The sequence below is a fragment of the Pleurodeles waltl genome, chromosome 9 (genome assembly GCF_031143425.1).
Source record: "Pleurodeles waltl isolate 20211129_DDA chromosome 9, aPleWal1.hap1.20221129, whole genome shotgun sequence".
Lineage (NCBI taxonomy): Eukaryota > Metazoa > Chordata > Amphibia > Caudata > Salamandridae > Pleurodeles > Pleurodeles waltl.
This window is the reverse complement of record NC_090448.1, coordinates 391,192,322-391,264,410: the sequence shown is the minus strand read 5'-3', so window position 1 is coordinate 391,264,410 and position 72,089 is coordinate 391,192,322. Positions and strand designations below refer to the sequence as shown.

At 44.5% G+C, this 72,089-nt stretch overlaps 1 protein-coding gene across 1 annotated transcript; it reads left to right on the top strand.

Moving 5' to 3' along the window:
- The first annotated feature begins 19,353 nt into the window (after window positions 1-19,353).
- LOC138259374 (uncharacterized) lies at window positions 19,354-56,022 on the top strand. Its single transcript, XM_069207067.1, has 4 exons — window positions 19,354-20,451; window positions 35,760-36,075; window positions 40,693-40,953; window positions 52,968-56,022. Exons 1-4 carry the CDS (start codon window positions 20,137-20,139, stop codon window positions 54,344-54,346), a joined length of 2,271 nt encoding a protein of 756 aa, XP_069063168.1. The 5' UTR covers window positions 19,354-20,136; the 3' UTR covers window positions 54,347-56,022.
- The last annotated feature ends 16,067 nt before the right edge of the window (window positions 56,023-72,089 follow it).

Below are 72,089 nucleotides of genomic sequence, written 5' to 3'. Positions count from 1 at the left end.
CACTTTTGGGGGAAGAAACTGGCTTCACAGTGCACCAGCTCTGCTCCTCAGGGTCACTGACTGTGTCAACACATGGAAACAAGATGAGGTGAAGAGCATTTCCCTACCTTTACTCCAATATGCAGGGGATCCTTGTGGGGTCACCTCTACTCTGACTTCTTGGCAGGCCATGTCCCCTATCTTTTTTTTTATTTTTCATTGTTATCAAAGGCACTTTGCATGCTGGGACTTACAGTTATCCATTTGCCACTATGGATTTGTTACCTAACACTCCCAGCAGCAAAAGACTGTTGATTCAAATGTCAGGACTGGCTAGAGTTGTCAGGCACAGAATTGGAGCAGTTGGCAGCTGTGCTGTCACATGTTAGTAAATAGATACACAAGTATTGGCGCTAGAAATAGGGGTGCCGGAGTTCAACAGCACCCCCAAAGTAAACATGCTGAAGTTCAGAAAGTGAATAAGCAATAAAGATGCCTTTAAATGTTATTTTTATCTTGTTACCCTTGCTATGTGTTCAAAGACAGAGGTGAAATGAGAGGCTCTGACTTCAGACAAATTTCTTCTTTTCTTTTAACCCGGAGACTGTAATTTACTTCTCTGTTTTCTGATTGCAAAGTTAAAGGATTTTTTAAAGTGAACTATCCGACAATCTTGCTGGGGCACTGAGAGTGAAAATAAAGGCTGTAGGATGTCAGTTTTTTCCTAATACACAACAACATTTAAATACCTCTAAATGAACTGTCCAACTATTTCAAAATAGATCAGCAGTTAGGAAAGTGCAAATGAAGCACATTTTTTTAATTCTAAAGTGTGATGAAAACAAAGTTTGTAAAAGGATCAAAACAAATCAAGGCACATCACTTGGTGATGTGCAAATTACCAATTTTAGCTGTTGCCCAATTTCCACACAATATTTTTTGTGCTCTAGAAGATAGTTTTATCAGCAAAACTACATCAGTATGTAACTGTGGCCACCGCAATAGAAAATGCGCTGTCGCTAAGTGATGTTGCACTATCCCTCCAAGCTTTAGAAATGTTTGTTATAATGTACTCTAGAATGCACCACTGGCTACATACCACATGTAGGAAAGTCTCTCTTTCTGGCATGGTTAACCTCACGTTTTGCCTGTTGTCAATGTGCTTAGACTGTTTTCACTGGGATCCTGCTCACCAGGACCCCAATGATTGTGCTCTCTCCTCTAAATTTGGTTGTTTTGGTACTCTTTACACCCCACAATTGGCATACTGGTGTACCCCTGTAACTCCCTAGTATATGGTACTTAGGTACCCAGGGCATTGGTACACCAGGGGTCCCCCATGTGCTCCAGCATTTATTATGTCGACATGGGAGCCCATGCAAACTGTGTCTGCAGGCCTGCCATTTGCAGCCCGCGTGAAAAGGTGCATGCACCCTTTCACTGCTGGTCACTTCACTAGGTAGGTGTAAGTCACCCCTACGGTAGGTGTTAGACCCGGTTTCCTGGGCACCATGGCACTAAGGGGTTACCCCGCTCCAATTGCATCAACTGGAGTGTCCCCCACTGGTGTCCTGGGGCCTCAGTAGCAGTAGACCCAAAACTGGATAACCAAATACTCCTCTCCAGCACTTGACTCTCTCAGGTTAGCGAGACAGAGCAGTCCAAGGCTTACTCAAGGAGGTGAGGTGGGTTTTGACATTCAGAATACAGGGTACACTGTACTACCAGCTAATAAGATCAATGTCCAGTCTGTGTTTTAGTTTTTAAAAAGAAAAGTACTTTAAAACACATAAGAAAAATATACTACACATAAAACTAGGATAAACAGTGAAAAACAGAAATCTCTACACCCCTCTGGGCCAGAGTTCTAATCCCAAACAGTCTTATAGCTCCTACACACTAAGCACTATACAAACACAGTTACCATGTAGACACACAATTAGCATTGCATATCACGTACCATGTTGCACAGGGTTACTCTCATGCGCTAGAGCCATGATACCAATTCTTGTATGGCAATGGTGTAGTTTCAGCATATGATGTAAAGTCAAACGTTCCAGATCAGCCCCAGAACCCACCACCCAAAGGACAGAAGTGCCTTCCCATAAGGAGCTAAGGAGCAAGGACACCGCTCTGGTGGCGCCAGGGATCTGATCACAGGTGCCTGATGTCTTGGCACAGTTTACTGGAGTCCCACTAGAAAAGCAGCCACTGGCTAGCTGTAGGAGTGTATTTGCTGGCCAAAGTGCCATTACACCCTGGTACCCCCATGTTTCACAACAAGAAAGGTATGGGGTCTGTACCACAGGACACTCTTCTCCAGCTACAGATTGTAACTGTAAGTATCCCAGGCGCCAACAGGGCAGGGAAAGGGTCTGGGCAGAAGTGACCTCACCTTCAAAGGCTTGGTGGAATCAAGCTTCCCCGTCTCTCTCGTGCTGCAGGCTTCCTTATCTTGAGCAGCTATTTGCAATTTCCTTGTCTTCCAAGCCGATGGGACAAGCCCCACAAACAGCTGGTCCTCTGCATCTGCATTCAGGTTGCTGATTAATCCTTTTGCTCTTTCACAGCTGGCAAATCCCTTCACAGCAGAATCCATCCATCACAGAGAAAACTCTCAAGTTCAGAGGCGGTGAGCAAGCTTTCTCGCCTTTACACCGCAGGCCCACAGTTGGCTTCTGTAGATGCTTGTTAGAACCGAGACCAGTCTTGAACAACCACTGAGGCCAGAAATGTATCACCTCTGATTGATAGGCTGATCCAATCAGAGGGTCTGCTACTTTTGAATCCTGGGTGCCCCTCCAATCATGAGGCCTATCTGTGTCTCATGCTCACTGCATGTACAAGGCATGCAAGGCTGAGTTATTATCCTCTAGGAAAGGCTCTTTATATCAGCCCTGGAGCTATTCTCCAAAGAGGAATTTTAATTAACTCCAGACCAGGAGGCACTGACCATCATCCCTCCTAACAGAGTTAGGGCAGCTAAACACAGGTAAGAGCAAGTGTCTACCCTAGCCCACCAGGCTCCTCCAAAGAATAGGGAGGGGCACAGGGGAGCTGGAATGTCAAGCAGAACAGCTCAACTCACATTAAACACAATGGCTCACCTCACCATTCTCCCCTAGGGAACCTACTGGCTCTCTGACTGAACAGACTTGATCAGGAGGGTGGCTAGTAGCCCCTCTTGCTCCCACCACCAAGGGTACAATGTTATAGATATCCCTGACTATAGATTTATTGCTGCCATCAATGTCAGTCTACCACTACCTTGGTAGAGAAAGAGTAGCCATTCTCTGTGAAATAGGGGTGCACTATGCATGCCCCCTTCAACATCAGAGCTAAGTTCTAGGGTCACAGTCCATGTAAAAAGGGGGATCCTCAATGGACATTCATGTTTGTCATGTTCACTGGGGTAGGGAGCCAGAAACCTTACAGTAACTTTTACGTGGCTTGCCTGTAGATCACCATAAGACAGGGTAAGCACACTCTCCAGAGACATGCAGAAGACTTACCATCCCAACAGTAGGCCCTTTCAGCCCTATGTCAAGGTGCAGGGTCCTGTGTGTGTGGGAACCCCGGCAGGAGCAGAGGTACCCCTACAAATTCCACTTCCAATTCCCTGGACTTCGTAAGTGCAGGGAAGCCATTTTAGCTATATACTGGCCATAGTCACTAGCTATGGTCCACCTACATAATGATAACTCCGAACCAAGGCATGTTTGGTATCAAACATGTCGGAATCATACCCCAATACTGATGCCAGTATTGGTGGCATGATTCCATGTGCTCTGGGGGATCCTTAGAGGATCCCCACAGTATTGCTCCTATCCATCTTTCAGGGTCGGCAAGCAGCCCACAGTGCTGCAGCCCCCCAGACATGATTCTGATCTCCTGCTGCTTAACCAGCTCAAGCAGGGGAAGGAAGAACAAAGGATTTCCTGTGGGAGACCCCTCTCCTTTGGAAATAGGTGTTACAAGGCTGGGGAGGAGTAGCCTTCCCACGCCACTGGTTTCTTTTGAAGGGCACATTTGGTGCCCTCCAGGCATAAACCGGTTTGCACCAGTCCAGGACCCCCCCCCCCCCCCGGTCACTGCTTTGGAGCAAAACTGCACAAAGGAAATGCATGTGACAAATCCCTTGTCCATCGCCACCCCAGGGGTGGTGCCCAGAGCTCCTTCAGGTGGCCAGTTGAGTCTGCCATCTTGAAAGCAATATGGACAGAGGACCCTGGGAGCATCTGACTGGTCAGGTTAGGCAGATGACATCAGTGGCACCCTCTGATAGATGGTCATCTTGCAGTGTGACCAAGCCCCTTTTTGGGCTATTTAGGGACTCCCTTGCGGGTGGATCCCCAGATTCAGCATGCAAGACTCCACCAGGACTCTTCTGCAATTACTTCTTCTGCTCCTGGCCATTGGAATCGCTGCTGGACTTCACAGGAACTGAACAAGAATGCAAGACAACCTCTCCTTGCAACATTGTTTCCGCAGCTCCTGTCAGCAACTTGCAACAATTCCAGAGATGTGCATCAGCTGCACCAAAGAAGCACGGAGGACTCTCCCGTGGAGTGAAGGAGTCACTCCCCTGCATCTGCATGCACCTAAGGCAATGACATCTGGCTGCTGGGATCTGCTGTCCTCTGGACCTGCGAAGATTCTCAAACACAGGTCATGGTTCTGAGGGGTCCTCTGGGTCCTCTCTGCTTTCAATCCAACTTGGGAGACGGTGAGTTCTTACCTCTTCCTCCAAAAGAGAAACCCTGTGCACTGCAACTGTTGCAGCAACCAAGGCTTGTTGACTACTGCTCTGAGGGATCTTCAGGCTCCAAGTAGCCCCAACTCCCAGCACTCTACCTCTGCAAGGACAGACTGCTGCTGCTCTAGCGAAATGGGGCTCCTCTTCAGGTGTGCTGCCTGGTCCTCAATGCGACTTACTGTGCCTGCTGCCAGTGGGTTGCTTGTGGGGGCTCCAACTGTTTCTGCTGGCTCTCCTGTCTTCTGAGGGTCAGCACGGACTCCCCTCCAACGATCGAGTCCCCAGGACCTTGCTGGTCCTCTTCAGCTCTGCAAATCTCCAACAGCTCCAGTTGCATTTGCTTGTTGGTGGTCTTCCTGACCACTGACCCATCTGCAATCTGGGGAATGTCAAGGGACAGCTCATAGGTGACCTCAGGGACTTCTTTGCAGTGCTTGGACTCCACAGCTGGACTTCATCCACCACTTTCAACCCAGATCTTCACCCCCAGAAGGGTTGGCATTACCTCCCGCCCCACCTGGACATTCCTGCGTCAACTGGACTCTGTTACATTCTTTTGCAGGTCCTCTTCATCCAGATTCCACTGTTGGGTTCCACCAGCCTGGTCTTGTTTTTGCAATATGTCATTTACAGTCCCCATGTTAGCCTATGGGACGACCAGGTACCTTACCCTGGTCGCTGGGGGGTCTTCCAGTTATTTACCTCTTGGTTTTCCATTCTCTCCCAGCCCTTGGCTAACTACTCCATATCCTCTGGTGAAGGACCCATTCTCCCTTCCACTTTTTTAGTATATGATTTTTCCCCCTATAGAGCTATTTCCTAATACTTACCTGTGCATATTTTGTGTGTACTTACCTCCAGAAGGAGGTATGTCTATAGTAATCTACTTTGGAGTTCCTGTAATGAAGTAGCTTTATTTTTGCAACACTGTGTGGTTCCTTTCATTTGTGATAAGTTACTGTGTGACTACTGTGGTATTGCAAGTGCTTCCCACTCCACCTATATAAGTATTGGCTGCTCACCACAGCTACCACTAGAGAGCCCTAGCTACTTAGACACTGCAACACAATCTAATAAGGGTTTCCTGGACCCAGTAAAAGGTGTAACATCATAGGTGTCCACCACACACTGGGCCAGTCTACTACACCATACATATTCTCTTCACCTGCTGAATGAGGGGTGGCTCATTTGCTACACTTGTTCTTTGTGTGACGCTCTGATTTTTTACAACCTTTATGACTTCAGTGTAACATTAATGGCACCACTCTCACTCTGAAAATCAGACAAACTACTATAATCTATACACCTCAGACATTCTCCTTGATGCTGGTGACTGCTACACATTAGGCACAAAGTGGCTCAGACTAATTAATATGATATGCATAGAAATGAAAGCTGCAGAGCTAACAAGTTACTGATTCCATTGTGAGAGGCTCATCTAGCCCTGGATGTTTTGGTGCATGCTGGAACTTGAAGTTCTGATTAACTGCTTATAAACCCAGGATCAGACGCCCCGAAATTTACAGCAATTTGCTAGACTGAAGAGCTACTCATGTATAGACACAGTAATAGTGAAAGCTCTGAAATGAGTAACCTCTCATTGGGTGCTCTCAGGTTTCCCAGTTCCATGCACGAGTGGTCAATCCAGTCCAGGTATTTGTAGATTCCATTATAAAATGGGATACACAACTCTAAGAAGAAAGGTAAACGAATTATAAGGAAGAACGACAATCAGACCTCCGGTGAGGACCTGGGGAGGTTGGGTACTCGATGGGGGGTAGTTATTTGACAAACAGCCAATTAGTTCTTGATCAAGGGGTGTCCGGCTTCGCAATTCACTTAACACCTGTGGTACAATTGTGAGCAATCTGACAGTCAAGATGTGGACCAATCACAAATCCGAGGCACAAAGGAAATTACCAAAAAAGCTAAAACTTCTAAACTATCCAACATTTTTTTGCTATTTTTCCATCCAGTGCCTGTCCACTGACGAACTGCGACTTCTTGTGTTAGACTGAGGTGTATATCCGTCGCCTTTTATTCGCCGCTTACCGAATAGCTCATTCGATCCAAGTTTTTGCTTTGCCTAAACGAGTGGCTTATTCAGTCCAAAGTTTTGCTTTGCAGCCTGGGACTTCTAGTGTTGTTTGCCCCCTTGCAAAATGGGGGTTAAAGGCAGCAGATTTCACAACACAAAAAATAGTTCATTATAAAATCAGGACTACAAGTTCCAGAATGTAAAGCAAAAACCCGGGAGGCACGTTATTCATTCACGGGATAGGAAACTGGAGAGCTATGCGCTCTTCTACAATGGCTCTTTTTTATTATGGTAACCCTAAGGGGTCAGGTCAAAGGTTTGAATCACGGGCCCGCCGCTGAAAAGAGAAACAGTGTCCCCGTTCCGAATTCCTCAGCCTTCTTCTAGACGAGCGATGGACGTCAAGTCTCCTTAAAATAGACGCAGACGCCTGAGTTAGCCCTTAAAATAAATTAAATGAAACATATGTATGGGAAATGAGAGCGTTTATAGCCAAGGTCTTTAAACTGGGTGTAAACGTGTGTCAGAATCTACTCATCGATTGCACAACGAATCAACAAAAGGCGCGCAAGGAGACACCCGGCTTCACCCCATCTGGGAAGCACATTGGTGACGAGCTGCCCCGTGTGGTGTGCGACACCTGTTATTTGCCTGTTCTGTGAGCAACCAGAGGCGGTGACTGGATTGAAGCAATGTATTTCTTTGTTTCTTGACGAAATAATGGCCAAACCGTTCGCACGGCAACACCATTATAACCCAAACTAAACCAAAGTTCTCAAGTTCCTCCGTTCAGTTGCACGCCGAGTAGCTCGCCTACTCGTTATTTGCATTCTATGTTCGTCAGTCTAGTTTTAAAGGTAGAACTACATGTCCCAATATTCAATGTAAAATCTGGACTGGGTTAATTTCCTACGCATGGACCAGGGAATCTTGAGAGTTCTGTTATGCACGGTTATTATTATTATTATTTTTTAAATACATTCAACACGTCCCTTCCCGGTGCAGCGCCAAACTCAATTTTTCAAATACAACAAATAAACACACACACACACACACAACGTTTACAAACAATTTAACCCATTTAAAAGCACAAAGCTCATGGTGACTGTAAAATACGTAGGTTCCTGAGCTGCTCAACAGATCCCTCACATTTCACAGGCCAACAGACGGCTAGCTTTTTTCAGTCTAGATGTGCGTTTGCATTCTAAGACTTTTAGTCCTCGTTTCATTCTATTAAGGGTTACACTGGACTGCAAATTCAATATGACAAAGCTTACACATGGACCAAGCGAGTTACTCACGCACGGCCCCATGACACTTGAGGGTTTCATTAAAATTTTACCACGAGCTCACGTACATTTAATACACCCAAGCTAAAGCATCCTTCGGTCAAAGTGCAAACAAATGTCATTTTATGCCCCGCAATGGCCTATATGGCATCCAACTCCTCATCAGGCAGTAAGAGCTACATACATGCAATTTCTATATCCTGGTTGATTCCTTGACTCCTGTTCATGGACCTCTTTCCCCCACCAGAGGAACCTCCCCAGGCTTGAGGGTCAAATAAAAGCCATATGCCTCTGGTTCTAACCATGCCTTACAATAACACTGTGTAGCTGCCAGTCAGACTGACGGATCACAGATTCAAACGTTTGTGTGCACACTTGTTTTTTAAATAGCATTTAAGAAAAACGTGCCCAAGGCAAGCAGTTATGTCAACGATATTTAAATACACGTGTTAATTGCTAAATGATGATGATGATGACCATCATCATCATTCATCATCGCCATCATCATCATCCATTATTCAAGTATACCTTTCCTATCATTTTCTATTTCTAAAGCATTATGATGAAGACAGTTTATTACTGCTTGCCTAAATTGGCAGTAAGTTTTCAATATCTGGGCGAAAACTTTATAGAGTTTTAATTAGGGGCATAGCTATCAACAACACACAAGGTGCAGTAGCTCCGAGGTCCAGAGGTCAGAGTGGGTTAAAAACACCCAATTTAAGCTGTCTTTTACTACCAAACCAGGGGATGGAAGGGGAATTTTCCTACCTTTCAATGAGGCCATTGCACCCTTGCTACACCACTGGTTCTAATCAGATACCTCAATGCACTCTAGTTTCCCAGATTCATACTTGAGAACGTCAATGAGTCAATGCTTTTTCTTTGCATTGTGGGACTTGTAGTTCTAACTTTATAAAGCGATGAACAGGACTGCAAACCTAGAAAGCCATGAAAGAAACCTGGACTGTAGACTCAAAGCAGGCAGCTTGGAAACTTAAGAACTTTGATACCTTCAATAGACATACCCAGTACGACTGATATAAAAGCTTTCCTTAGCTTAGTTAAAGTATAATAAAGCTAAGTATATATGTGAGGCTCAGGCGTTCTTCCTCGTGCACCACTATGAGTGTGATTTTTGACTTGAATATAGTTTTCAGTATTGGTGTTTTTCACTTCTTCATGCTTGCAAAAAAGAGAAAGTAAACCTTTCCCAATTCATAATTATAAGCCTGTTTGTTGTTTATTCTATGACAAATGTGAAGAAAGCCTTATCTCTAGTTATTTGTACTAATGCGTTACTTCAAATGACTTGCACTGTCAACCTGTAATTATGCAGCCTACGACCCACAGTACATTTATTTTTAATGTATTTCTTTACACGCACGTCTGTAACGAGTTAGGTTTCCACTGCAAACTAACAGGTGGGGACCGCACCGAGGCCTGTGGTAGTTGTGGGAAACCAAGAAACCCCCAGGCCCGAATTACAGGCCACCCTCTATGGAGAAAGGCAAAAAATTGGCCTTAGACAATCAGATTTTGCATTTGAGGAAATAGTTCTCATTACGTATTTATTACAACTCAAGATAGCATAAAAACATTTGATTACTGTCACACTGTACATACTTGTACATAAAATGGAAAGCGCTGGTGAACTTCTCTACATTGGACTCGCCTGACCACATCCACACGGTTGAGGTCATGTTTGGCCACCCCACCAGCCCCTAGAGCACCGGTGAAAATCTTTACTTTGTGAACTCCCCTGCTCCCTCACATGGAAAGGAGTCAAAGGCCAGCAAGTCATCTGAGCCCGTTAAACATCCATGCCAGAGCAACCCAGAGTGGGATCCCCATGGTACCCTACGGAAGATGGGCTTGGGCAACCCAGCCGGGTCTTGGTCACCTGGTTCAAGCTCCAACTCCCCACAATCACAAGGACAGTGCTATAGAGAACCCAGAGAGCCAAGGGCAACAGTGAGAATAGAAGAGGTATCAACAGAAATCCATGCCTTTAGCCACCATAATCATTATGGACTATCTGTGCTCTCGATCTGAAAACATACTCAGTTTTCCTTATGTAACGCCATTGACATCCTAAGGAGATGTCTTAGGATACCATTTAAATAGTTTAAGGCATTTATATATTTCAGGGAACAATGTTGTCTGGTCCACAGGTTCAAAGCATTTGAAAAACCTATATAGTCTATAGATAGCATTATTTCCTCAAGAGAATACTGTTTGTCTTATTCTTTAAAGTTTTTCCAACAAACATTCAGTGGACATTTTCCTGTAGACTCCAAAAAATGGGATCAAGTAGAAAATACCAAACTCATCAACTATGCATTTTTTGTAAACATAAAGGAAAATTGTGTTTTGTGTGAGCCCTTAAAAGCACAGGCCAACAATTTGATTGCTAGTGAACAGTTGGGATTGGAAATTAGGCCAGTTAGCCAGGCCCATTTACCTTGGACCGAAAGCCTGATAAGGGTGTAAACCCTAACAATTTGTTCCCACACTTCATTATACAAATGGCATTTCAGCATTAGACCAGGTGCATTTTTAACTTCATTGTTGCCACAAAGATAGTGTATTACCTAGCATCTGCTTTCAACCACACCATGACTAGTGATACCTCACAGTGTTATCTGACCCAGTCTAACAGCCACTGACCAGCCTTAAAAAAGGGAAAAGCATCCCCCAAGATGGGAGCGTGCGGCCCTTTAGGAGACGGGGCCGCCGAGGCCCAAGAACCCCTAGGCACTAGTTGTGCGTTGGGCTGGCCTGCGACTTCCGCCTGTTTAGGAACTTTGCGGCTGCGTTAGCCACCGGCCGGTTCCAGCCGCTGCATACCGGTGGGGGGCTACTTAAGCATCCCCCCAAGAAGGCTCGGCCTTCTCTTCGGTAGCGGGGTGGCTGGGCTGGCGGATGGCACGCGGTTGTAGGCTTGCGGCGGCCCAGACCGGTTCTACCCGTACGTTGCCCCAACGTTCACAAAATTAGGAGTTTCCGCTCCCATGTCTCGCGAGGCGAGGGAGCGGAAGCCTCGGCCAGCCTGCGCACAACTAGTGCGAGGGTTAGGCCCCGGCGTCCCCGACCCCTAAGGGGTCGCGCTCCCCCCATGTTGGGGGGGCGCTCTTCCAAATGTTGAATGATTAACTTTGTTAAAGGTTGATGTTTTAATTACAGGAACAGTACTAATGCCTTTTGTATACATTGCTATAGTTTAGTGAGGTGTCTTCAGCGTCTCCGCCAACTGCTTGTGTGGAATAAAGGCCACTTTTTTGCAGGGCTTTCTTGTAAAAAAAAATAAAAATAAAGACATTTTATTAATCTGCGCTGCGGTGTAGGCGTTAATAATTTTCTTAGCCATGCCGTCCAACAAGGCTAGTGCAGGAAAGAGAAAGGGGAGGGACCCAGAATTATCCCAGCTTTTGAAGATGGTTCTCGCAAAACTAGGCAATGATGATTCAGACAGTAGCGATGCAGCGTCTGATAACGATGTCAATGGAACTAATAGCAGTCGTCCTAGGCGGTCCCATGTAGCTCCACGTGCTGCGCTTCCCCTGGTGAAGCGCAGGAATAAAGGGAGGGCTCCAGCCCCACAGTCCTCTCCTACAGTGGTTACTCTCCCTGAGCAGTCTTCTATGCTTGAGACTTCGTTCCCTCCTCAAGCGTGGCGTCTGAACATCACGTGGGGGGTGAGGGTGCGATCACAACACCAGGACAAGGGGTAGCTGACGTCTTAGCCGATATAAGTAAATCAATGGCCTCTCTATCAACACATTGTTGGGGCACTAAATGGCCCATGATACAAAATCTGAGAATCATCATGTCATTTCATTGTTTCCAAAATAACTTTAGTCACTTTTTAACAAGTTTTGAGACTTCACACTCACCTTCAGTTTCCATACTTGCTATTCTCTGACGCATAGGTGGACCGACCACATGCTACATTGATACTTTATGTGGAGTATTCGTGCCAAAACACACACATAAAGTATGAAAGTATCATGAGCTTCTCTTTCCTTTGAAACGAAGGTCTTTGTGTTGTGTGCCACTCAATACCCCTCAAAACATGTGTTGGGTGGAATTAGACATTTAAAGTATATGTAACTCTGTTTTGACCATGGACATTCTGTATTCTTTGACAGTGTCAAAATATAAAAAATTTGAATTTTACTGTGGATTCTCAAACTTTGATGTTTAGGCTACCGTTACTGATTCATTACTGCCACCCTTAAAGGAGTCTGGCATATGTAGCTCTCTAGCCTCAAACACCCTACCATCTATTTTACTATTCACTACAAAATGCAAATACATTATCCTAACTACTGCGCTTTTCCAGGAGTGCTGTGTATAAAAGGAACAGCTGGTTCTGGAAGCATGTTTTAGTCTTGTGCTTATTGGATTAAGCTCACAAATGGCCTGCTGTGTAATTAAGTAGTGGCCTGGCAGTGGACCCTGTATTACCCAGTAGTGGCAGACAATTGGGCCATGCTGACTGTCTGTTCACTTCCGGCCCAGGAAGGTGCTCTTGTTGGAGTGTGATATAAGTTTTAAGGCTAGATTTCTGACTCCAAGAGACTGGGAAGAGGCGCGTGCTATGATGCCACTCCCCTAGAGCTAGACTCGCTGTTTTCTCTTTCCTTGCCTACGATGAATGCCTACATCTGACTGAGGTCCACAGGACTTTTTTGAGAGTGGGAATCACAGTTGCCATGGTGGCCCTTTTAGCGGGCTAGTAGAGCTCATTTTATCCTTTATTATTTTGAACATTGCAATTCATGGTTCTTTGAAGATTCATAACTACCATGCCTTTCAAGGTGTCAGCAGCTGGGGTTAGACTCTCCTTTTTAAGGTTGAAGCCGACCAGACAGCACACCTGTCTTATAGTGGATATGCTGAAAGTTGACTTGGAAATGAATACTGCCTGTTGCTTACCATTGCTTTTGCCTTTTGTCACTCACATTTGCTTGCATTCTTTACCTTAGCTTTATTTGTTTTAAGCTTTCCAGCTTGTTAGTCCTTCATGTGGAGCATAGAATATTTATCACCTCCCTGACTGGCTCCTTTTATTCTCACACGACTGCTCTCTTTTTAGGAACTTTTGTTTTCTTTTTTGTGAAGCACTTCATGAGAATCATGTTGTACAGCTGTCTCTCGTTGCATGCTTCTCCTCCCTCCACTACTCTCTGTATTCCTCCATACCTTCCCTGTACTTCTTGCTATTTGTGCCTTTTAGTCACTGAAATAGGGCATAGTTTCTAAGAGCATTTGCCCAATGTGATTACTTCAAGCTGCATGTTATTCTTGGTTTCTGTAAGGTGTTCGGTGGAGTCTGCAGTCACTTTAAACTGAAGCTGTTTTCGTTTTTGAGCACATGTTTTACGCATGAAAGTGTATGTTTTGTTTAGAGGTCGCTTTCCAGAGGACATGCTTCACTAGCTGCCACCGCATGCCTTCCACTGGGATGCCAGGAGATGTTGTTTTTGTTTTTACAACTGCTAAGAATTGTAGGTCCTTTGCCTGTTAAGAGGCCCATTTGCTGCTGACTCAGTGGCCTGAAAAAACAGTAAAATATATAAATTGTCAAACTGTTTCTGTTTCTACCTCTATCTCCTTTTAAAGTTCTTAACACTGTTATTGAAATGTACTTTTCTATTTAAAAAAAAATAAAAAAGCACCCGAACACACTTTTTTATTTCCTTTTGGAATCTACTGATATTTTGCAGTGATTAACAGTTCACTTTAGCTTTCCATTGTAATGCCTTTCTGTTCGATGCTTATGTACTGTGAGCAAACATTTCTTTGATCTCTTTAAATGTGCTTTCCACTATGTACAGCACTTTAACATAAGTTGGATAACGCAGTTACTTTCCTTTATCGTTTGTCAAATTGATATGCTGAGTGTTGCCCTTGTTTCTTTAATACAGTAATCATATAAATGCATTTTTTTAATGCTAGCGTCTTTCCCAACACACACAAAGTTGCATATGAACTTTTTTTTTTTTTTTAAGAAAAACAGAATAAAAAATCTATTTGTCCAGGTTGGCTTTGTACACATCATGTAAGAGAGGCCATGTACTGTCTTGGCAAACACCCATTTTCTTCTAAATAAATCCCACGTTAATTGGATTATTATGAGCCTCATATAAAAGAGTACATGTTTTAGGCCACTGGTGATAGAGCCTGCAGTACACAGCTGCTGAAGGGCCACATTTGCCTCTTGTCACTCCCTACGCCAGTTTACTATTGCTTTCGGATGTCTTTTCTCTGGTACAGATTTGCAGCCTTGACCATATTATATACTCATGGTCACAACAGACTACAAGTTCAAAATTATATTTTTTTGGGGGGGATTTATTGTGCCAATAAATGCAGTGTTTTAATGGCTGAACTGTTTTTAACAGAGAGCTTTATTTAACAATTATTAGATTGCCTGTGATAGCGCTGTAGCAAGTATTTCATCGGTTCTTTTCCATTATTTATGTTTGTAAATTGAAAAAAATAATATATATGTATACACACATACAAGAAATGTGTATTATAGATAGATAGATTTACACAAACACCTATAACCTTAAGTTGCAAAGCCCCTTGTCTTTAGCAGTGTGTTCTATAAATGTCTCTTATCCATCTGGTTTTCTATGCTTTTATCCACCCTTGCAATGAGACCTCTGTGAGGAAGCAGGTGCCTTAAATGGATATTGGTCCTACCTTAATGTAAAAAATCTCTTAACTTGTTAGACATCGTTTATTGATTTTGGACCTTCTGTACACTGGCAGATGGAGACAAAATAGAAAAATATCAGAATCGTATAAATGATAATCTGCCAATGGAAAAATTAAAAAGGAATCCCATGATGCGAGTTTGGCCAGTAGGGCTACAGTAGCTTCATTGTGGTAGGAAATAAAATAGTACACTATAGTCAACTGCAAGAACCACTAAGGACACAGCTACATCACACTCAAAGCTGTACATGTTGTATTAAACCTAGTGTGATTGTTTCATGCTAATCAACACCAATACGTGTCCAGAGACGTGTTGTAGTTTCTACTTTTAACCCGCCTTACCTTCTTAATTTTTACACTTCTTGATCGCAAGTCGAGCTATATTGTCTCTTTCACTGTGTTTTGTTGCCCACCTCAAATGGTTATTTTTAGGTAGAGCTTCCCAGACAGCACATGATGTGTCTTTACAAAAGACATATTGTTGGCTTACCAAGAACATACAGAAGCTTGGCGCTCAACCCCTCCTTTTACTATTAGCTGGCTTTCTTGTCACTTTCTTTTGCCAGCTTCTTATTAGATTTTTTTGGCAGCATTTGTCCCTGCCATGGACCATAGACTCTTTAGTCATCTTTTTGAATGGCTGGTTTCTGTACTTTCTCTGCTTGCTTTAAGGGAACTACTATTTTCTTTTTTGTTTAAGCACTCCATTAGAACGCATGTGTTTTCTAGCTATCTCCTTTGTTTGCTTTTACCCCCCTCGGGCTCACCGCACTATATGCTTCTCTCACAGCACCCGGACATGTGTTGCTCTCTTGCCCTTTTGCTTTTCCCCCCACACTCCACATTGCTCTATTTCAACATGTGCTTATGCACCCCCACACTCCATGTTACTCTACTTCACCCATGTTTTCCCCACCTGTTGCTTCACCCCCACCTGCTCATGCATCAAGCTCATCCATTATTTATTTATGTTTTCAAAAAGGCCCAGCAAGCTTGGTTTTAAAACAGCGCTTTGCAATACTTTTTTTGTTTAATATTCCGATCCATCTGGTATTGATAAATTAAAAAAAGTCCTCCTTGTAAGGGCATGCATGTGAATTGAGCGGATGTGCGAGCATACAAAATGTTCAACTTCACATCATTAGATTTCTTTTTTTAACCCTGGTGCTCAGCCTATGTGATGCTGTTCAACATTGCTAAAATAAGTAACAAAGCCAATAGGTCTTTAAGGCAAGACCAGTTGGCTTTGCCATTGCTTGTTATAAGGAGGGGGCTTTCGCCCATGAGTGTGACTGCGAACCTTATGGTGCACAGGATAGAAGGAAGATGTGTCTTGGAAAGGTGCCCAGTATTGACTCCCAAAATGGGTGTTTGCGGCAATCTCGTTGAGCACAAATGTAATGATGCTTTTGTCTTCAATGTTCCAGGAAGTTTCAACCAGCATCTTGAATCTTATGCAGTGTTCTGGGAAATCTCAATGCTAACCTTCAATTTTAAAGTGTTGGTTTCTGTAAACTATTTAATGTGCTCTCTAGTAAATATAGCCCTATGTATATCCATATATAAAAGCTGTCTGTATGTACTTCAGGAAGGGGGGTCATCAGTCCTCGCCAGATCCTTTCCCAGTTGCAACAGGCTCACCAATTTGAAGCTTCATAATTGATCATCACACGTGCATGATGGGTGGCCATTTTGGAATGATTTTTCCGAAAGACTAAAAAAAACATTGTAAGGTGGCTGTCGCACATGCTTGTGCAGGTACAATGCTCACCTTAGGATATTTAAGTTTATTTTAGAAGCATCTTTTTAGGATGACAGCCGAGGCTTAAAGATGTACGGTGGCCAGCTGAGGAAATTACGCATTGGGAAAGCTAAAGGGGTTATAGGCGAGACCTTCTCGCTTTGGTGTGTTGCCCGATTTGAGGCTGTGGTGTGTGCCATGAGAGGCTTGTATGTTATCTGGTTTTGGAATTGGAAGCTGTCTCCACTTTTTGATATCATGAGTGTTTATCTATGACTGGCATCAGTTTTCTTGCATCGTGGGACTTACAGAGAGCACACTCACTGGCCTGCTTCTTGACGCATTAAGCATGGAGGCTTCTTGAAGATGCAATTTCCTGCTTTTCTAGCTGATTGGTCCCTGGGCACCAAACTATTTCTTTGACGTGAGCTATGATTATTATCGACCCCTGATATCCCGCATGTGACAATTAGATGATGCACATGGCAGGAGGTGTTTTAGCGGGGGGGCTTTTTTGTTGAAGAACTCCAGCTGTGGAGTCATGTATTTGATTACCAATGTGCTTGTTAGAACGCCTGAGAGTTTTAATCCTCACTTTTTGGGACTGTAACAAAGAAGGCCAGCGAGCTCTCAAGTTTCTCAGGTTAGGTCTCAAGTTTCAGGGTTTTCTTTCCATTCTGTCCCTGATGGTTGCATTATAAACACGGGACTCTAAATCTCATAATGCATAGCAAAATCACTTCAGCTCAGTACAAACTGTAAAACACACTCACACTTTCAGCAAGTTCTGGTTTATATTTTTAAGTAGCAGCACTGCGCATGCTACGACGCCCAGTGAACCTTTTTACCATTAATAGGGTGATCAGGTGGCTCCGTGTCACCTGAACAACACTTTTACGTTCTTGGACTTTCTTTTACATGTCAGTGCATTCTGGGAGTTGTAGTCTAGGTTCATTTTAATTGGACCAACACCTGATAACAATAATAATATGTAAGGGAAAGTCCAGAAATCGAAAAGTGATGTCATAGTAACATATTACCACCCAGTCATCCTAACCATTACATATGGGGTAACTAGATATAAAAACATGCAAATGCTGTTGATTTAAAATCCAGGACTGGCAAGGGGTGTCAAATGTGATATACATCCAATTAGCATAGCAGCAAAGTGAGAAAGCATCCCGTGGGTGGGGGGCAGGAATAATGCTCATACGTCCACCATACCTAAGGTTACTGGATGACTACAGTTTACCAACTGGTCCATGTTATAGTTCGTGGGCTTTTAAAAAAAAATTACCAAATGCATTCTGGAACCGGTAGCCTGGTTTTAGGTGCATGCAATTCAATTAATAGATAGCCAATTATGATGGGATCATTAACTCCTTGGCAACATGCAGTCTCCATAAACTGAGGGACAGAGGTTGCGTTCCCAGTTGGATTGCTGAACGGGTGTCAAAGATCCGGGACTAACGTGTCTTTTGCAGAGACCGGTGGCTAATCCACCTGCTCTCTATACGTATGGACTGTAGTTAGGAAGCTCGTGCGATTGCTGCGGAGTTCGTCTTCAGGAATCCATTTGCTTGCGATGGGCCCGTGTAGAGCTCAAAGTCTCTGTAAGTGAATGAAGCTGAAGGTTCCAGGCCAGCGCCACCCCTCCCCCGCTTGCCCCAGATGTGGGGATCGATGGAGGGGGGTACCCTGAAGCAGCCCCCCCGGCGGCTTCCATATTGGCACAGCAGGGTGGACATGAGGTGGGCTGCGTTTCCATTCAGAATACCTGCGCCCCGATGGGTGATGAGGACTCGCTGCTGTAACTGATGCTTTGTTGTGAGTAATGATGCCCTCATTGGAAGGGTGATCTCGAGCACAGAGAGGGGTAAATTGAAGGGGACAGGTGACGGGGGCAGGAGAGAGCTCGGTGAGGGGGGGAGGGGACAGGAGAGAGCTCGGTGAAGGAATCATGCATGGGGGGGAAGGGGAGGAAAGTATGGGCCAATAATAAACTCGGGGTCTGCGGAATCAGATATGGAGGGGGTGGGGCCAGGTAATGATAGCCTGGAGGGGCTTCGGAACAGGTAATGACATCCCTTGGTAAGGTGGGGGAGGGGGTAAATGATAGGCATGCTTGTGCTGCGGAAGAGGTTAGAGGTCACGGGCCCTGTGTTTCTTCGTAGGGGGATTCTTTCTCATGACTGCACATCTATAGAGAGCCTCGGAGGATGTGGGCACAAAGATAATCCCGTGCACGTCTGAGGGATAAGTGTGTAGGGTGAGGGGTGGTCGATTCGGAAGGAGCCTTTGAGCGTTTTTAGCAGAGGTTAGATTCGGTCGATCACACTGGCACGTCAGATATCTTATTGGACTGCTAAACCACATAAACTGGCGCTAGCATTTTTTTAGGATGGAGAACAGATACTGTCTCTTCTGGTTTCCTCATCTTCCCCAGGCATTCTTATCTTACCCGCATCAATCAATCAATGTCGCAGTCAGCCAGGGAAGTCTTTGGTTTCAACAATGAGGCTCTCTCCATCCAGCAATACTAAGAAAAGTTACTTTATTTGGCAGGGCAATTCAGACGTGCAGACATTTGAAAAGTTTAATGTACCAAACACCACGAAATATTAAGATTGTTGCACCTTCCTTTTCAATCTGGTTTCTACAGAAAATCAGCACCCCCGCCCCACTGTCCTCTCCACCCCCAAGAAAGTTCCAACAGTTTTGAAAAACTTTGGGCCTTTGTCCTTCACAGTGGCCAATCAGAGGCGAGCAGGTCTCCCGCATCACGTGACCTTCCCTCCGCCGCCACCCGCCTTCGTTTAATGCCAGCTGCTGCAACAGGAGGGAGACTGAGGAGAGAGCGCAGAGGAGGAAGAAAGAGAAACAGAGAACCAGGAACCGAAACGTTCTCAGGACTGGAAAACAGGCGGAGGGAAGAGAAGGGGCTCAGGGGACCGGACCGGGAGGGACAGGGTGACTGGACCCACAGACAGAACAAGGAGAGGCAGAGAGACCCTGAACCGACCCAAGCGACAGTGAAGCCAGAGCCAGGGACGCATCAGAACCAGGGACGGATCAGGCAGATTTATAAAGAGAAACTGAGAGACGGAGTCCGATGGACAGGAGACAGCATTGAGTCCAGATACAGAATAGAAAGCAACACGGGGTCCCGAGATTGAGGTGAAGGGGCATAACTAGAAGAGTATGAGATTAGAGACAGGACAGAACCGAGGCGTTCAAAACAGAAAGAACTAGGAAAGGGACAGCAACACATGCGGAAACGTGACCGAAACCAAGACAGGATTGACACCCGGAGGCGACACAGAGCTGGATGAGATCCCATATCAGGGTCACGACTCGATCTGGAAACCGGGCCATGGTAAGAGATGCACTCAAGAATACAGGACGGGGGACAGACCCGGAGCTAGAGCAGAAATAAGAGGCTGGCGAGAGCAGTAACAGAGCCGGGTCCAGAGACGATACTGGAGAACCAGCGAGTGTCCGGACCCAGTCCTAGGGGTGCAGGCAGTCGGGGCCGATAGTGTCCGCCCTAGGGGAAGTGAGGGTACTAAGGGTTCCAGGTTCCCGATATTAGGCAGCCCCTATGTCCCGTAAAGCTGCACCCCCTTCCCTCTGGACCGGCACTGACCGGATCCGGGTCGGGCAGCGGCTGCGAGCCAGCTTAGCAGGACTTTTGGAGCTAGAGGTGCTCAGGGAGAAGCACGCTGAGGGTGTGCGTGGGGCCCTTGCGGGGCTTCTTGGAGGGACCCCCGACGATGAGGACAGGTGGGGGGTCCTGAAGGATGTGCCTGGAGGGTCTACCAAACAAGCGGACGACCATCAGAAGGAACCACCTAGCCAGGAATGGAAGCCCACGACCCAGAAACCACCTGAACCAGGAGGAGGACAGATAGATCAGGTAAATGATAGATTGAACACATGCCGAACTCGTAATCCTAACCAAGGCTCGGTCACAATATTAAGCATAGATATTAACACAACCCTAAATCAACACAGCAGCACACTCCTCCAACACAGAAGAAAAACTTATTGTCCAGGACCTGTACACACCAAATACCAATATTGCCCCCTTTCTCTTCACCTGTGTGAACTCCATGCTTCCCACTTATCTACTAACCTGATGATGTGTACAACATCTCCACGGGAAACACAGATCTACTGTCACATCATCACTCGCGGATTCTGCACATCTAACACTGAACTACCATCATCTAGGTCACTCCACTTCCATTTTCCTACGCATTGTTTTGTACAGAACTGACATACCAATCAATCCATTTCAGCCTACAGCATCTTCACACCGAACACAATCTACTAGTCCATAATATAGATCATTAAACTCCTTGAACCGCCCCCCCCCCCTATCTTTAATTCAGGCCACCGCCATATTGATATACCACAAACCATCATCGGCCACATTGTCACCACAGCTAACTCTGGCCTACTAGCATCTCGTGTTTAGTCACTTGAAACTGATCTATTGACTCGTTACCATCCACTGAATCTGCGCACCAAACAACGATCTACCAACGGTCATCTGCAACATGACCAACCAACCCATGTCCTTCTAAGGCATCTCAACTCCCAACACTGATATAACAACCAATCATCACCCACTGCATGAACATCCCCAACTGTGAACTACAAAACCTATTGGCATTTATTGCATCTACTCATCTGACATTGATATATTGACATGTCATAATCCTTGCCCACAACACCGCCTCATACACAGTATCTACACACCAAGCACACCCAACTCCCCCTAGCCAACTCAACTTCCAACAATGATTTACAGACTCACCCTCCTCTATGCCACCTCATCAGTCATCAGTATGCAACAAAAAATTATACATGGAACCTATACACCCAACTCTGTGCCAAACTATTGTCATCCAGGGCACTTCCATGTCCTTCACCAATCTACCAACCATCTTTACCTAGGCCATCTCTACACCAAACTGTGAGCTACATGTCCATCGTCTTCCACCAAGTACGGCATCCCAAAAGCAATTCAGTCCTATTGAATGTGCTCATTGTCTTTCTGGTGGTATCCGGGCCCAGCTGAGGTTATCAGCAGTATTCAGAGTTACTGTGGTTTGGTACATTAAGGGTCTGCTGCGGGACAGTGTGGAACCTACTGAAAGGGGCTGCCACGGCAACGATTCCAGAATTGTCAATTAATGTTTTTCCCACTTAATCCAGCTCCACATCATGCATATGTAGCATTGGATTACATATGCCCACCAGATAATAGTAAAGTACATTCTAAATGGGTCTATTAAATATCAAGCATAACCATTATCTCTCACCAACCAGTTCAGAGCTAACAGATGGTACCTCCTAGTTCACAGCAGTTCATTGGACATCCAAAAACCTCTTGGTCAACAACTAGTGCAGCCAAGTAATTCCATGTCCTCTTTTTAACCAGCGGCACTTGGCATGCTAGGAGTTTTATTTGTGTACCTATAATGGCAAAATTAAGGGCATGCTTAATTGAATGTGCAATGCAATTGGTTAAGCTCAAGATGCTATGTGAGTCCACAGGGCATTTATGCGCAATTGGATCGATTAGTAACCGCCTGTAATGTTTCGACTGGGATAGTTCCCAGTTTGGTTGTTAATCTGTTCTCAAAGGTCATACTGGATCTTGGTTGATCTCAGGAGAGTAGAGGTGGATCCCTTCACATGAAACACCTCCAATGAATAATCCACAATATTAAGTAATATTATCAAAAAAGGAGGTGGCTCCCGGGTAATTTGACCGTGGAGGGGTGGGTGGGGGGTGCAGATGGCAAATGGCCTGGTTTTTGAAGGACACAAAAAGTTTCATATAGACAGGGAGACCAATTGTAATCACATTATACATCATTTGTTGTCCTGCCATAACATTTCTAGAAATTATGGTGATTTCGCCATGTGAAACAAAAGGCTGACCTTCCACTGGGAATAGATGACATATGTTGATTTTCTCTTACAAGTTATGACAAGTACTCCAGAAGCTAAAATGGGGAAACATTTTCTATAATCACGCAAATATCTTCTGCTGCCAGGTGAGGAAAAAAAAGTCCAATAGGCTGAGTATAAGGTACTAACAAAAGCAGCAGGCTGTCAGGTGTTTTTATATTTTAGCTTTTCTCCAATTGCTTTTGGTAGTAGTTGCATCTCTCTCCATTAATTTCTACTGGCCTGAAAATCATTTTTTAACTGTCAGTTTAAAATTGTCCGTAGAAATATTACACTCTTTATATAATGAATGACTTAATTCACGCATAATTAACTACAGTGTTTTAAAATAAGTAGTATTGTAAATCAGACAGAACAATGACGGTACTATTTTTTAAACAGTCAAAACTGTTATGTACTACACAAGTCTTGAAACACTTCAAATACATAATAGGACCAAATGGAAAATAATGTTTTTGGGAGCTTGTTTATTTCATGAACCTTTATTTGGACGTATAACCATTGTTATCTACATATACATGTTCAACCTTGTGTCTTATTGTCATGAGCAAAATACCAAAGTCTCTTTGGACCTCAGTTTGACTCAAGAAACACTGTTTCTTGCTGACGAAAGACAGCAGCTGGTCTTGTTCAGAGTGCATAAACTATACTGAGGCTTTAAGGTGCAGTCCATCCTGATTTATACTGTCTCACACACCAGCCTGGTAACGCAATTCTCAGCCTTTCCTGTCATCTCATGTTTCATCCAGCAGGGAAGAGTTTTTTTTTTTTTTTTCTTTCGTTAAGTTGCTTGATTTTTAGAAAGTCTGTGATTTCCATTCAAAGAGGAGCGCTTCTTCGCGTGTGTGTGTTGTTTTTTTTTTTTTTTTTTTTTTTTTTCTTCCCCGTAGGGATAAGCTAGTTTTATCTTCTAAAAGACTCATGTTGCTCTGGTTACAGTGCTTGCCTTCCCCCTGTTTCCAGTTCAGTTTGCTCCATGTTCGGTCTTTGCTCACTCACCCTGTGTTTGTTCTGTTTGCCCATGTCAAGCATTCGTAGCCCTCATTACCTGTTCTCTAGGATACGAACCGCTGTTCAGCCAGCTGTAACTGTTCGCCCTGCTGCGTCAGTGTTTGAGTTTCCCAGTTGGTAAGATGTTTAGGTTTTGTTTTTGTTTAGATTTTTTGCAGCAAACTTAACGTCTTCCTCGTGTTAAGTCCCTTTTTGCCGCGATTGTCTTTATTTTGGATTTTGTTTTTTAGCTGAAAATTGCTAGGCCTCAAAGTTCGTTTCTTCCCCGGGAAGGGCTGCGTAATTTCCTGGGTGGCTTTTCCATATCAGTAAGGGGCCTCGTTTTTAAGCTCTTTGGATATCACAAGAGATAGGAAAACGCTATAAAAATACCATTACAATACACTATCGGTAAGAGGTCCTCCTCGCACCTGAGATGGTGTTTGCAGCTTCTGCCCTCGGGCCTGGCCCTTGCCTACCTCGGGCTGGCTCTGCGGGGCTTTAATGGCAGGGGTGGGCCTTTGCCTTTCAAAGGTTCTTAGTGCACTTTGCTGAGTTGGAGATGTTTATCTTGGGTAATAAAACTCATTGTACAAGGTCATTTAAGGGGTGGGGCAGTCCACTTGCCGGCCAGAATGAAGTGTTTCCTATAAAGATAACGTTGGGCTGGTGAGGTCCGGCAGCTAAAGGCTCCGGTGAGCGTCTTGCATCCAGTGCAATCATTCCCAAATACCGATGCTTTATTGGAGTGATTACAACATGCATGCACTGTGCACCGAGGTGAGGCATTTATTTCGGGTATACAGCACACTGAGGGCCCGATTCACAAAGATCTTAATATGTGTAAGTCAGACATTCTACTGGCTAGCTCTTGAATTCCACGAATACTCCTGGTTTACTCTTGGAGTTTATGACTTTGGCAGAAGCGCTACCAGAGCAACTCGAAGTTAAATCTTTGAGGTTGCGGCCATTAGTGTATCTACTAAGGGAGAATCTCAGTTCTGTCACATCTAGACGCAGCGTTGCTATCCCTGTGAGACCTTCCTGTCTGTGGGTCCTTTTTTTGTGATCCGACACTGCCTTTGAACCATCTAGCTTTGGTTCGCCCCAAAGGCTGTGCTGTTGGCCCGTTTCCTGTTGGTCTCTTGTTCTCCAGGCCTTGTGGTATGTGAGGCTTTTGGGGGTACAAAGCATAACAGTCTGACTGAAAGAGTTGCATATGCCTGAGTGGGTTAGAGATGTTGCACAAAGAGGCTGTTGTGTGTTGGGGAGACAGCCAAAAACCTATATTACATATTTTCAGATCACATATTTACAGTTTGAAGTACATAAATTAAATTGACTACCAAGGTGCTGTCCTTTGCGGTACTCTTAGCGATGTTGTCAGACTACAGCGACCTCAGGCCTTGCAGTGTTGTCAAGAGCACCCCCCCACCCACCCCCCCAGGCCTTCCAGAGCAACGATCACATGCAGTGTGCAGTCACCCTGTCCATGCGATGCTCACACTTGCCAGGCCTGAAGTTTGTGCACCAAGGCAGGGCAAGGTTCTTAGTTGCCCACCCCTTCGGTTCTCCCATGAACCAAGGCAGAGGCTCAGCAGTGCTGCCATTTCAGCCGTAAGTGCAATGGCCCTAGTCCCTACTATAATAATATAGCGTCTACAGTGGTCCCAGCTCCTAAGTACATGCAGTTTGTTTAATCACTTTCAGGGCCCATACCCCAAAGTATATTGTTAATAGACTTTAGATCCAGGTAGTAAAAAATAAAATAGTTGAACAAATATTAACTTAAAAGCCAGCAAGAACAGAAGACTAAGACAGCACACGTTAAAACAAGCATTTGCAATGCAACAGGTCTCCCATTTCTCTGAGTTAGAGCTATTAGCAGTTGTAAACTCCCGACCGACTTTTCTTGCCTCAGTAAATGGCCGAAAAAAACCGAGCGCGATCGCGCTGCTAAACAAGCAAGATCGCGCTGCGAAAAAAGAGAAAAAGTAGTCCACAAACCGGACTGAAAACAGTGAGCCTCGTATGTTTTGAGTACTTGGTCTCTGTGCTCAAGGAGGGCTAACCACCGGAAAAGGCATGATGTATGCATGCCTTCCACTAATGAAAGCAAGCAGATTTTAAAAGGCAAGCCCACGAACCAATGAAAGACACTGACGTGACATGGACGGGGCTCCGAGCCGTTTTCTAACTACTACAGCGTCTCGCAAGCGATATACAGACTCGGCCCTAAAAAGAGAAAAGATAAAACATATAAATACTGTTTTACATTCTCTCCTATATGTACACCCTATTTAGATACCATCTAAAATACATAACACTAGACCATTATATCCCTGTCGCTGATCAAGTTAACTAAGCACAAAACATGGTGACTCGAAAAAGGGTTTTATCATTAATAGACACTGCACTGAAAAGACTTTGATTAGAAGCCACCTAAGTCTTGCAAGGGCACAGTACCCACCTTCAGCTGGTGCAAGGGCTATTCATGTATTATGAATAGGGCTCCCATTTTTATGGCAAAATGAAATAGGCCACAGGGGAATGCACATCATGACTATTAGCTGTATCCTTTGGAAAGCATTTGTTTGGACTGCGTGCACAATATGGGCATCACCACCCTCTAGAACAGTAGTAATCAAAGTAAGGCCAGCAGCCTGCTGGTGGCGCGGAAGACCTTTCCTTTCTGCCCGCAGACCTTCCTCTTTGAACATGGTAAACTGCAGCAAAAAAATAAAGCTGCTCAAATTCAATTTTCACTCTGTTGCTGCTAACCAAGCAACATAGTCTTTTGATTTTGTGCTTCTTTATATAGTCAGTTGAGCTTGTTTCATGAGCCGTGCTGCCCCACTCATACAACAAGCAGAAATGACCATAGAAACAATGCCCATAACATGAAAAAAAGAAAACTATGTAACAATGGTAAGGTTTCTTTTTTTGTGATCTTTAGGATATAGGCTTTTTCACATCTAGATCAGCTTGTACTGTCAGCAAGGCAACCCTTAGGTGATACTTCAACTGAGCAGTCCTGAAGTGCATAGAAAAGTATGCGAACTACGAACAGGAGTAGAACAAGGCAAGGTTAATAAGTGTGTGGAGGTGGCCAGTGGGTAGCTAAAAAAAGAACAGACTGTTCTTGAAACATTTTCTTGGTCTTTAACCTACAGATAACTTCATATAAATTGTTACACACATCCACACCTTAAATAAAAAAAAGGAGTTATATAGCTCAACCTCTATCACTGTCTGTCTTACGTCTTTGAGTGCTCTCAGAAAGCTTATTGCATTCCTCAGGATTGGCCTCCTCTTGCACAAAACTAACTGTTTTCTCTTCAGCAGAGCCCACCGACTTATTAACAAATGGTGTTAATTGATTTTGGGGGATGTAACCACTCAGGCTTATGGTAGAGCCTATAAACCCACATACAGAGTGAATCTGTTGACTTTCCTCAGGCTCAATACTTTCCTCTGAGGGATGGGGCATATGAAGCTGTGTTTGAATGGCATCAGTGTACTATCCTGGGTTCCAACATCTTCTGCACCGTGGTTAACTCCATAGACACATGTTAACATATTTCCATACTTTCCTGAGTCGTAGTGATTTCATTAGCCTCCAGGTAGACCTGTTAGACCCATCTGTAAGTTGCACCTGTATCAAGGACACAGCATGTCTCCTAGGTTGATGTCACCAACGTGCTATTCATCAGGGTTACTGCCTCTCAGGAACGTGCAATAGAAATGCTGCTGTGCAATACAAGCCAGTGTGCCATACAGTAGACAGCCGTAACTGAAGCACCTTAGGTGGAGGGTTTTGAGATCACGTCCCTACTGAGAAGCACCAAGCAGAGAGAGTCTGCTACATGCTCGACCTACACATGAGTTAGGTTGGAGGGTCACACACCTACTCCAAACTTAGATTGAATTCTTAAATTAACACGAGCACTTCCGAGGATAGCCCATATCCTTCAAACCGTCAATCTGACATATGTGTGGTTTGGGAGTGCAGTCCCGAAGTGTAGAGTCCATTTTAGATGAATCGCAACATCACTGGTGGATATCAGCACAAAGTACCAAGAGGCCAAATAATTAGTAAACAATGTGCTATATGTATAATCATTAACATAGGATAACAAGAATAATGTTGATATAGCCGGGTTTTGAAATGTTTCCTAAAACTCAGTAAGGTGCAGTACACCTAGTTGACCAGTCCTGAAAGATCTCCCAAAGGCATTAGTGCTTTCTGTTCCCAGACCACGTAGTGCTTTTCGGTTCTACAGTCCATGCAGGGATTCAGCTCCCTAGATATTTCAACATTAATAGTCTGTGTGGTGCTCCCACTTCCCCTGTGTTTGCATTACCAGTGACTCCAGTGTTCCCAGTTTGGCAGTTTCTGCACAGCTTCAGTCCGTGTAGTGACACCCATTTCCCCTTTCCATACAGTTCTCAATTCCCAGTTCCCCAAAACTCTAAATTGTTTTTCGATCTCCAATCTCCGCAGTGCTGCAAGTCCATATATCCCTGGCATTACCTGCATTGCTCCAAGCCCCTGCATTGCTCCCAGTCTCTGCATTGCTTTGTCCATGTATTGCCTTCAGTCCCTGCATTTCTCCCAGTTCTTCACTCCCTGGATTGCTCTCACCTCCCCAGTCCCTTTACAGGGAGTGCAGAATTATTAGGCAAGTTGTATTTTTGAGGATTAATTTTATTATTGAACAACAACCATGTTCTCAATGAACCCAAAAAACTCATTAATATCAAAGCTGAATATTTTTGGAAGTAGTTTTTAGTTTGTTTTTAGTTTTAGCTATGTTAGGGGGATATCTGTGTGTGCAGGTGACTATTACTGTGCATAATTATTAGGCAACTTAACAAAAAAAAAATATATACCCATTTCAATTATTTATTATTACCAGTGAAACCAATATAACATCTCAACATTCACAAATATACATTTCTGACATTCAAAAACAAAACAAAAACAAATCAGTGACCAATATAGCCACCTTTCTTTGCAAGGACACTCAAAAGCCTGCCATCCATGGATTCTGTCAGTGTTTTGATCTGTTCACCATCAACATTGCGTGCAGCAGCAACCACAGCCTCCCAGACACTGTTCAGAGAGGTGTACTGTTTTCCCTCCTTGTAAATCTCACATTTGATGATGGACCACAGGTTCTCAATGGGGTTCAGATCAGGTGAACAAGGAGGCCATGTCATTAGATTTCCTTCTTTTATACCCTTTCTTGCCAGCCACGCTGTGGAGTACTTGGACGCGTGTGATGGAGCATTGTCCTGCATGAAAATCATGTTTTTCTTGAAGGATGCAGACTTCTTCCTGTACCACTGCTTGAAGAAGGTGTCTTCCAGGAACTGGCAGTAGGACTGGGAGTTGAGCTTGACTCCATCCTCAACCCGAAAAGGCCCCACAAGCTCATCTTTGATGATACCAGCCCAAACCAGTACTCCACCTCCACCTTGCTGGCGTCTGAGTCGGACTGGAGCTCTCTGCCCTTTACCAATCCAGCCACGGGCCCATCCATCTGGCCCATCAAGACTCACTCTCATTTCATCAGTCCATAAAACCTTAGAAAAATCAGTCTTGAGATATTTCTTGGCCCAGTCTTGACGTTTCAGCTTGTGTGTCTTGTTCAGTGGTGGTCGTCTTTCAGCCTTTCTTACCTTGGCCATGTCTCTGAGTATTGCACACCTTGTGCTTTTGGGCACTCCAGTGATGTTGCAGCTCTGAAATATGGCCAAACTGGTGGCAAGTGGCATCGTGGCAGCTGCACGCTTGACTTTTCTCAGTTCATGGGCAGTTATTTTGCGCCTTGGTTTTTCCACACGCTTCTTGCGACCCTGTTGACTATTTTGAATGAAACGCTTGATTGTTCGATGATCACGCTTCAGAAGCTTTGCAATTTTATGAGTGCTGCATCCCTCTGCAAGATATCTCACTATTTTTTACTTTTCTGAGCCTGTCAAGTCCTTCTTTTGACCCATTTTGCCAAAGGAAAGGAAGTTGCCTAATAATTATGCACACCTGATATAGGGTGTTGATGTCATTAGACCACACCCCTTCTCATTACAGAGATGCACATCACCTAATATGCTTAATTGGTAGTAGGCTTTCGAGCCTATACAGCTTGGAGTAAGACAACATGCATAAAGAGGATGATGTGGTCAAAATACTCATTTGCCTAATAATTCTGCACTCCCTGTATTGCTCCCACTCCCTGCTTTTCTCTCCGTTCCCCATTCACTGCGTTGTTCCCAGCGTCCCTCCGTTCCCTGGTTCCTCCATTGTTTCCATTTAATCTTTCCCTGCGTTACTACTAGTTCCCAAATATTTGCTTTGCTCTCGGTTGAACAGTCTATGCATTATATTCCCAGTCCCTGCGTTGCTCTGCCCCTGCATATCTCCCAGTTCCCAATTTATTATGTTGCTCCCACATACGTAGTCCCTCCATTGCTCCCTGTCTTGCTTGTCTCTTAATTCCGTATTCCCTGCGTTGTTCCCGGCTCCGCTATCTGTTATTGCTTCCAGTTCTCTGTTCCCTTCACTGCTTCCAGTCCCGTCATTGATCCCTGTTTCCCAGTCCCTGCATTGCTCACAATTCACTCCCAGCAATGTCCAGACCATGCATTTACTCGCAGTTCCAACTCCCAGCAATTGCCAGGCCCTGCATTACTCCCAGTTTCCAGCGCGTGGGGAATTGGAAGGCGGGGGAGGTCACCATCCAGGGGCCCCCACTGCACTATAAAGATTTTGGATAACCGAGATATGCGAGTTTCACGGGCCCCTCGTCACATTCTGCAGGGGACCACATCATTTAGTTTTACGCTACTGCACAGAATATCCCGCCGTTTCCTTTGATGCTCCAGGCGCCCCAGGCTTGATTGTGCCGGCAGAGGTTGTGAGAAAGGGTCAGGCATGGCACGCGGGGGGTTGCTTGGGCTGACGGAGAAGTTTCTGAACTGTTGGTTTTGGGCTTAGTTTTGGGGGAGGAGAGGGCGAAGGCTGCCGCGGTGGGAGTAAGGGGGAGGGCGCTGACGCTTGATATTTTTAGCCGGCAAAAGGCAGTCCTTTTAATGAGAGACACAGGCAGAACACGACCCTTCGTTTACTGTCACGTTGAAGCTCTTCTCGTCTGCGAAGTCTCTTCACACCCTTCTCACAGCCCCTCCTAGGAGGCCATTCACTGCCCTCAAGGTATCTTCGCAGTCTGCGCCCCTGAGGCCATAGACTATCACCGCCCTCCCTGGTGGTGCAAATAATGGCCTATCTGGAGATGGTGACTACACGGGCAGCTGTGACCCCCAAAAAGAAAAAGGGTAGATAATGAGCAAACCCGAGGTTCATGGGACATGTAATAAAAGCCATGAGTATGTATGTATATACCCCCTAGATTTCTATTTTCTGGTGTCTGGTTATCCTGGGGTCCAACCATCTCCACTTTGTGGAAGACCATTGGTTTAAGGTTGCGCTTTATGGGTTGTACAATTGCTGATGCTGGGTGGGCCCAGCCCTGTTCTATACCACTGGAGGAATAGTTAATTACGATTAATGGTTGCTGTGTAGTAGAATTATGAGTTCTAATCCCAGGAAGGCTAACTGGGCTTTTCATCGTCTGAAAGTCAGAAAATTGAGTACCAAAAGTGGGTAATAGTAACATTTGCTATTTAGAGTGATTGCAGGCTGCAAACGTGTTATATGAAGTGCTTTTGGAAAAAAAACAAGTTGTAATCAGCTTACCCAGTTGCCAGAAAATTGATAATGTAATCATGGTAGGCGTGAACAAATATGCCCTTTACTCACATATCTTTCCTCTTCACACCATGCTTGAATACAGCAAGAAAATGTCTGCTTCACTGAAAGGGAGGCTTTTTGGCAGAGAGGACTAAGCTGTACAAAAAACTGCAATACGTTATAAAGCCAGTGCTGGAGTCGGGCATGATCCGTTTATGCTATATGTAGCATATAAAAGATGAATATGCTGCATGGCTCTTGGGGTAACACCAGGTTTGCAAGGATAAAGCTAGAATTTGCAAAGAGTGTGTGTTTGTGATCTGCGGGCCAGAGGAAGGCCGTGAAAATGTCTTGAGATACATTAGGACTTAGTACACCTTCAACGTAGTCGAAGACTGTAGACTGCTTAGGCCCTACACCTATTACAAGATCAGCCTTCAATAATGTGACACCAAAAGTGTAATGGTCCTGAATTTTACCTTTTACATTCTGGCAGATCTGATTTAAAGAAATTTAGCAGGGGTGCAGAGTTTTTTGTACGTGGTACTTGCTGGATACGTTCAAGTTTTACACAACTCATAATTCCAACTCATGTGCAAAAATGAGGTTGTGCAGGGGACACAATTTCCGGCTAACTTAAAATCAAGGTCTTAGTGTCTGAGTGAAGACTAGACCGGGAACAGGCATTCCAGATGGGACCAGGGCAGGTACAAGGGGAGTGTAGCAACATCACTAATTTAACAAGGATAAACTTTGAGTCCACACATGCCTTGAAAACCAAGAGAAAATATGGCATGGGTAGACCGTGTCAGTCTCTGACTAAAGGCCAGAAAGGTGTAGGGTGGGCCATTGTTGGCCATTCATGTATTTGTCTCTCTAACTTTCCTAAATCCTGTCCCTTATGAATGCTTCTTTGTTTATTGGCTTCCTGTTGTCTTCATAAAGGTGTGGTATGGGTGAGGCATGGGGAGTGCACTGCCTGTACCTGCCTCCAGTACCACATCTGCCTGGGCCAAGAGCCAGGCCTCGCCACAGAAGAGGCAGCGTGGGCAGATGCTCTCGATTCTGCATGCAGGGTTGCCCTTAAGGCTCAGTAGATATTATTTATAGTGCAGGGTTGATGTGCTTCAAATGCAGTCATTCTAATATTGCACATAGAGCGCAGTTGAAGGAGGTTGTGTTAGTGCATGCATGGGTGAGCCGGGAGGAAGGTGATATAGAGGGTGCGAGTAGGGTGCCGTCAGGGTGAGGGCAGGTGATACTAACAGTGCAAGCATGTGGGTTCACAGGCAGATATTAAGCATGTATGGTAAAGTGAGCGTCAGGCTAGCAGTCCTCTGGTACAAGTAGTAACCCACAGATGCCAAAACCTTCCCAGGTAATGCCACAAAAATGTGGAACACCCTACAGATTAGGCTGGAGCCACCTCCTCCACTTTTCAAGCGCTTATTGAAAGAGTACTTCTCAATTAAATAGTTTGGTATAAACATACTTATCTCTCCTACTCCCTGACCTCCTTTTCACTCTGCCAATCTAAATTGCATAACTTAATACTCTGACATAAAAAAATAGAACTTCACAGTTAATACGTTTGCTCTTGCTGGATCTCTACTTTTAGGTACATATTAATCATGCCTTTTCCCTAAAAGACGTAGTCTGATTTCACTTGCTTCTATTTGCCTCATATCACTGCTATGAGAAGTGTTCTTCCACGCTGTAGAGTGCCGGTGATGTTAACAATGAAAACAAGATGAGGACCAGTGATATTAAGCTATGCAGCGTGCAAAAATGTGATTACAAATTATGCAACCTAGTTCCCTCTGTAGGCCCATAGAAGGGGGGCACCCTGTTTGTTTGCATTTTGTTTTTTTGCAGTGGTAGCTATGTTTTGGTCAACACCTGGTGAAATGCATGCCTGGCACAAGCAGGTGGTGTTTTGTATGTCCCTGACCAGCAGAGGACACTCTTAGAGTCCAGTAGCAGAAGGAGGTGCACTGTATGTCATAGACCAGTAGAGATCTCTGTGGATGTCCTATTTTAACAGGGAGTACTATGGTAGCATCAGCAGCAGCCCAAGCCCTGAAGTCCTAGCACCAAAAGGGCAGGGGTCTGTGCAGAGTCCTTCCTATCCCACGGACACAGTGCACTGTTCCACGTATATCTGCCCTACACTTACTCTCTCAGCTAGCATAACATAATTCTCTCCTAGCAGCTCAAGGCCCTGGAAAGTCTGTCTTTTGGTCGGTCCAAGAGCAATATGGCTCCAGTACAGCAGCACTGTAGGCAACATAGTGTTAGGCCTTGCACTCCTGTAGCCTCCACCTAGACACCTTAAGCGTGGTTAATACTAAGACAGAGCTAGCTCATCCTTGGAACCCTGACACCTTTGCCCTCTCAATCAATAAATCAGGAGTTTGTAAAGCGCACTACTCACCTGTGAGGGTTTCAAGGCGCTGAGGTTGGGGGGAAGGTGGGTGCTGCTACTGCTCAAACAGCTAGGTCTTGAGAAGTTTCATGAAGGTAAGGAGGTCTTTGGTCTGACGCAGGTGGGTGCGAAGAGTGTTTCACGTCTTGGCGGTGAGGTGCAAGAATGATCTGCCGCCAGTTGTAGTTCTGCGGGCGCGTGGGACGATTGCAAGGGCGAGTTCAGGGGAGCAGAGATGGCGAGCAGTTTGTTGAGGTATTCTGGTCCGGTGTTGTGCAGTGTTTGTGAGCGTGGGTGAGTAGTTTTAAAGTGAATCTCTTGTTGACTGGGAGCCAGTGCAAGTCTCTCAGATGGCCTGTGATGTGGCAGTGCGGGGGATGTCCAGGATGAGGCGTGCAGAGGTGTTCTGGATGCGTTGCAGTCTCTTCTGGAGTTTGGCCATGGTTCATGCATAGAGGGCATTGTCGTAGTCCAGTTTGCTGCTTATGAGGGCTTGGGTGACAGTTCTTCTGGTTTCGGTGGGGATCCATCTGTAGATCGTTCGGAGCATGCAGAGGGTGTTGAAGCAGGAGGAGGAGATCGCGTTGACTTGCTGGGTCATGGATAATGAGGAATCCAAGATGAATCCCAGGTTGCGTGCGTGGTCGGTGGGAGTCAGAGCGGCTCCGAGAATGGCAGGCCACCAGGATTCATCCCATTTGGAGGGGGTGGAGCAGAAGCCAAAGCACCTTGAGAAACGAAGGGCAGTGCATCATTTTCCCACTTTAATTTCCTTGGTATCCAACTCTGGATCTCGCCTCGGAGGTAAATTTATCAGTTGGTGTGAGGCATCTGACTGCTGTCTGAGTAGAGGGAAGAAACAATGTTTAGTAATTCTGTAACAAGCTGTCTTTCATTTTAATCTTCTAACTGGCTCAACTTTTGTCCATCGACACTCACGCACTCTCACACACCCTGTTTCTGTCTCTGCCATTTTCATTGCCTTTCTCCAGTATACAGACTGCACAAAAAGGATGCCTACATTAGGAAAGTACTTCAGTGCCACTCAAAAAGTTAGATTCCAAAGAAATGTTGATAATGTAAACCAATGCCCTGATATTCATTAATTGTTTATTCTTTTGTTTAATTTTTTTAATTATTTAATTCATTGAGCCTAATCGTATGAATGCTGTAAGGTTTGTATATGTGTGACTGAAGATTGTATTGCATTCTCGTGTGCTTTTTGCCCACCGGCCACTCAAATTAGGCCCTTATGAAGCATTTCTCCAACGCCACTATAATGTAAATAAATGACTTTGGATTTGGAGATAAAAGAATTTTAATCTGATAGTTTCTGCTGTCCAAATTTAAAAGTAATATAATCTGCATTCAAAACAGAATAGACAGCCCAGCAACCCGGACAACCTATTCTTGAATTTTCATCCAACTTGCAGCAGCACTCTACAATAGACAGTAACACCAAACTCAATCATTCCAGCCTCACCTACAGATGGTAAAACATCACCTCCAGCCAAAAAACCTAAAAATCTGTAGAACAATGTGGCTCCAAAGTCATAGTTGTGAAAGCACTGCCAAATGAACCACGCTGTTGAACCTCTCAAGAGCACATCGCATTAGAAGACACCGGTGTGACTTGTGATGCTTGCACAAGAAGCACTAGACACTGGCTTAAAAAAGAATAGTGGATCACCCTCTCTACACCCACCATCAAGCAGAAAAAGTATTTTGGCACACCCATATATACACATAAAACATCAGAGATCAGCTTATTTCAAGTTCTTTCACATTAATTCACACAAATCGTTATGAATCTTGAGATTGCACAAGCTCAAAAAAATCACGTATCAAACCTACAATTGCTTGCCTTCTAGATTCACAAGAAAGGGGCACCAGATAGAACGTGCACTGCAATCCACTACAATGGTGGTTGGCACTATACAGATAAAAATAATATATCAACTGGGTTTCATGCTTGCAACCAATAGGGGGCACTAAATGTGGCATACTAACAGTGACTCCATAAGGTTTGTAATTCCACAGTTCACGTCTGTCTTCTTGTTTTTTCTTTCAGCAAGAGGTCTCAAAACTGAAGTGCAGTCTCTCTGAAGACACCTTGGAAGGCAAAGAGAAGCACCACTGCTCGGTGGAAACCTTGGATACTGATTGTGTCACCAAGCAGCCCGCAGATGACACCATGAATGCCGCCTTTGGTTTCAGCACTGGGAGGATAGCTGAGAGCAGTTTAGGATCAAGGCTGCGTCTCGGAAGTTCAAGTGTGTTCACTGATCACCTCATGCTTGGCAAGCGGCTAACGGTGACAGCAGAGCCGGGGACAACACTTGAAGACCCACGGGAAGTGATGGACACAGATTCAAGACCAAGCTCAGGTACACGGGCAGTTCACAGAGCAAGGTTCTATTACACTACTGCTTTGAGGGAAGGGGGATTGAAATCCATTTTCTTGTATAGTGGGAGCCAGGGGCTAGATGTTTCTTCAGTAACTGGTGGCAGAAGTGGGATGAGAGCTCCTGTAGTAACTGATTCACCAGTGAGGTACAATCTCCAATGTTGCTTTGAGGAGCCAGAGATTGTAGGTTCTGAGCGCTTGTGCAGTGATGGGTGGTCAGAGGGGGGGAGTAGAAGCCCCATCTCTGGCTCTTGAGAGCTTCTTCACTGCTCTGATGGTGTCACATAGGCGCTCATTATTCTAATGAGACTACTGGATTTTGAGCAGCAGAATCGTCTGCGGCTTGGGAGACTGAGTCTGGCCCACTGCAGGTGACACCTGTCGCTCCAATCCGGGTTTTGCTCCGACCAACTAGCAGTACCTCATCCCTACTGGAGGGCAGGGATGACTGGGCAGCCGAGCGCATGACATAATTGGTTTCTCAGGGAAGCCATGGTCACGCAGGTCTCATCCGTTTCTCTCAGTTACCTTAGTCTCATTTATAAAATGACAAACATAGGCAGAATATGCTTCAATAATGATTTTAATAAAACAACTGCATCTTAGATAGCAAAGCATGAGCTGCAATAACCAGGATGAGACAGCATGACAGTATTAAATTTGTGACGGGGAGAGTGAAGCATAAAAATAACGCTATCATATTGTCACTACAGTCAATAGACTAATTCCTACCTAGGGTATGCTAGAGCACAGCGTGTTAAGCTCTAATTCTGCCCTTCAGGTTCCCCTGGGAAGACATCATCCCCCATACCGGAGCAAAGGCCTGTAGTCTGCGTTAGCATCTGTAGCGAAGCATTTGGCAATCGGCATACAGTCGTGGTTCGCTGGTGGGAATCTCCCTCTAACGTGTAAGGGACAGGGAAGTGTTTTTATAATAACACAGCTGATATTCTGAGAAAATGTCCCTACGGAAGGATGTGTGTTTTCTATGAATGTCAGAGACTAAACTTATACCACACTGTACCGTGCTGTATCCATGGAAGAAGCACAGAGTGAGCAAGAATGTCTTGTTTGAGAACAGAGTGCTGGCCTAGGCAAAAACAGTTAGATAAACAGAAAATAAAACAAGACCGTAAAAGTGGCTATTGTAACAATAATAAAATAAAGCCAAATTAAATATATCTAGGTTAGAGTGCACAGCGGCTTGGCCTAGTGTGTTAAAATAACGTGCATGGAGCTATGGCTAAAACGGCTACACAACAATAGCAGCTTGGGTTCGAGGCTTCTTTTGTCTTGTGTCAATGACACTCTATAAAGGTATGGTCCCTATACCATTAGCAGCCAGTGTAAGTATTAGTCACAAGGAAGTCACTCCAGATCAAAGTATGAGAAAACAGACAATGTAAATTGTAAGCAAAAGCAAATCTTTCTGGTAGTCACAGAAAGTAGTGCTAAAGGAAAGCGCTTAGTAAGATTTGTGACCTAGAGTTAATTGTCAATGTGGCAAGTAAACCAATTATGATAACCGTGGAACACAGATCCTAGTCTGGACCTACTAGAATCGACTCTTGCATAGATATGATCATGCCATTATCTGTAACGTCATGTCTGTAAGAAAGAAAAACAAAATACTTGTAGTTACACGAGTCAGTTGGAGCTGAAGGTTAGTAAGGCATTCAAAAGTACTGAAAGATATTAGAAAACAGACCATAAAACAGAGCAAGTGAACACCTGGACCTTGCACAGTGACCAAGGAGAGGACTGACTGACCTTAACAGAAGCAAAGGATTATATAGCAGGCAGTAACAGATAACATAAGTGATGCATAACACCATACTTTAGCAAAGGAAAATCTCATAGGGAGAAGGAAGTGCCGTCTTTAGTCCGAAGAAAAACAGGATTGCTTCCAGAAGAAGGCAAACATGGGGTGGCTAATGCACCGGAGAGAGCTATGTTCTTAAAAAAACCCAAAAAACATAGAAATGCTTAGGAAGCACATATCGTGGAAACGGAATGATTGAATGAAAGCCTACCGCAGCAAGCATTTGGTATGGCCAAACTGAGACGGGCACGCTGGAAGCTAGCCAGGCAGTCTAGAAAAAACAGGAGTCAGAAATGTGAATTCTGGCAAATGTGTAAGGACAAAAGAAGTCCAGCACAGTTAGCCATTCTCAAACTCTCAGGATAAAGCAAAGGGAGCACATGAAGTCAATCTACACAACCAGTAAATCGAAAGGTGTCCACTACCTAACAGTCAGGTAAGAAGAGGAATCAGGATGTTGATCACTCTCAAACCTAGCCACAAGACCAGGTCATTGGGAAACAGTACAGTCCCAAACTGTGACATAAGTCAACACTGCAAGGCAGTCACAAAAGGCAGAGGAATTGGGGTGGGAGAACTCCAGACGTCCTTCGAGAGCAAGACATAAGAAGGCAACCAATAGGAGGCAGTGGACAAAGTGAGAAATGTGGACATTAAGTTGAGACGGTTCTGGTCCATTACTGTGACGTCATAGTGGGCAGGTGTAAGCACGCAGATTACCTGAAAGCACGACAAAGAGATAGCCTTACCTGCTGAACAAGTCTTTTCAAGTGAAATTACATCTTGTCTCTTCTCATGAATTAATCTCACCACTTGCCTCGCCTACATAAATGCTTCAGAACAACACGCAAGTTATTACGGATGGGGTAATGAATGTGATTTTTAGGACTTCTTACCAACCTGATTTATTAAGGCCTGTATATGTTAACATATTTTCTCATACCCACTGAATTGGAAAAACCATTTCATTCATCAAGCCCCTTATCCCCAAATGAATTGGTTTTCTCAGTAGGAATTCTTTATAGTAGCAAGCAACTAGGTTAGCCACTATATATTTCGTTTTAAAGGTAGCTTCCATCAAAGTATCAAAACTCCAGCATGCATCAAAGGACTGTTAGATGCTTAGTTATAAATAAGAATAATGGACAGCCTAGTATTCCCCCAGAAGACAATCTGCATCTTATTGAAAGGTCATAGTGAGAGTCTTTCAGGGGCAGCATTGTTATCAAGTATCCATGTTACTTTACATGCTGTTATTACTCCTATGTCTGAGTATCTCAGTAAATGGTAATCTATTAAGAATGGTCATTTAGCTTTCGATTTGAAAACTTCGTCTTAAATGTCATACACATACATGTATTTTAAATAAAATATCAACCTTCTGTTTTGTGCTACTGAGCATGTAGGAACATAATAAAAAAAAGTGCTTTCCTTATTCTACAAAGTAGATGCCCAAAGCCACGTGTAAAGTAGAAACAGAGGCAATTTTGAACAACAGGGAAGTGTGTCTTCAATAGTATTACAGTTTTGCATCATGTACTGAATGTCAATTTGTTTTGGCAATCCCATAGTTATTATTGGGGGACCCTTAGGACCAAAGTGTGGCTGTGCTGATTGGTTAGACTATATTTGCTCTATCACAAATTATTGAGCCTGTAGAAATAGGAAAGAAGGAATACAGTTATCCAGCGTCTCATTTCAAACAAATCTGTAGTGGTTTTATACAAAGTCATATGCACAATACATAAGTAAATGCATGTGAAATTATTTAGGAATTTTACACTATATACCCATTAATGTAAGTTATGCTTATGTAAGGGGGCAAATACCAGGAAAAGGAACTTTATAGACACAAAGGTCTCTATAAGCTTGTGAAGTGCAGGAGAAGGGACCACCTTATTTGTGCATAGTTCTCTGCAAAAGCACGTACACCTCAACTTGAAAGCACATTGGCAGTGAATGATATGTCGGTCTGATGAGTGCGCTTGGCCATCCATACTTATTTACAGTTATTTAAGTGTCAGTTGAGCCCCTGGTATGAACCTATGCTTTAATCCGCATTTGGTGTACAAGTCGTCGCCAACCTGTTTGTATTGTTTCCGTAATTGTACACTTTAGGCCTAGCACTGTCTCATTTGTACACAACTCTTCTGAGTCCTTCTTTATGCATCGGTATGGGGTGTCTGTCCCCCATGGCCAGACAGACTTCTTTTGTAAGCTTCAGTGTATCATGATGCCTGGGTCGTTGCACCTAAGAATTCCTCACCACTGCCCAAATTCAAGAAGGGGATAGGAAAAAGCTTCTGGCACATGACTGGATGAGTTAAAGTGGGTGACTCCCTTCCTAAGAATTACTAAGCAGATGCCTCTTCTTAGACCAGCACACATCTGATCTGGGTTGCCACTACAGTAAATGAGTACATCAGTCTTGCTAGCTTACATGCAACAGAGGCCTTATACCTTATTGCAGTGTTTATCCCTCATTCCTCTCTTTTGTCTGTAAAGTATGTAGGTAATTTCTGACCATTTTGAAAATATGCTGAATTTGTAGAGAATTCAGAAAATCTGTTTCTTCTTCAGAACGAAATCTGCACTGCAAATCATAACTGTTGCTAGTCCTAATCCTTTTCTTGTTTGTCCAGACTCGTGGGCACTGCTGGCCACTGGTTGAAACATAAAAACATTTTATGCCAAATGATAAACATTGCAAAGGGGAGTCTTACATGCGTGGGAGAGGGACTTCAGATTTCTCACTGTTTTCCTTTTATCTGGCAGGCTTTTATGAGACCAGCGAGATGGACTCCTGCTCCCTGTCCACCTCTTGCACATCCATGTACAGTGAGGGTCCTCAGGGGTCATGTTGGAGCGTGGACTCTCTTTGCCACCTGCCAGCCTTCTCTGAGGGCAAGTCTGCTCGTCCACACTCAACTGATGAGGCTGCTGTCCGTCTCATGGACTTGCGGATGCAACGACTGATGATGTCCAATCATCCCACAAGAGATCAACAGAGAGACTCACGGAGGCCCGTATCCACTGGTATGTATATCTGAATCCACTTGCGCATCACTGCCGCTTACCTTCCACTGTCCGACTATTGCATCCTGTGCCCTTTCACCTGTCATCTAGCATCATCCCTAGGCCTCTTCACCTGCCCTTTTCACAGCACTCACCTCTCTTTTTTGACTTTACATTCCCACTCCTGATGTCACTGTGCGCCTTTCCTATCTTCCTGTTACCCTTGCTGCGTCTGCTCCAAACATGCCCCTACTCTTATACCCAGGCAACTTTCCCTGCCTTCTTGCACCCATGCAGCTTACTCTTGTCTTAACCAAACATTTCCCCTACATTCTATTACTCTTCCTGCTTCCCGTGCCCTAATAACTGTGTTGCTTCTATTGTATATCTTGCATACATGCCTCTTATCTACATGCTCGTACATACCCCTACCTGCATGCTCTTACCCCTCCATCTTTACTTGTCCTTTCATATCCCCACTGCTTCCGCTGTTCTATCCTTTTCTGAGTAGGTCTTCTTATGGTCTTCTTAGGATGACTACTATTTTCAAAGTGTGCTTTCTGAAGACCAAGGAAGCGGTGGCATATCTGATATGTTGAATTGTAGGACATGAAAACCTTCTGGATAATGTATTTTCAGCATTTGTTGTTGTAGGACACATGTCATACAGTGTTGTGTTCAGAGTATTACCCTTAGTTTTTCTTCAAAGTGTTTGGTCTTGGCATGCATTGATTTACTCAATATTGTGTTCCCAAAAGCCACAATACTCTTAGGTCATGAGCCACGACCTCAAATTTAGGCCATTGGTATCACTCAGGGGATGGGTTCTAACATTTATTTTGCAAGGTATGCATGCCTAGAGATGGAAAATATGTGATAGCAAGTCATCACTCTTTTCACACAACAATAGCTGAAACAATGATTTTGCTATTTTTGATAAATAGCATACAATTCATCATAATATGTGGAAAAGCCAATCTAATTTCACCAGATTGGTTCAATTCAATATAATTAAAAAATAATTAGGATTAATAATTGTAATAAAAACAATATAGTCCTCAAAAGTTTAACAATAAAACTTCATTGTGTTCTTCTTATATTGATATAGATTATATGTATAATTTTCACTTACAATTTCAAATATTAGCTGTCACATCTTACATTGGCAATGTATGCAATGAGTGAATATAAACACAATTTTATCATTCACATTCGTCGTCATCTTCTGTATAGGTGTCCTCATTCACTGCATCTGTTTGATTTTCACAGGCCAGAAGTCTGCACGTCAGTGCACTTGAGGTCATTTAGACAGCAGATACGTGTTGGCAGTTTGCAGTTTCTATTGCAGTTGCAAGCTAGTAGATCTAATACAGCCTGGGGTGCCGGCTGCCCCTCCATCCAGTCCACTACCAGTTGCTCTGCTCTCAAGTTTTTCTTTCTTTTTTTTTTTTTTCTCAACTTCCACCCTATCCCTATTGGACTAAGTGTCTCTGGATCAAACATCTCTTGCTTTATAGCAGCCTGATAATTTGCACGTTCTGCATGTTTCTTCAAACAGTCCCTGCAAGGTGGAAGTTGATGACTGTCTATCTCACCCTTCTTTGCACAGAATAGGTGATATCTCAAGCCATTCACATGATGAACTGAAGATTTTGGTGCATACAGCAAGCAAGAGAATTGCTCCATTTTGTCCATTAGTTCTTCAGAGAGATCCCGTTTATCTCCTAGCTTCAAAAATGTTTGCCGTGTATGTCTGTTGGCAGATAGGATTTTGAATGCACTTACTTTTCCTTTTCTCGCAAATGCACTTACTGTGTCATATCTGGTAAACGTATGGAGACCTACCATAGCTCGACAAACATTTTCACCAGGTGTTAAAGCTATTTTCCCAATGTCAAGAACTTGCATGTGTATTTTAGTGCTCTTTTTGCTTTCCTGTAGTTGCTGTTCACTGCCTTCTTTTTGGACATGTTAGTGAAGGTTTTTAGTTTGTTTATTTTCATTGGGTCATGAAACTTCTGAATGGGTGGATTATTCTCAAGTCGCTCAAGTTTGAAATCTATATAGCACTGTTCACCTATTTAATGTGTCTTCATTATGTTGGATAGTATGTCTGAAGATACCTTTTTTGCCGTGGAGAGACTAATGAGTTCATGTGGCCCAACAAATGGGTTTATCCAGCTTTGAACCAGACTAACCGGTCTCGTAACAGTATCTTTGTCTTTTTCAATTGATGACTTGTGTAGGTGTGAGGGATGGTTCCTTGGTTGTCTGGAAATATGTGGAGGCTGTCACTGAACTCTGAGTCCAATTTTCTTCTAATATGCTTTTTGGTTGATTCCTCCATTATCTGCATTCCTCTGCATTTCATGAGAGTTTCAATCCTTTCACTGAGATTCGTAACGCTTATTACCTCTTTGTTAGGAATAATCACAATGCTAATGTATTGAAATGGTTCATCTTATGCTGCATCACTCAAATTTTTGTAGTGATCATCGGTTTGAATGCTAGATGCATGATCTTCTTCCTTTGCTTTAACCCTTGTACGGTTCCTATACCAAGATGCATCATAATGGTCTTCTTCAGCCACTGTGCCCCTACTACAAACTGTTAAGATCTTTGAATCATAATTAATGGTTGCACACTCTCGAAGCCTTTTGTCAACTCTAAGCTACGTGGCCTTGAATAATTTCTCGCACATTGATGTTCCCTTGTAGCATTTTATGTTTCCACAAAATATACAATCTTCAGCATACACATTTGATTTAAATGATGTTCTTCTGTTTGAGCGTTTACTTGTGCACTCACTCGTTGCAGCACCATGACTGATACTTGCTTCAGCTTTTCGCTGAATAGTCTGTAAATGTCTCTTCATAGAAAACAGGCTCCTGCACTTCCTGTGGAAAAATACTTGGGAAACTGTGTTGCTTTTCACATTTCTCGCAATGCCTAACAGTGGAACGTGATTCCTTTCTTGAGCTGCATATAACAAAGTTTCAATGATGAGTATTCCTGCAGCGGAACTCCGTGTTGGACATTTGACCATAAATTAATTATACAGTTGGGATCAGAGGGACAGGATGTGCTTGTTTTAGTCTTCTTCATGATGGTCCACGGTCATTCGCCACCAGCTCTGGAAAATGAAATTAATTAAATATATACATTTTACTTGGTGTACCAAATATAATCATAATTACCATTATAATTTTTTATCAATTTATATAATCACATTTACTGTACTTGTAATTCATAATCAAATTCACAATAATAAAAAATTATGAAAACATTTCCATTTAAATCACGGTATCTTATGACTTGCTGTCACATAATTTCCATCTCTAGGCTTCCATACCTTGCCAATAAATCATATTGGAACCCATCCCCTCAAGTGCTCCCGATAACATGATTGGCTCAAGGTCTATTTGGTACACAGTTTCCACCTTTAGATTTATTTTTTTCACTATCCAAAAGCGGTTTCTAAAGGCTCCACGTTGACGCTATTCCTTTAGGCAGTACTCCACGCCAAAGACGAGCAATGCAGCAACAAAATCGTTCCGGGTCAACATAGGGAGAGAGGTGCATATTGAGAAAACTTTCAACATCGACAATTTACACATACAGATGACAGGTTAGATAAGAATGGCTAGTTTAGGAATGATCATGGCAAACTCTCTAAAAATAATCCTATTGGTTGGAATTTCATAGAATTTGAAATGTATGTATACCAAGGGACCGCAATGAAAGTAATTTGATATTGTAAAGATAGAAAGAGGGACAGAAGTAATTTCAGTCATCATACAAGTAGACAACAAGTGGTGACAATATACTTTCCATGAAAGGCTACGATCCTGGAAACTATAAATCTGCAGAATACTAAAACGGTCAGGACAGATACTGCACCTAGACCAGCAAAATTGCTTAAAAATAATAAATAAATAAAAAGTGCGCATTATGAATTGGCTTGAATAATACTAAGGACCAGCCTTGAAAGGTTCAGCTTCAAAAGCAGTCTCCATGCCATGATAAGGGGTCAGCCTCGAAAAGAGGTCCTCACCCAGATGGCACAGTCAAAGGGATGATGGCCCTTGAGAAACCAAGCAACCAACCAACCCTGAATTAAGCCATTCAATTCAGAAGACTGACTCTGTAAATAAGCATAGAAAGTGCTGCCCCAAAGTGTCAAAACAAGACATTTTTGTGACTACTATCTTGCTTCCTCTGAAGGATGATGGGCAGTGAGAACAGGAACACATTCTTACATCACAGAGAGAACAATCACGGATTATACATCACACAGGAAACCTACAGATCAGAGCACTTTGTTTCACAGTTACCAGAATAGCAGGTGATGTTAGAGGAAAATGTTAGCATTTGAAAAAACATGTATCTCCTGAATTTAGGGCTTGTTGTACGACCATTACAGATTGCAACTCGTATTTCGCATTTTGTATGCAAGTCGCAAATTGTGAGTCACAATCTGTAATATACAGCAGTGTCTGAGACACTGTTAATGGCTCCCAAATGGGTTGCCAAGGACCTGTCTCATTAATATTCGTGAGGTGGGTCGCAATTTCCAAACCATTTGAAAATGGCCGCACTCACAGGTATAGTGGCCTGCTGAGGTCAGCAGACCACCATGTCTGTGACTGCTTTTTCAATAACCCGTTTAAATTTCTTTTTAAATGCAGCCCGTTTTCCATAAGGGAAAGCGAGATGCATTTAAAAAATAAATATGAAAGGCTTTCTTTTCATGTTTTTCAGAGAAGTCTGTGGCCGTGGGACCACTACCTGCTCTGAAAAAACATTATTGCTACCATTCACAAAGGGGAAGGGGTCCCATGGGGACCCCCTTCCTGTCTTCCCATTTGAGAATGGATTAACACCAATTTCAAATTGGTGTTTACTGTGATTGTTTTGCGACCACATTCATGATCACAAAACAATCATAGATGGGCCTGCGAGTCGCTATTAGGAAGGTAACGCCCTTGGAAAGCCCCTTCCTAATTGTGAGTCGCAATCCCTATTTTGTGAGTCCTAACAGGATACTGACTCACAAAATAGGGATGGTACATTGTACATGGCCATTTTGCAGTCGCAGATGGCGAAATTCGCCTGTTGCGACCGAAAAAATTGCTTTGTACCTCGGGCCCTTAGTGTCTGTGTGATACCAAAAAAGGCCAGAAAGGATCTCCTTAATCTACATGGTAAACCTGGCACAACAGTGGGAACTAATGGAGGAGAGCTGGAACTGCTTTGTAAAAGAACACCAGAGCCAAGAACACAAAACACAGGTACCAGGAGAAATTTGTATTAAATCTTGAACTTTCCAAGATAACTAGTGAGCAGAGATAGAGTTTGATAGTACCCATTGAAGAAGAAAAGGTCAGGAAGACCATAAAATAATACAGGGTGGAGGAGCTGACTGGTTGTACAGTGGGATTTTAAAAAGCCTCTGTTAGCCATATAATATCGACCTTGATGTGGTTTGTCAGAGAATCGACAGACCAAGGAATGATGCCTAGTGCCATGTGCAATACAGAAGTGACTATCCTTCTAAAACAAGTAAGATACGTGCCCCTTTGATCGTCACACAGACCAAAAGCACCTGAATATTGGCCCATAAACTGTACAAGAAACTACTGGCGACCATGCTCTTTTAGGCCTTCTGGACATCATACATGAATTTGAGTCTGGGTTTATCACAGAGCAGCAAATGTTTGACAACATAACACAACATATAAAAGGCGGAACCTGCTAGCCCTATTCCCTTTGGGGGCCAAAAAGATATTTGGCAGGATCTGCTGGCAAGTACTGAGAAAAGGAATAGGATGGGATACACCTTACTAAGGCTGTAGGTGTGCTTTTTAAAATCAATGTGCCCCCTTGAATAGATGATATTAAGAGATACCACACACATCTGTAAATGGGGGACTTCACTCAGGTATACACTGGAAATGTTTACAGCACCTGGGAGGAGAGAGATTGCAGGATGCTAGGAGACCTATGATAAGAAGTTTTAAGAATTACAAGATGAAATACGGTATAAGAGAAACTGAAAAGTTTAGATCTTGAGTTGTAGCACTAGCCAACCTATTCTCCAAACTAATCGGCAGCTACTTGGGAGCTAATGGGGTTTGAACAATTGGTAAAGACGATAGAGGGACCCAAGGGGGCAGTGTCAAACATCTATAAATGTTTTTAGAAGGACCAGAGTCACAAAAACGGGATACAAGGAGAAGTGAGAGAAATTATTGGAGAGGTTTCAAAGTGGGAACTAATAGAGCATCGGAGGGACAATGTGAGGATTAAGAAGTCTATACCACAACAGGGAATCAAGTCTTATAATGACACACTGATATCTGGCAGTGTGTAAACTAAGACCAGTAAGCTTAGTAGCAAATACAGTTCAACTGATTCAGCAATACAGCCGGGCCAATTTTTGAGGCCACACAAGAGCAAGAGGTGCTTAAGGTAGAGAAGCTTCTGTTTCCAAAGCATGCATCGGTCTTCTCTCCACAGGTATTGTGTTATTGAGGCAATCCGTACTAAGGTTGTTTGCATATCAAAGGAGTACAATTACCTCAGACCAACGGGTGCGTTCTGCAATCAGGAAAGGTACTGCTTCTAGTTCAGTCCCTAAACTGAGCTGGTGATTTCAGTTGGTGGGCACCAATACTCATTTTTGAGGACAGGACTTATGTTTCCTCAACTTTGACCCAAATCAAGAGAGAGACAGAGAAGAAAGGATGAAGTCAAACAAAAGAAAACAATGAGGAAGGGAGAAAGCAGAGATTTAAAAGAACAGAAAAGAGTGAGATAAACCGACAAAAGTGTAGGGTTGTGTAAGAGAGGGACGGCGGTGGCAGGCTTCTAAATTAAAGTGGGGCTTCTGTGCACTTTTTTTCCCCCCTAACAAATGAAGCACTGATTAGCTTCTGTGCAATATCTGTATGACACCTGCAAAAGAAGGACAAGACAATCAAAGCTGTTCATCTAATTTTTGTGTAATAAACTCTGGCAGAAGGAGCACTGGAAAAGGTGCTACCTGAAGGAAAAGGGATGGGGTGTATTTGGTTTATTTCAGTGTCCCAAAAATATGGAACATTAAGATCAACCTTGGACTCCTCAACATTTATGTAAAGACGGTACACTTCAAAATGGCAATTCTACAAGCCAATATCCTATTGCTACACCCAACAGGAGCTCTACAATCTTCTAGCTCCCCTAAAGCAAATCACAGAAAGTTCTCTCAAAGTCCTTGTCTGCAAATATTTGAACAACTAGTTGGTAAAGTGACAGCATGGCAGAAATGTCAAGTCACGACTCACTTAAAACTGCTTGGCTTGAGTTCACAATCCATGTAAAGAAATTCCATTATGGCCACAAGAAATCCAGAGCTTTTTAGGGTTCACAAATAATTCTTTGGAGGCTAAGTATACCCAAACATGGAGAAAGCACACTAGTGTTTCACATACTGTTTTCCCTTTACCATTTTGGATCATCTTACAGTGCAGAAGGTGATGACATTACTATTATGATTGCTTCATGCATTGCTTTGGTTCCAGATTCGTGCCTGCACTTTATTGAACTCACTGTAATGTATGGCAAGTCAATTCTCACAGGCATCTGGAGATTGGGAGGTTATAGTGGTAGTGGAGCCCAGCTACATACACTACAAGCTTCAGTGGAGGAACAAGATACATTTCCTACTAGACTGATTTTTTTTTTTTTTTCTAGCCCCAAAGGAACAGGTGATCACCAAGACAAATGCCTCACTCACGGAATCTTGTATGCCCGGAATGTGAATTAGAGACAAGATGTCATGTGCAGTAGTTTAGGGCTTTACATTGAAAAAGATGTACAACAAATTCGTTTTTATGCCAGTAGCCATGACAGCCATGTACTAGGGAGAGTCATGTGAAGGTTGGGCAATCATTCCTTCAGGTGTCAAACGATGCACCTGCAATTTGCAGTTGGGCACAATGTTGACAAATACATCTGTTGGCAGAACATGTGATAGTAGTGCACAAGGAGTTTGTGGCTATTTTAAGCTGAAATCCCCAGCAGACACAAAATTAAGGAATCAACTCTCACATTTTATCACAGTAATTTAAAAAATGGGTGACTCTGCAAATAAATCGGTTTATCACACGTGAGATCAGAAAGTGCCAACGTGTCGCCTCCAGGTGCTCGAAACGTCTGTTCTAGGGAGGATATCTGTGGATAAGTTGATCAGGGACGTTTGCCTGCACCTTTGCACCACTTACTGTATGTGGTTTTCATTACTGTAAGTGGTTTGTCTTAGGCCCTATGACAATGATTGTTATGTTTTAATCTCGGCATGACCTTCTTAATTCTAACATATCTGCCTCAACGTACTTTTCAGTTTCTTTTCAATTTACAGTCAATCCCAGAAGGATGCCTGTAAAGCTGTGCCAGGCTTAGGTTTTCAAGCCTGCTACTGGGAATCCCACTCGACAACTTCCACTGCCTCATTCTTCCCACTGGGCAAATGCACGTTCTTTTTTCCATCTGCAAGGAAGACTTTCTTCCCTTTGGAAAAAGACCTTCCTCTTACAGTCCAGTAAATCTGGGTGTGATGTATTCCTCTTCTATAAAGGAAATGAGTCCAGGCCTTGCTGGAGTACGTTTCTAGCAATTATCAGAACAGGAAGAGGTTGGATCTGAGTTTTGAATGCCCAGAAAGGTATGTTTGTAGGCTTTCACAAACCTACAAGGCATATCCCGCCTTGTGATACCCATTTACCACCCCCTGCATAGGTTTTCCTATGCCATGAATGCAAAGAAATCCACAGTAGTTAAACCTGTTTAGGATTATTTTGCTAATTTGTGGAAGGCATAAATAAGGTATTTTCGGCTGCAAACGTATATTTCTGGGCACAATCACCTTTGTGAGTCGAGGGCACCATGTCAGTCAACTATAAGAGTACCAGTCATAAAGACTTGTTTGTGTAGAAAGATTAAAAAAGACAGTTGCATCATCCCTATACCTTCTTAGGATGAATTAGCATTCTTACAAGGTTAATTGAAATATCAGTTGAACTATTCTATTTGTACTTTTTTTTTTTTTTTTTTTTTTTTTTTACAACAGCTCATATTGAATGTTGACTTTTTTGTGGCCATAACCTCACTGCGCAGAGCTTTATGGCTTAAGCATTATCAGTTGAGAAATCCTATTTGCAGTTACACAAGAGCAAAGTGCTATTACACAAATTGCCAAACTTTTTACTGAAGGTAGTGTCCTTGTTTCATACTTTTCAGTCAATTCAGCTACCCACTTTTTTCATCAATCTGCAAAGCCTTGCCGCGAGATCATTAAGCAAATATGGTATGGCTCTTATGTACGGTATACCTAGTACACACCCATTTTGTAAAATGAAAGAGCTTTTGATACTGTTTTGCCACCATGTTTGGATAACCACATTTCGAAGGTGAGAATTCTTAAGATCTATTATGTGCTTTCGTGATCTGTTATGCAAAGCTAAGTGAATATGCTAGAGAACATCAAAACCTCTTTCCAGTCGTAAAGGGGAACAGGAATCATTCCAGCAGCAGACCTCTGCCAGGCAGCTACTTGCAGTACAGTCTACACAATCACAAAACGTTGGTGTGGTTATACAGATTGCAATGAGGCCCAACTTGTCCTAACTTTTCTAAAGATTTAACTTACTTTTATGTTCTCCAGACCACTGCTTCGGAGGACGGGTAGTTGCTTTGCAGTATGTGCCTAGCATGCTCTCTACATCACCAATTGTTGCAAACGAAAACGTCTTTACTTTCCAGTAACAATCAGTTTGCAGGGTTTACTGTTGAAGGTGGTAGTTGAACTGAAGCTTAACTGTTCTACATACCTATACTTATCACACTTTCACATAAACATTTTTGAAGGGGGATAGAGACACAAAGGTTTGCGTCCTGGTGCATTGTGGGTTTAGTAGGGCTTGCTCATGAGTTATTTAATGTACCCCCGAAACTGAAAACAAAATATGAAGGGAAATAAAGTGTAATATCCTGAACTCATCACTAGATGGTAGGAGAGTGCACAACGTGCCATGCCTCACTAGAAGTTGCAAAACGATTCCTCGTATGATGTATGGTTCAGAGAACCCTAATATAAGATGAGGTCGGCTTCCATGGGACATATGCTGATAAGCCCCTGGGGTTCCCTCTATCATCATAAACTACTTAGCCATAAGAGGGCCACACTTGCTCCTCCAGTTCCCTTTTGTTGTCAGTGTCTTGGTCCCTTACTTCTAAACACACTGGGGGCTCTGACCTGTATCCAGACCCTGGCGCTTGGGCAGAAACTACAAAAAAAAGGTCCTTTGATGTAGTGAGTCTCCCATGACTGTAGGGTTGTGATGCGTTAGTGGTGAATTTTTCCCACACAGCAGTTGCAGTTGTTTTAAGCATATTAGCAAAGTGCTTTAAATAATAATTACTGTTTATGAGAAATGCCACAAGCTGAATTGTCTCTTCACCTTTGAATGTTGGTATTGCCTACTGGGAAAAAAACATGATCTTGCAGGTACATTTGTTTCAGCATAAATATGAATATGCCATCCTTGCCACGTAAGCCACCCTCTGCAGCATAATATGCAGACAAACAATTCTAGCTCGTATGGCTCAAAAGTTAATAAAGTAAGTGTACACTTGCTGTAATGGCACGCCTGACATTTTGCAAACGTCAACAAGTTTTGCTGAATTCTGTTACATTAAATAATTGAAAGATGTACCTATTTTAACCACTGTAAGCAACCCTGACGAGCTGGGGGAAGGAGCTAGTGTTTTTGAACGTAGACTAATTCAAAACTGGAAATACACTTTAGACTAGTTACTGAATAAAGGTGGGAGGTGAGGCACCATCTTTAATTGCATGAAGTGAGTGTATTAAGATTTGTTTACCGATGAGGACATATTTGTAGCACCAGAATCTCATCTGTATCACTATTACGGTGTGAGATAGCCAGATGATAATGTTGTGGTTAGAGCAAAAATCTAGTTGCACCAATTATTACCCAGCCCAATGCATTCATTTTATCGTCCTCAACATTTTAAAAAGCACAATTGGGATTCAAACTTCAAAATGCTGGGTGCTCGTCGGGTACTTGACCCAGTGATCTATTGTACTGGTTTGACACCAGAGTTAACAGTTTTGTAGTTACTTATTGGTCGGTAATGTAAACTGCTTGGAGTATTTCAATGCACTCTGGTTGTGTAAGTCAATCGAGCTATACACCTGTGTTGGACGGGTGGGTTTGTGGGATTGCATCCTCTATATAACATAGAATGGTTTCCAAGCAGTGCGATAGGTCCATATTATCAAAAGTTCCCAGTGGTTGAACTGGGGATATGCACCTACTTGTTATAGCCCCTGACACGTTGGTATTACATAAGGAGCTTCAGATGCTTGTGCAGCCTAATAATGCAGATAGCGCCTGCATATTTGTACAGCTTGTTTAATCTCAAGAGGTTTTCCCTCATTTGCATGGAGGCGTGACCCCAAACAAATGAGGAAACACATGGCCTCTGTGACGTTGCCATATAATAGATGGAGACTCAAAGGAGCTGTCATAGAGTGCACTGACTGTCAGTGCGTCCCCTTTCCCCCAACAAAGGTGCATTTTGGAAGGGACAGAGGGTTCAATTGACCAGTCAGACATCCCACTCCAGGTGGGGTAATTCACCGCACCTGCCTGCAGGGGAATCTCTGCCCCCTTTCGAATTCAGGCTGGGTTGCCATCTTCATAGTGAAAGGCGGACCGGCAGCTACAAATTTCCATTCTGTCTCTCACTAATGCACTGCCCGAAAGCAGACACAGGTTTGTGGTTGCACTGGGGTCAACACATTCACTGTAATAAGACGCACTGGCTCAGTCTGTGCTCCGTGCACCCAGTAAAAGTAATGTTGAGGGGAGTGGGGTGATATGGGCACAGCCGCTTGAGATGAGCAAACTGATAATTAACTGTAGAAGAGGGTCTAGCTTCACTAATGTTCTTCTCTTTCGTTCTAGGTGACCTGGACTTCTCCCCGCTGCAGGCATTAGGTGCCCTCCTTGCTCCAGGTCTCTCATCACTTCCTTACAAGTGTGACTTGATCTCCCGCAACACCAATGAAGTTTACCACTACCCGAGCCCACTACATGCTGTCGCCCTGCAGAGCCCACTTTTCACCACCAGCCCCTCACATGAGGACTTGAGTGCAACTGTAGCCTGTTCCCCTGAGTCGCAAGAGCTTCTGTCCTCCTCACAACGCCCCTGCTCTGAGGAGCTGCTGCGCTGTCGGATAGACCGCTATATCTCCAAGCTAGTGCTGCAGCATCGATGTCGCTCTGTGGCCTGTGGACTAGCGTTAAGCCGCTCTGAGCCGGGCTCACTAGCAAGCCACCAGAAGAGCTTATCCATGTCATCAGTCTATAGTTCTCCACCTGTCGTCGTTCAGCTGAGGCGCTCAGGCTCACGGATCCGCAGACGCATCTCAACATGCACCCACATGAGGTCTGCAGATGCATCAGCCGGAGTACGGGACTCACAGCGGAGTCGCGACTCTGTCATCTCTGTGGACACTGGCTCAAGCACTGTAGATTTGCCCCAAGGAGGGCCATACAATGATGGCCAGCAGAGAAACGCTGAGCATGCTTCAACTTTGGATCCAGACCACTTAACTCCTTTAATTCCTCCAACTTGTCGCCTTGTGCTGGTGCCGCAGCGGTCAGTGCCCAGCACAGACGATCTATACAAAGGTAGGCATGCCTCACGAGAGCTGGTGAAGGCAGCAGTGCCTAGCTCTGAACGAAGCTGGCTAAGCCCCAAAGAAGTCTTTCGGAGACTGAGTTTGCGCAAGAAGCGCAATAGTGCCCGCTGCGCCTCCGAGATGAATGTAAGTGCTGCTGCCATCTCTTTCCCAAAACATGAGGCCTTGTGCAGGTGTGGTTCACGACTTAGCCTAACTGCCGACAACTGGAAAGTATATGCTAGTGCCAGGCACCAATGGACATCAGTGCTAGAGATTTCTGCCAGCCAGGACTGTGACAGCCCCAGTAGGCTGAGAAACGAGTTCTGCCAGGGTCCTGCTGTCTGGGCTGTCTCCTCTGATTGCCACAACGGGACTGGCCAGGTTGTGCCACAGCCCTCCATGAAGGTCAGATACCACTTGTGCAGCATTACTGGCCTCAGTGACGTAGACGCCTGCAGCGACTGTAGCCTAAACAGTGACTGGAGCATCCAGCAGCACGTGTGTAATGGTACTCCCTGCCATGCCTCTAATCCGATTGATGGCACCGGCCCATGCAGTGCCAGAAGCAAGCTTCACCGTGCAAGATCCTTTAAGGAGCTGAAGAAGATGATGAGCAGGTCCATGAAACCCTTTCATCCAAGGGGTTCCGCTAGATGACCTAATTTGAAGAAATATGTACTCTCATACACCCACCTGGGGCATCTTGAATGGGACTGTTAAATTGGATCCTGTACCTGTAGATAGGTACTTCACTCCAGTGGGGAACTTCACACCATTCGTGCGGCAGGTTTTCCATTCCACTGTCTTTTCGCTAGAAAAAAACTTGCTTGGGATCAACATTAGATATACCCCAAAGTGCATCATCCTGTCTAGAGGAATCTTTAAAGGTGAAATCACTAGGGTAGACGTACCCAAAGACATGACTACTACTCCAGAAAGATTGATCAAAGTGACTTTGCCAAAAAGGGGCTTATACCCCAAGATGAGTTGTCTCATTTAGAGGAAATCTTCCAGATGACAAAATATAATTTCTCCTTACCCAAAGACAAGTTTCTTCTCTCCAAAGCCTTCTTTCAAAATGATGTCTGCTTGGCAGAGACTTCTACAGTGACATGTACCCTTCTGTGTATCCTCTCCTCCCTACAGTATGTATATCTCAAGACAGGATCTGACTTCATGGAGACTTATTTGACATTGCAAGGAGAGACCCCACCCTTAGATAAGGGCTGGAAGTGGGTCCCTGTTAATATGCACCTTTCAGGTGACTGGAGCATGTCTTCCTCCGTGAGATGGGACCCAGCATTAGGTACCCCAAACTCCCACAGGCAGACACACACCAGAAAGCTTTAACCCTTCAGGGTGCACCTTCCAATGATCCTTGTACCCCTAAAACAGGTATTTTCCTCAACAGAACTACAGCCTAGGGACTCTTCTCCAGGCGTATACCTCAGGATATCGTGGGGACCTTCAAGGTGACCCTGCACCACATGCACAGGACTAAACCTTACCAGTCTTCTCTTCTGAAATGTTACCTCATCTTGACAGAGGGCTGGCTGAGGTATGGCCTCCTGGGTTCAGTGCAATTTTTTTAACAAGTTTGGGGGAGGTGGGATTAAGCATTACAATCTCTGTGCCAATAATGATCACTCAAGCCCTCATCGTTGCATTTAGGGGTGGATTATGAGTTGCACAATATGAGGGTCAGAGTGGCAGGCTTAGTGATATTTTTTTTGTTCACGGTAATTACTCCTCCGTAGTGCTGTTGTGTGTTTTAGTCCACGGAATGGGTAATAACCTCACAGACTCGAGATTTCTAAATCCTTTTCTGCATATCCTAGCTTTCAGGGACTTTTCCACCTTATTATTCTCCTGCTCTTAGTAAATGGTAAATAGAGTGGGAGTGCCAGTGTGGGTCATTTGGTGGGTGATCAGAAAGGTGTGTATGGTCAAGCTTTTTTGGTCGAGTGGAGTACCATGCTTCCCCTGTGATGGAGGAAGTAGAATGGTGGGGGCCCGACTGTGCCAGTGCCTAAGGGTATTTAACACATCCTCAAAAATGTATCAGTAAAATGGGGCCTGATCTTCCCACAGGCAGTACTTTTGGGCACAGGAATACCTCGCCACCAACTGGTATTCTTCCTGGGATACGGCTTCAGTTTACTCCTAATTGGACACTTGTAAACGTGTCATGCTGCCTCTCAGAAAAACACTTCACATCACAGACAAGGACTATATAATTTTTATACATATCAATGTTTTTTTCTTGTTGCCTTGTTTAGGGTACGAAATGGGCTGTAAAGCCATATATTTAATAAAAGAAGAGTATATTTAAATAGTGAGAGATGTTGTCTTTCTGCAAGGGTTTCTGGGAATGAGGGAGGAGGTGAGTGGAGATGTTTTATTATGCCTTTCAACCATTTTGTAGTTCTCAGGTACTCCCGGGCGAGAACTGAGGCTTAGCATACCGTGACCTTTGGTGCATGCAATGCATGTTCATTCACATCTGACCCCTTGCATACTGGCTGCAGATTGGCGTGTATCCTTCCCTTGTACACTCATCAGAGGCTAGCACTTATCCCTTGCTTGGTCATTCCCCATTACCCTTCGCATACATTCCTTTTGTAGTCACTGTAAACTGGTATGGATCCCACCCCATAATCCGGACATGGTCCCTCCTATCAAGGATCCTTTGCACATATGCTTTGAATGACCCCTAGAATAGATTACTCTTACACAGTTCCATCCATCGTCCATTATTTATTAGGTCCCTTGTACACACTTCTTGCCCAGAACCCTCATGTAGATGATCTCTCACACAAAGCACCTATAGAACCCGGAGCCCACCAGACGGCCCTTGCCCCAACACCCGCCACACGCAGAACGACATAGCATGTTTGTTTCATTGGAAGAAATGTATTTACACAATGATTAAAATTAAACATTACATCAATAACTTCATAATATTTTCAATAAACATTTAATCAATTAAGTCATAAATCATTCTGACACCCCAATATGAGAGGATTCCTCCGCGTCCCGAACTTCCGTTGGACCACACAGGTGAACCATACCTCAGCTGTATCCCTGGGGGAGGGGCGGTTCCCCACAATTCACCGTCACTTGTCCTCGTGCTCCGGGATCCGCCCCCTCCCCAAACACCAATTTGCCAATCTGCCCTGGGGGTGTAGCGGGAGCCCCATGCCCACCCCAGAGATCTGGGCTCCCTAACCCCCAAGCTGGTGTGTACATCTGCAAGTTGGTTCAGGACTGCAGGATCCTACCTCTGTTGTTACCCAGGGGACCCTGCCTTGGATACCCCTCTGTTGCTTAGGGTGACTTTAGTATCTCCTCTCCTGCCACAAGGTTGACCAGGGGCCTAGAGGTCCTTCGCCCTCCCCACCACCAAACAAGCTGCGAGAGAAGGCCAAAATATCTGCGATGAAACGGTCAGTGCCCACAACAGATAAATGCACCCCATCTTGATGAAACATGTCTGCCCCTTTTGGCAGTCTGTGTGGGATGTTCCACAAGCAGCCCGGGCCAGGACATAACCTTGACATTTCCGCATTGAGTCGACGTACAGAAACATTGGTCCTAGATTTAGTGTTCAAACCCCAGTTGCGACAGGATACCATATGCGACCACGCAATGGCAGTGTTCGGGAATTCTTTTGGTAGCTGGGTGATTTCTGTTAAAATCGCCTCTCTGAGAGCTTTGCGACCCAATAGAACCAAGTGATTTCCACCTGTATGTATGATGAGGAGGTCCGGGAACTGGAGTCCCTCGCACCCTTTCGCCATCCTCACCAGTTGCTGCATCTGAGCGACTCGTAGACCACCAATCCCACACCAACGAAAGGCCACGTCAAGAATTGCTGCTGGCTTAGGCTTACGGAGCGGTTGCAACCTGTAGGCTGCCCGACGGACAAAGGAGTGTCCGAGCACCCAAACCACATGAGACAGCATAATACTAAAATGAAAGAAAACAGCATGAGTGATCAGTACCCAAAGATAAAAAAACAGGCATGACTACCACTTATCATTGCAACTCAGGCCGGATGTAAGGTTTATAACAATTGGATGACCATCTACCAATTGTCTTGACTTGTTCGGGTGACATCCCAGCACCTGCCGCTAGAGTAGCCGCCCCAAACCGGAATGAGCTGGCCAAGGATGTAGTGTGTGAGGAATCTAATCGTACATATACAGAGTGGGAGGGGTCTGTGACATGTGGGGACCATGTAAAAAGTGTGAGCTTGCGATCTATAACACAAAGGGGCTGTGCAAGGAATTTTTTTACAAGAGATCTATGTCACTAAGGCACCATGCAAAAGTTCTGTGAGAGGGATCTAGGACATGAGTGGACCGTGCAATGCGTGTATGAAGAGATTCATGTAATGAGGGGCCATGCAAGGAGTGCATGCTGGACATCTCCTACATGAGGAACTGTTCAAGGAAATGTGTGTGAAGGATCCATGATACCAGGGGCAGTGCGAGGAGTGTGCAAGGGATCTATTATGTGAGGAACCATGGAAGTAATGTGTGTTCCAGATCTATGATAGAAGGAGCTGTGAAAGCAGACCGGGTGCGAGAATCAAGACATGAAAGGACTGTGCAAGGAGTGCGTGCGAGGGATCTATGACATTAGGGACCACACAAGGAGTGTGCGTGTGGTATCCAAAGGACTGTGCAAGTAATTTGTGTGAGGGATCCATGCATGCTTATGGATCATCAATGTGTAACACAATGGGGCCATGTATAGAGATGGTGCAGTGGACGTGCTGGTTTACAGTGACAGTGCAAGGATGTGCTGGGCATATAGGAGGTCATCCAAGGAGTGTGTGAAAGGGATCCAGGGAATGAGAGGACCATGCAACGGGTTTCTTCGAGAGATCAGTAACATGAGGGGAACCTGCAAGAACTATCTGCAGTGGATCAATGGCATCAGCTCACCGTGCACAGATTGTATTTGTGGATGATCTGCAAAAGGGGTGGGGTGTGGGGTGACGGCACTTTATAAGGAGGGTGTGCGATAGACTCATGGAGTGTGTGCAAAGTATCTATTATGTGAGGAGACCATATATTGGCTGTGTGTGCAGCATCTGTGACATGAGCTGGCCATATGGTAGAGCGCCCCCCCCAATTCGGGGGGCCAGCTAATGTCATGAATCTTTCATACACAGTGCTTGTATGGTCTCCTTATTTTAATTGATCTCTCATATACTCCTATTGATGGCCCCTTATGTCACAAACTCCTTCTACACACACTGCTGCATGGCCAGACTAAATCAGCGATTCCTCACTGCCCTTGCGCAGTCAGTGTAAACTGAAATTGGTCCACTGCACAAACTCTTAGCATGGTCCTCTCACGTAATGGATCCCTCACCGACATGCAGTACATTGAGCCCTCTTACACAAACATTCCTTGCACAGTCCCTCACCACGGACACCTTACATACTCATTGCATGGCCCCTCGTGGCTTGGATCCCACGCCTACACTCCTTGCGCAGCCCGTTCATGTCTTAGATATCTCACCCTACGTCCATGCACAGCCTCCGGAGTCAAAGATTCTTCACACACATTCCTCTCATGGTCTCATGTAATGGATGTCCAGCACATACTTTTGCATGGTACCTCCAGGAGCGTAGCTTCTGGGGGTGCTGTTTGGGGTCTTACACCCCCCCCCCCCCCCCCCCAATAACCAATAAATATTTTCTGATAAATAGTTGGGTGCTTTCAGTCCGGTGTTGTGAGATGTCAGTCGGACTTCACTAGGAATTTTTATCTACACAGAGACAAAAATGCAAAAACACACACTCTCCCTCTCTGTTTTGAAAGTCCTCAAAAATATTGGTAACTTTAGAAAATATTGGGCCATATGTATCATGCATTTTTGAGGTGGCAAACGTTTGGGTCGTTTCCGACCTCAAAAATGCGTTTTGGTCTCAATTCCAATTTGCGATTCCGTAACATGTTACCGAATCGCAATTTAGAATTGAGCATACATACTGATTCGGTGTTAGGAAGTGCCGTGTCAAGGGCGTCCCTTCCTAATACCGAATCGCAGCAGTGTGTAGGAATGTTTTGTGACCAAAATGCTGGCGCAAAACATTCACATTTTACCACCTATTTGAAGTAGGTGGCAACCCATTCGTAACCCTTTCCCTTTGTGACTGTAAAGGAAAACATTATTTAAGAGCAGCCAGTTTTCCCACGCACCCCTGCCTACTCTTAAAAAGGAAAAGAAAACTTTTCATTTTTCTTTTTTAAACGCATCCCATTTTCCTTTAAGGTAAACGGGCTGCACTTAAAAATAAAAATTAAAAAGTCTGCTTTATTTAAAAGTACTCAGACATAGTGGCCTGCTGAGCCCAGCAGACCACCATCCCTTTAATTTTTGTGTTTCCTGATGGATTTAAGATTGCGACCTGCTTCATTAATATTGATGAGTTAGGTCGACATCAAATCGGGGTTTATAGAGCGCAGCTACTCACCCGAAAGAGTCTCAAGGCACTTAGGGGGTTTGTCCTCTGAGCTTCAGTTGAAGAGCTAGGTTGGGGTAGCAATGGTGATTGCCCGAAGTGCAGGGGTAGGGTGCTCTTTGCCCGTAGGCGAAGGATCTTCCACACGACAAGGGCTTCCTTATCCGGGGTACGTTGGCTAGTGCTTGTTGAGCAGAGAGGTCAGGTGGGTGAGGAGAAGGTGATGCGTGGTTAAGGTAGGTGGGTCCTAGGTCGTGGAGTGCCTTGTATGCATGGACGAGGAGTTTAAAAGAAATTCTTTATTTGATAGGAAGCCAGTGGCAGTCTCTTAGGTGATTGGAGGTGCGTTTGCTGCGGGGATGTCCATGCCGAGTCTGGTGGAGGTGTTTTGGATGTGCTGTCGTTTCTTCAGGTTTTTCTGGGTGGTGCCGACGTAGAGGGCCTTGCCATAGTTGAGTCTGCTGGTAACCAGGGCATGGGTTACAGTTTTGCGGCAGTCTTTCGGTATCCATTTGTAGATCTTCCAGAGAAGTCAGAGTGTGTGAAAGCAGGAGGATGCGACAGAGTTGATTTGGTGGGTCATGGTGAGCGATGAGTCTAGGATGAAGCTGAGGTTGCGTGCGTGGTCTATTGTGGTGGGATGGCGCAGAGGGTGGATGGCCACCAGAAGTCATCCCAGTTTGATGTGGATGATCCCAGGATGAGGATCTCAGTCTTGTCAGAGTTGAGCTTGAGGAAGCTATTCTTCATCCAGGTGGCAACGGCTTCCATCCCGTTGTGGAAGTTCTTCTTTGCAGTAGGATCCCACTTGGGACCAATTAAGAAACGCTAAATGAAACTCCTGGAGTTTCAAACATTCAAAAACGATTACCTAATAGCGATTCACAGAGAATTGAAAGCTCATAGCTGCCCCCACAAAAAAAAAAAAAAAGCATTTGCAATGCAACGGGTCTCATGTTTGCTCGAGTTTGCTGTTCACGTTTTAAACTCCTAAGCGGACTTTTCTTGCCACATAAACTGAAAAGTAAAACAGTTTCACATAAGCGGGCACACGGCCACCATGAAGCGTGATGGAGACACGCAAAAGGAAACAGAAGTTCACTCGCAGTGAAACATCTCGGCAAAAGTGCAATTAGCCATGTAACAAGGTTGATGTCATGCAAAGCGCTCAACTACTGCCCAGCATGATCACGCTGCCTGCGAAATAAAGAGGAAAAAGTAGTCCAGAAACCATACGGAAAACATGGAGCCTCGTATGTTTTCAGTAGTTGGCCCTCGAGGAGGGCTAAGCACCGTAAAAGGCCTGATGTATGTATGCATGCTTTCACTAATGAAATTAAGCGAATTGTAAAAGGCAAGCCCACGAACCAACCAAACTGATGGGCGTGGTTAAAAGCCCATAGAGAGATTACACCAGGGACAGAGCGCTTTGTGCTCAAACCTAAAAAAAATCTTACCGACCAAGCTTTGCCCCAGGGTACCTCATTGTATTAATCTGTTGCACCGGTATCATGCAGTCCCCTCGTTCCATAGGTCCCTCACAGTCTTGGAGGCTTATCTCGTGCCATGGAATTCTTATATACACACACATTCTTGCAGAACCATCTCATGGCATACATCCTTTGCACTGCCGCAGTGTCACGCATCCCTTACACCACAGCCTTGCATGGTACCACTTTTAGTAGATGTCTAGCACACACTCCTTGCATCGGTCTCTCTCGCGCCCACTCATTGCACGGTCCTATCATGTCTCAGATCCTTGCACAGCCATTGCATGGTCCCCTAGTGTCATGGATACGCTCCTTCGGCCAGCTCGGGTCACATATCTGTCGTACAGTTTTTCCACGCCCTCTCGTGTCACTGATCCCTCGTGCACACGGCGTAAACTGGCACAGAGCCCTGGCACGCCCTGTGCCAGCCGTCGGTTACCAAGCTGCGCCCGCGCCCGGTGTTTAAATCAGGAGGAAGAGATTATCCTAATTGCTGTTTACTGAGCTCTGCGGCAGGTGGTGGGGGGTTAATTACAGTCCTCGGGAGGGGGAATGCATGCTTCACTCCTGACCGGGAGGCGTGAGCATGTTTACCTCATTTTACACCGATTGTTTCTTCATTTCATTGCTGCTGGCTGTCTTTTTTTCTTGATGTTTTTTCGGGCACCTCCTCTTACAAAAGCACCACCAAACAAACTCCTACACCACCCTCAAACTCTACAAATTTAAAGGGACTATTAACTTGACCAGGTAATGCATCCTCACATTTATTTGAATGTGTATTTATTGAGAATATCGCAGTAAGGCACATAGTTGGTGTGATCTCGCTCTACGCGAGGGAACCGGGAAAAGACATTGGAAAAACAAAACATTTAATGAAATTGTTATAATGACATGACAAATAATGCAATATGGCGGACAGATACATTTTGTGCATGCATACTGTCATAGGTCGAAGTGAGTGGGAACTCTGGGCTGGGTTTTCCTGGGCCTATTTTAATTACTACACAGTTTCTAATTCTTTGTCAAAAAGAAGCGTTCTTGAACTTAGGGTAAAACCCTTTGATACATCTGGCCCCTGGTGCCTTGCAGTTGCCTTGTGCCCGGAAAAGGTGCACCAGCACAAAGGATCACGCCTATTTACACACACCCGGCTTCTGCTGCAAACATTATCCCAACAGGGGTGGGGCTGCAGGGGGCCCTTATCGTGGTGCCCAAGCCCTACGGGCTTTTTTGTGCTGAGCAGTAAGGCTCGTTAGCAAGCCCCTTGTCCCTGTTTATAAGTAAATGTTTGGCCACTATCATTTAGATGCGCCTTAAGCCATCTCTTCACCGCTCCCTCTACTGTGATTCAACGATGATAGCCTCCAAGAAGGTGGCCTTTCCATTTCGAAATCGAGTGACTTCTTGTTTCACAAGCAGAATCTACATTGCGCTGTGAGAAGGCCCCATGTCGTGTGCGACTCCTTAATCCAGGAGCCGATTGTTTTGCTAATGGGACCTTGCATTCTGGAACTTTTTCTTCGTCATGTTATAGTTTATCGTGCTTTGCATTACATTGTCAAGGGCGTTGCTCTTCCTATCCAGATTGCCAGTGCTGGAAATGGAAAAAAATAGGAGAGCACATACATTTGGGGTACAGCGTAATGGTGGCATCGGAAAGGGGGCAGAATTATGATGAGCAGAGTCACAAAAAGTGAAGTCTGACAATCAACTGGTAAGTTTATTATTTTTTATTTTTTTAAACTCGGCCGAAACAAATTACCAACAAAGACCAATGATATAGCAAATCTGTGTTATATTATGTAATTGCTCACAGACAGGCGGCATTTTAAAATATATTACAGTTTTAGAGCACCTGTTTAAGCGATCTGTCTATGCAACAAGTTATACTATTGGTAAGATAACTCTGGTGGTTAATGCACTGGCTGGGGAGATCTGTATGCTTTACAATCACACGTTTGACTCCTAAATTAGCACAGAGGGATAATGTGCCGGCCGTAAAATACGGTGTGTGACATGCAAGTCACAATTTTGTATTTTGTGCAGACAGTGTGGAGGAGAACGGATCTTCACCAAATATCACAAAAAAGTAGATGCAAGATGCCCGGGAGCCAACGGCTTGGGTCAAAGAGTATGCAGTCGGGGATTAGAACCTTTGAGGTAAATGAAGAACACTCCCTTTAGGTGCTGCCCCAAGTGCCATCATAAGTTTGCAGAAAAAGGCAGCCCAAAGGACTGCAACCACTATCTGCCCAGAGACCATGGTGCCTGCGAAGTGTGTGCTCCATTCCAACCAAAGACACTCAGGACCAGGGAAAAGCAGAGGTAGGCATACTACACCAAGTCACGATGCAGATGCAACACAAGCAACCTGTCTCCATCAAGGATCTTGGCCTGCCTGTGATGATAAAGAAAACACAGAGGAAACCAAGGTGGTAACAAGGGGAGTAGTCTGACATGAAAGTGTGGCATCGAACTTGAAAGGAAGAGGTACCAAAGAAGACATTAAGAAGGATAATGCAAAAGGGTAACTTTGAAATACATCAGGCCTGCGATAAATCCTTCTGACTTGAGGAACCTGAAGACACCCTCCACTCTGAAACTCTCAACGAGGGAAGGGAAGTCTAAACAAAGAGCACCCCACAGGTCCCGGTGCAAGGAAACTACTGGTGGGCATCACTTGGACACTGGTTTGACACAGAAAACCAGTTGAGACTGCAAGAGACAAAAAAAGCTGAAGCCGGACCCTATGATTCTGAAAAGAAAGATGGCACCCTTCTTTGACATCAATAAAAGAGTGCTTGAGATCCAGAGGAAAAAAGCAGTGCTGCAAAGCTGAAATGGGAGTGATCTTCCAAAAGAAGAGGGATTTCAATGAATCCCTGAAAGGCTTTCAAATGCCTTCGACATCTGTGGAAAATGGGTGATGACCAGGAGCAAGTCCACTTGCATGCACCAACTACACCCGAACCCCAAGAGAAATAGTAGAACGTAGTCTATGAGGAGGAGTAGGATATGTATGACCAAGGCCTTTTCCAGGGCTCTGGGAGAACAGAGGGAAATTGGTAGAATTTCATAATCGATTTGCCAGAGGAGGGAAACTACTCCAACTCTTCTATGTCTTCACCCCGATAATATCACCATGGACAACGCCCTGGTAAAGGAAGCTGCAGATAAATATGGGGTACAACTTGAGGAGGAACATTCACAAGCAATGTTTAATTGTTGAAAACATTGGTCATCTCAGAAGAGAAGCCAATACCTCCTAGTGGTCCCAAATGTAGATCAGCATAGGGAGGCTTTTAGGAGCCAGTGTCATGTAAGGCAAGGGTTGAGAAAAGTATAAGCACTCCTCAAAACAACCCTTACATATAAGGGCCAATGCAGTGGCAGACTCAATCATCGGGCCACAGTCAGGAAAAGAGCCAATGCAACGTCATTAGGCCCTCCACCAAAGAAGGAAAGCAAGGGATTGGAGATGGTGAAGCACAAAGTTGACAGAGCTACTGTTACCCGATAAAGAATAGCCAATTCCAATACACTCCTAGGTATAGGCATCAACAGTGGGTGAAAATCAAGGATTTGATGAAGTACATCCCATAACATTACAAAAAGAGGACAGGCAACATCGTCCAGGAGGGCAAGGCTATCTCCAAGGTTTGCTTCGAGTCCACGTGAACTCTATGACACAGCAAGCAGATGGCTGTGTAAAGCACTGCCGTTAGGAGTCACACTTTGCTGTGAATCAGGGTGCAGTCAACTTGTCCTCAACATCTTCTATACAGAGAGCAATTGTTTGGTGCATGGGTGGATAATGCCCTTCAACAAATCAATAATGACGATGTGAAAGCAGTGTGAGCATTGCAGTGTTGCAGCCACATCGGAAGGGTTGCCACTGCAATGAGGAAGACCTCAGAAAGAGGAGTTTTTCAGCCAGTGCTCCACAGACATCTTTCTGTGCTCAGACTGCGGCACAGCAAACAGCATCCTCACAGTGGTAGTTCTCAAAACCACGTCAAACATTTTGAGGCAGGACCAGAGAATGGGGGCAACTCATAAAAGGGGTGGGCTCATCAAACAAGTGACTCAGAGGAGGGAGAGCCCGGTCACATAAGACCAGTGGGAGGCAGAATAGGAGGGTTCCTTCAAGAATGGAGGTCACTCACCTCTGATGAATGGATATAGAACATTATTGAACACGGCTACTGTATTAAAGTCATACAAGCATAACCACATGTGAAAGCAGAAAATTAGAACTGTTGCCAGGGGAAGAACAAAATTGCTCGCAACAGGAGGTGGAGGAATTCCTACAAATATAGGCAATAGAAAAGTTGCCAAAGAAAGAGAACCACAAAGGAATCTACTCTGTTGGGTCTGGTTTATACCAGAATATATATTTTTTAAACTCTGCTACTGGATCTCCGTTTCTTAAACCAATTCTTAAAAACTCCAAATTTCAAGCTAACAGGCTAGGCAATAATTCCATGGCTGCGGAAGGAGGACTGCTCAGCAATGACCATAGACTTTAAGGACGTGTATCTGCACTTGCTGATGAACAGCAAGCACAATAAATTATTCTGGTTCATCATGAACTAGGTATTCTGTCAGTTCAAGGTACTCCCTTTTTGGGTAAAGACAGTGCCCATTGTGTTAATGAAATGTTTGACTGGTGGCAGCACACTTGAGAAGGCAGTGGATACGTTACCCCTACCTAGACAATTGGCTGGTAAAGGCGAATTCATTCAAACAATGCCAAAAGAGCATTACAATTTGTAAAGAGCACCCTACACAGTATGGGATTTTCATCAAACCTCAATATATTGTCCCCAATACCAGAGAAAGAAAGGATATTTCTAGGAGCAGGGCTCAGATCCAGGGATGCCAAAGAATCCCCCACAACCAGAAGGACCATGGCATTAACAAAGCAAACTTACCTTTAGCACATAGGGTAATCTTGGTCAGTGATGACTGTTGGGTAACTGATGGGTATGATGGCCTCGTGCATCCCATCAATCCCTAATGCAAGAGTCCCCAAGATCGATCTAAGAATTGATACCGAACCAATGGTCACAGACAACAGGAAGTTGGGAGCATCAAGTGGTTGTCACTCAGAAGGTACAAAAGGTGATAGTGAGGTGGAGCCTGAGCAGTGTAACAGTAGGCAAGCCTTTCAGTCATCACCGAAGATGCATCAGGCACACACAGGGAACATGAAAGTTAGGGGTCTGTGGAACTCAAGTTAAGCTGTAAAACAAATTAATGTGTTGGAACTGGGAACTGTTAACCTGACAGTAAAAGATTTTCAGACATGAAAAAAGGGTAAAACAGTAGAAATCTAGATGAACAATGCAACAATCATGCTTTACCTCAATGAGCAAGGGGGGGACAAAGTCATATGTTCTGTTCAAGTTAGCTCAGAACATCTTGAAATAGGTAATCTAGAGACATATATAACCCTAGTATCAACACACCTGCCACGTATACAAAATGTGGAGGTGGGCTGACTAAGCATTTAAGAGAGCTTCTTGCACAAATGTGAAGTAAAACAAATATTATACAGGTTTTTCAAGAATGGGGCAAACCAGAATTAGACCTGTATGCAATCCCAGAAAATGCAAAATCTTTGCTTCCAGGTATCTGCATTACTTGGTGTCCACATTAACCACACCACCTGTCCTAGGGCAATGTGCTACGGAGGGACTGATCATGGAAATTTGCTTACAACCCCCCCCCCCCCCCCCCCCCACCGGCCCTGAAAACTACTAGTCATGAATAAGGGCAAGCAGTCACCTATGATGCTAATTTTATTAGTATTGAAATTTGCAAGGTAAGAATGGTTCTTGGACCTGATGGAGATTTCTCAGGGGTAGTAATAAAGCTACCAGCCTCACAGGACTTACTATCAATGCAAAGGGGATGGGTCTGTCACTTGGAACCGGGCAGCTAGTCTCCAAAAGACTTACAATTCAGCCATCTGGGACTCCCAGAATCATGGATGTCCTAAAGGGAAGCAAACAGCCTAGTACAAGAAAATACTATGCTGCAAAGCAGAACAAATATATCTACTCATGCAACAAGAAAAGCCTCCTGGACAGTAGAACATATGCCACTACAGTCATTAGATACCTAACGTGCCTGCTAGATTAGCATTTTATGTACACTTCACTTAAGGTCCATCTAACAGTCATAGTGGCATATACAAGGGAAAGAGGGGAAGAAGTTTCTTCAAAACACCAGTCGTTAAGATATTCCTGGAAGGTGCAAAGAGTATAGCACCACCTAAATCAACATTGCTGTCCATGTGGAATCTAAACTTGGTGCAGACACAATTAATAAAGGAACTCTTCAAGCAAATGCATAAAGCCAGACTAGGACATGGGGCGCCCATTTCGCTGCTACGCCTAAGTGGCGCCACTGTGGTGGGACCTGTCTTTGACCAAACCCTTATTGACTATTGACCATGTGTTCCTGTTGACTATGTGGGACTTGTGCTGTGCGAAGCATATGAGAAGCGGATGTGACCTTCTTGTTATGATTGTGTTTTGTCTTTATGTATACATGAAAATCAATAAAGTTGCTTATCAAAAATAAAAAAGCCAGACTAAAACGTTTAACACTAAAACAGCATTCTTAAAAGCTATCTCATCACTGCACATGGTTAGCAAGCTCCAAACGGTCGTGACTCAAGAACATTAATTGCAAATGCACTAAGCGGGAGCGGCCATGCAAGCAAACCCACAATTCCTTCATAAGGTCATTCAACGTTAATAAGATCATACAACTGTCACGGTTCTTCCAACAGCCAAAGACACATGTGGAAAGAGCTGTCCATATGCTAGACATTCATTGGGCAGGTATGTACTGCTCCGGAAGAACTAAACAAATCAGGAAAGGAAGCTAGTTCTTTGCACCCACAAGCAGGGGCTCAGCAGTAACCAAAGTAACCACTACACGATGGATAGTACAAACTATCCAAACCGGCTGCACAAATGCAGGGCACAGCTATAAGAAAATTATAGAGCTGATTCCATGAGGAACAAGCATTGGCAAAGCCGATAGGTCTTGCCTATGCAAGATCCATTTCCTATGCCAATGTGTTTTAGTCACGTGCTACACCAGCGTGGCTGCTGTTCAAAATGGCTAAAAGTTAGTGGCATAGAGGACAGAGATGTGGAGTGTCAGACTAGAGTGAAGTGGCATAGAATGGAGGGTTATGGAATGGCTTAGAGGTGGGAGGAGTGCCATGCAGTGTAGTAGAGTGGAGTGGTGTATGATATGGGGTAGATAGTGTAGAAAGCTGGCTCTTTAAATGATATATCAAAATGAGATGTATCATGCAAAGAGTCCAGAGGTTCCCTTACAAGTAGACAGGAGCTTGCTCTAGCAATCCCAAGGTGCTCTTTTAGGGGTAGTGTGGTCAAGCAGCCTTGGGCTTATCAGAGAGGAGTGTTAGTCATTTGCAAATACACACACAGTCACTAAATGAGCTCAAGAAGGTGGTCCACACCAATTTACGAAAATAACAAGTATCTTTATATATGTTTTGGCACCAGAATCAATACGAACAGTTAAGTACGTTTTGCAAGAAAAATCTTTACCATTTTGAAAAGTCGACCGTGCAATTTCTGAAAAGCTGCAATGTTATCCTAAGGAGAGAAAAGCAAGTATTGCGCTCAGGTACAGTACAGCGACTTACGGGACGAATCTCCTGGACTTAAGTTACGTATTGGGCAAGGGTCAGGCCCACACCATCAGGTCACACCGGGTGGCACTAGGGCAGCTGGGTGCAGAGATGAAGTACTGCGTCGGAGCCCAGTGCTAGTCAATGGGGATCTGTCTGAAGAGAGACTGCAGGTCTGGACAAGGAGTCCAGTTGGGGAAAACCAACAGGTGGGTTCAAGTCTTGAGTTGCTTGGGAATGGAGGGACACCTTTGGTCCTCTTCTCCACAGGCCAGGGGTGACGGGTGCAGAGTTGTCCTGGGGCGTTGTGATTACTCCACCGGGAGCACTCATGTTGAGGGGGCTGCAGGCGGCTGTGAGTCCACAGTGGGCAAGTCCAGGGTAGGCTGTGTCTCTGGAAGGCTGGAGGACCACGCTGGTAATGTTGGCCACTTCAACTCGGGCTAGGCAGCACAGGTGCAGTGGTGCCTTCTGGTGTCAGGTTTTTTAGTAGTTCAGAGTCCTCGCAGTTGTCTTGGAGTGCCTGCAAGATGCAGGGAAGCAGCACTCCTGCTCAATGGGAGTTTGTGGGTCTTTGTTGAAGGCAGGCAGGACTCCCAGGCTTTTGGACGCACAGCAGCTTGCAGGACAAGTCTACTTTAGTGCAAATCTGGGGGAACAGCAGACAGGCTGGAAGGGCTGGGGCCAAGTCAGGTGCTTCTTCCTCTGGCTTTGCTTTTGTAGCTCTCGGTGTCCTTTTTCTTCACATGTCAGCTGGAATTTGATTTCCTGGTGCCAGGGACTCCCCTAAATACTGAATTTAGGGACGTTTCAGGCAGTGTAGGATTGTAGCCTATGGGCTACTTACCCTGGGGTCACTACACCTCATATATGACCACTTCCTGTGGGAAGTGGGCATAACCCTGTCCCAGAGTTCCTCATCTGCCAACAATAAGACAGCAGATTTCTAAATGTTGTGTCCACATGAGGCAGCTCACCTTAGGGGTGGGACTAACCTGAGGGGTGCACACACCTCTCTTAATATTAAATTTACCACCTGCCCAGGTGCCAAATCGGCCCTGGGGGAGGACTCCGCATCTCTCCTTTGAGTGAAGGCAGATCTGCATACCAAGGGTGGTGGACCTCTTTGAAGCCCCCTTGCCTTGGAATGCAGGTTGGCAGGTCATCCTGTTGGGTGGGGTGTGTAAGCACCTCTCCAAGAGCAGGCTTTGTTTATGACTGCCCGAGAGCAAAGGCTCTCACCCTAGGAGGTCAGACTTTTGTTTGGTAGTGGCAGGTGTGCTAAAACTAGTCGGTCTCTACAATGGTGGTTGGTAGGTTTTCAGGGGGCACCTCTAAGTTGCCCTCTGGATGCATGTATTAATAAATCTGTCGCTGGCATCAGTGAAGATTTATTAATACGAGTTGTTTGAGACCAAACATCCCTATTTCAGTGAAGCAATCATGTAGCTGGGGAACTCGTAGTGACCAGTGTCCAGCACATATACTTAAAATGGCTTCTCTGCTTACTCACTATGTCTAAGAATTGACAAAGATTTAGCAGGTGCATATCTGCTTCTGTAGATATGTCCTCACATGCAATGTTATGCACCCTGCCTTAGGGCTGTAAGGCCTGCTGTAGGGGTGACTTATCTATATTGCATGCAGTGTTTAGGGGACATGGCACACATCTGTGCGCTATACACTTTTGGCTAAACCAAGACATGCAACCTGCAATGGCAGCCTGTGTGTACTAGGTGAGGGGGTGCCTGAAGGTGGCACAGTACATGCTGCAGCCCTTGGGGACTCTCTTTTGTACCAGGGGTACCATTTACTAGGGACTTAAGGGGTGGGGGCAAACCTGGTTAGCAGGAACCCAGTGCACTTTCGGTCAAAATTTCAAAGAATGCCAGGCAAAAAGTGGGGGTGACCATGTAAAAAAAGGGGCACTTTCCTACACAAAGGCACAGAGTGAAGTAGACTGTGATGGCATAGAGTGGAGTGACATAGAGGGCTTTGTGTAGCGTGGAGGGGCATGGAGTGGAGAAAAGTGTTGTAAAGTGCCATGGAGGGTCGTGGAGTGAAGTAGAGTAGGGTGGTGTAGAGTGGAGTACAATGTCGGAGAGTCGAATGGAGTAGAGTGCCGTGGAGTGGGATAAGGTTGAGTGTGTGAAGTACCATAGAGTCGAGTAGAGTGAAGTGGCATAGAGTGTTGTGGAAAGTTGTAGATTGGACCTGCGTGGAGTAAAGTCATAGAGTGGAGTGGCCTAGAGTTGAGTGGAGTAGAGTGTCACAGAGTAGAGGGGCATAAATGATGTAGTGTAGAGTGGAGTTAAGTGTCTTAGAGTGGAGTTAAGTGTCTTAGAGTGGAGTAGAGTGTCAGAGTGGAGTAAAGTGGTGTGGAGCGTAGTAGATGGATTAGTGTAGTGTAGAGTGGAGTGGGATAGAGTGGAAGGCCGTAGAGTGGATGGATTAAAGTGTCTTAGGGTGGAGTGAAGTGGTCTAGAGTGGAGTAGTGTCAGAGTGTGGTGTAGTTGAGTGGCATGGAGTGTCGTAGAGTGGAGTGGCATTAAGTGATGGGGTGTAGAGTGTCTTAAAGTAGAGTGGGGTGGCATAGAGTGAAGCATGCATGGAGTGGTAGTGCATTGCCCTTACAGACAACACATTTTCAATTGAAATGACCACTAAATTTGCACACACATACAGTTTTACTTATAAGACTATACATTTCACAAATGATAATGTGTGAAAGTGGTATCACCCAG

What these genes read in the sequence shown, in the direction of transcription:
- LOC138259374 (XM_069207067.1), top strand. Translation starts at nt 20,137, where the DNA reads ATGTCCCGTAAAGCTGCACCCCCTTCCCTCTGGACCGGCACTGACCGG. An exon ending in AGATTCAAGACCAAGCTCAG is followed by an intron (nt 36,076 to 40,692) that starts GTACACGGGCAG and finishes TTTATCTGGCAG; the next exon opens with GCTTTTATGAGACCAGCGAG. An exon ending in ACGGAGGCCCGTATCCACTG is followed by an intron (nt 40,954 to 52,967) that starts GTATGTATATCT and finishes CTTTCGTTCTAG; the next exon opens with GTGACCTGGACTTCTCCCCG.